This window comes from Spinacia oleracea, chromosome 4, assembly GCF_020520425.1.
Source record: "Spinacia oleracea cultivar Varoflay chromosome 4, BTI_SOV_V1, whole genome shotgun sequence".
Taxonomy (NCBI): Eukaryota; Viridiplantae; Streptophyta; class Magnoliopsida; order Caryophyllales; family Amaranthaceae; genus Spinacia; species Spinacia oleracea.
In genome coordinates, this window is record NC_079490.1 from 171358615 (window position 1) to 171415562 (window position 56948).

The following is a 56948-nucleotide window of genomic DNA, read 5'->3' on the forward strand; positions in this document are numbered from 1 at the left end:
ATATGTTTCATGTTTCTTTCGTGAAGTAACTTTTTCAGGAACATCATATTTTGTTATTATGTTTGAGTATATATATATATTTATTTTAGACTAACCTGCTAATCATAACTTTGCACAAAAGTACTACACTTGAATGTTATTTTTTCCCAGATTACTCATATTAAAATAACTCAAGATGGAGAATGGTCATGAAGACCATAGGAACATGTTCTAGCTTACTTGTAACATGAAAAATGAGGTGGCTACAACTAAGGGGGAACAACTCGTTATATCTCGACAATGATTGTTCTATGAAAGAAAATTCACTATTATCGTTTGGTTGCTACCTACAGTGGAAACTTATAACTTTTGACAGTTAAGGTAAGATTGGTTCCAAATGAAAAGTTGGTAAGTCAAGTTCCTGTTCCATTGTGAATTTTTATTGTCGAGTAATTAATGCACATTTGTTTAGAGTTTCCAAAATTATGTTTTCTCTGGTAATTTTAAAAATAAATTACATCATCAGTAATAAATGTCATAGTTGAAGGGAATCAAAGAGGGAACACACACTTTGTGGATCACAATTTGGTTCCTAACAATAATTTGATATTTCTAGGGGTTATTGAAGATGATCCAGAGTTTACAACAAATATAAAAATGTGCGTTGAAATAAGTGAATATATTACTTGTGATTGAAACTAACATGACTATTCCCAGCAACAGGTTAAAGTTTATTTCAATATTGAACTCGCAAGTTCCTGTAGAACTAATCGAGTTTCTAATGATAAAATATGTCACTATTAAAAGCAACAGTAGCCAGCTACATAAGCTCATGTCGAGGAACTTCAAACTAAGGTTCAAGTTCCAGTTCATGAAGCTGAAGATCAACTCGATCAATCAATATCATGCAACAAGTTCCACGACTGCTCTAGTAGTAGAGAAATTGCCAGATTCATTTATCGAGTTCCTGTGTGCACTACAACATTCATTCAATCAATTTATCAATGACATCGACAAAGGAACTCAGAGAAGGTTGGTTCTTGAAAGGAACAACCAGTCAGAAAGGTATTGATTTTTAGGAGACTCTTTCTCCAGTAGCTTGTTTATAAGGTAATTATATATAATCCTATGTTGTTGCACATATGGGACGTAGGTTGTTCCAAACAGAAGATGACTTCTTTTTTTTCTTATAAAGAACAATGTCAAGTCCCTTCTTGAAAACTGATTTTAAAATTAACATATTTTGTTTTCAAGAGAAACTGATTTATTAGTGATATATATACATAAATGTTGAACCTAACAAATTCTTTTATAAGGTTTCATTATCATAAGTGTTTATATGAACATGATGAAAGAACACAACAACCACTCTCTTAATTTCTATAAAAATTAAATAGAGAGTGATATTTGAGATGATCAAATGACAAAAGCATGTCAAGGAACTTCTGAAGAATGATTGACAATATTCGATTACACATGAATGTTTCCATAAGATGTGAGGGCATCAAGATGGTGGAACTAGCACTCTAGGAACTCGAACATAAAGTCATCAAAATCAGTCCAGCACTTCAAAGAAATCATATACATGGTGAAAATTTATATAAGGTAAATTTTTCTTATTCATATCATAGCATGTTTTAATGCGTTATATTGTTAACTTATTAATACAAGTGTACAAGTTTTGCAATGCATTATGTGAATATGCTTTCTTTATGATTTCATCTACTCATGGACTGTTTGGAGGATCAAGACTTAGTGAAGCATGACATGAGCATAACATAGTCTTTAACAAGAGTTTTGTTGATTTGGAACGCATACACATATTTAAATAAGGCACTTATGTATACTTAAAGTAAATGTGTCACACTTATATTTTGTGCTGTAAAAGGAAAACGCGTTATAGCTTATTTTTCCAAAGAATTATTCTTCATGCATCATGAATTTTCTTTAAAAATCCTTCATATGAATGCATGTTATAATTTGGTTGTTGTACGTATTTATCACTGATTATATATTCTTTGGTACAACTAACAAATCTTTGTGTAAGTACTTTACTAAACTCATAAAGTAACATGAGCGTAAGAATGCAGAGACGCATCACACTCCCATAGGAACACGAGCAAGACTAGATGAAGGTTCCTAAGGGATGATTGTGAGCCATACACAAAGCTTCAGAGGTATGATTGTTAAATTGTCCAATATTTAACCGCTAATAGACCAAATATTGCCATATCCATAGGTCTAAGCGAGAGGTTCCAATCAAATCTCCGAAAGTCGCATTTTACCATCCTATAACTCTTGATCAGAAGCACGAGAAAATGTGACTGGAACTCAGTATATTCAAGCTGGATATATTTTCCTTGAAGTTCCCCAAATATGGCAAAACTGTAAGTATTTAGCTTTTGGTAAAATTAATCCCACGCAATTCTTGTGTGTGAACATAGATCAGAATTGTACATTGTGAAGGACTCTCCTAATTTCTCGTATTTTGGTTCATAATTACTTGTGCTAACTGATGAAAAGGTAAAAAGAAGAGTCATAAGCCATGTTGTTTTGTGTGTTCCTATTACTAGTACGACAAGCAATTTTTTATATTTTTTCTTTTGATTCAATCTTCGTTTATTCTTTTTCCTTTACAATTTTTCGTATTTGCTTAATGAAAGGACTCCTTGCCGATCTCAATTTTTCTCAAGGATGTTCCATCTTTTGTTAAGTTACACCCAATAAAATAAAATTTTATCTTTTAAATGTTTCAATCTATCATAAACACCTAAAACACTTAAAATCTCTTTCACCTATATCCTAAAAGACTTATGCACCAATTAAGTTTTGTTCCTCACAAAAATGTTTCCCAATATTCTCTTACCATATCAACCTATTAGAAACCACAAAAGCCAAATCAATACCACACGTTGATTTATTTTTTCTCTTCAAAAACATTCTCAAAAATTCATCACTATACAAAAACCCTCTACAAAATATTCCTCCTTTGTCACTAAATCGATGCAGCAACAACTGAGGGGGAACTAATGAGGAAGGTGATTAATAGAGCGTTAATGTACATTTAAAAAAAAAAAAAAAAAAAAAAAAAAAAAAAAAGGGAGATGAAAAAAAAAAAAAAAAAAAAAAAGGAGACAAAAGAAATCGGAAAAAAAAAGGGGAATAAAAGGAGAGATATGTGAAAATAGAAAGAGAAGGGATCATAAGTTCCTACAAGCATTTCAAGTTTCCAAGTTGAAATGCAAATGAAGTTGTCTATACCTTAAAGAATTATCTCAAAAATTATGTAGTTCCTTCAAGATTCACATGGGAACTTACACCATAAATGTAAGTTCCTACAAAAATTGAATCAAGGAACTATAAAAAAGCTTCAAAGAATTTATACGTACTGCTAAAGAAGAATAGAAGAAAGAAAGGAACAACGGTGTATTTTATGGCGAGGATCTTCAGTTGAAAGTCCGTAAAGAAGGAGACATGCAGAGAAACAAGTGACAAAGGAATACATTCATTAAAATCATGAGCCATGCCTAACCTTTACCTCATAAATTGCCTATCCCTGCAAAATACAAATTGATGGTGTTTATGTATTTTGAAATAATTTTTCATTATTTTTATTTTGCTTTTCTGTTTTTTTTTTTTGGGTGAACTTATTTCTTTCTTTTCTGCTTGTTGCTAAGGAACATTGGCTTATGATAATTTCTTTTCACTTTGATTTCTATTCGCTTGAGTATGATTGTCTAAACAGTACAACATTGAGGGAGATATTTTGCTTTGTCTCTGATTCTGACTAACCATTCTCGTTAGTATGGTGCTGTGATGGGATTAAATTAATACTATTAGCTAAACCTTTTTGATGATGCCAAAAGGGGGAAAAGAAAGGCAAACATTGAAGGCAAAATATTTTGAGTTCCTAGTCTCAAATATCTGCTTTTCTCAAGTATGTTACAACTATGTATATTCTTTTAACTCTTGTAAATATTTTGTTTTAAGATTTCTATGCATGTTGGATTTATTTTCTCTATTAAGTTTGCTTGGTTTGTCATCACCAAAAAGGGGGAATTTGTTGACCCACAGGGTTTTGATGATGACAGGCAAACTTAACTAATAAATGTTTAAGTTTCTATGCTAAGAAAACTAGGAGTTCCAGAGCAGGAACAAGAGAAGGCCAAAGCATGTAGACTTGGACAATCAGAGAAACTGATCAAGCAGGCATAAATAAGTTCCTGATGGGAACATGGTTCGAGAAGTTCCAGAGGTGGAACAACCAACATGCGGAGCAACATGGAACATGAAGACATGAAATAAGAGTTTATTTTCTAGGATTCATGTAAGTATGTAGTAGCGTGAAAGGTAATGGAACAAGGTGTCAAAAGGAACTCGTGGAACTTAGAGTCAAAAGCATCTAAGAGTCAGTGAATATGTTGCATATTATTATCGTAATCTGTAGGGATTTATTTAGAGTTTTGTTTCTTAATAAATCTCTACTTGGTTAAGAGTTTTAGATAATATGCACTAGTTATTTTAGGATAAGATTTAGTTTTAAATAAAATATAAGTTTTAAATTAAATCAACTTTAATTAGGATTCTGATTTTAATTTCATCTTTTATTTATTTTTATCTTACCTGCTTTTGGAAAATAAAGAGTCAAAATTTAAAATACGTATAATGAGTTTGTGAGTGTTGGAACTTGTAATGCAAGTTCCTTCACGAACAAAATCTCATGTATTTATTTCACGTTTATGAAAAGGTTTTCAGTAAAATATTTTTGCATAAGAAAATAAATAAAAAGTGAGTTTTGGAAAAATATCTCCTGGATTATGTTTTGATAAAACGTTGCTTTTTCTCCAAGTATTTATTTTCTTTTTATTTCCTATTTTTACTCTAACTGTTTTACTGTAAACGTGGTATAAGTTGTGCCCAAGACTTTGACTGCTTTCTCCCCAAGTTTCTCCCCAACTAATTGATCATGGGTAAGTGCCTAGAAGTTAGGAAACTTACTGTTAGTGGAGGAATTAGTGGGATTATGGTTAAGTCTTGTACACGCTATAAATAGAGGCTTATATCTTCATTCCAAAGTGTCTGACTTGTGTCATTCCATAAGGGTTGGCTGTGGAATAATGTTATAGAAGAATATGTTTTTCATTCCACATTTTTGAGTCAGTTCCTACGAGTTCCAAGTTCCTACGAGTGACATGTTCCCCATTGGTTTTTCACGTGCTACATTCTAGAGGGATACTAATCAATTATCAATCATCAATATTTTGAGAGTTGGTCAAGGGTTGAGTGAACTCTTGTAATAGGGAATTGGTCAAGGGTTTGAGTGAATTCTTGTATCAAGTTTTGGGCTGGAACTTGAGTGAGTTCCTGATGTGTATGGGGCAGGAACGTGAGTGAGTTCCTAATATGTATTTGGGTAGGCTTTGAGTGAAGTCTATGAGAGAGAAGCAGAGAGACTTTGAGTGAAGTCTAAGAGTCAAGAGAGACTTCTAGGGAAGTCAGTGAGAGCGTAGTTGTTTGAGGGAACAACTATTGGGAACTTGAGTTCGTAGAGGAACTCAAGTAATGGCCAAGTTTCTTATAGGATTGTAACTGAGTTGTTGCCCTATAGTGAAAAGAGTTTGAGTTGAAATCCCTAGTGGGTCGAGGTTTTCTTTCCAGTTGGGCCCTGAAAAGTTTCCTCGTAAAATCTCTCTTGCATTGTTTCTCTACTTGCTTATGTTCTTTATAATTCCGCAAAAATTGGCTAGCAAGTTCCATATTACAATTCACCCCCCCTCTTGTAGTGTTCCATCCAAATAACATATATATATATATATATATATATATATATATATATATATTTGATGGAATGGAGGTTTATACTATTTGGCTCAATTAATATTGTTTAATCGATCTAGATTAAATATTTTAAAAATTCTCAATGATACATAAATAATTAAATATATATAGCTAGAATATGAATTATTTCTAGCTAAAAGTTATAAAATAAAATAAACACAATAAATAAATAAATTTATAACAAAAGAAGCCATGTAATATAAGTGTTCTAGATAAGGCATCTACTATTATCATATTATGTATGTATCTCTTAATACTTTGATATTAAAGAGTCTACGATTTGTGTAAAGTTTTTTAACTCGTCCATGCATCGAAAAATAACATCGATATGATCATTCATTCATGGCAATGCTTCTTAGACTGCAAACCGAAACCCTTTGCATCTGCTCTTTTCATGATCCTCAATCTCTTGCACGACTCAACAAACATACTGTATGTGCCAATTCAAATCAAAATTCTTGTTAGTTAAACACGTCGATTATTTAAATACCTTCTACGATACGACATTGTTTAAGCTAAGTTTGTCGAGGAACAAAATTGAAAACATACAATTCAAATTGAAGCGGTTTAATTAATGAAGAACAGTTCTCATATGAGACCGTTATATACGTAAAACCACTGATGTTGGTAATGAAAAAATAGGTGATTATTTGGATAGAAAATATAACCATTTGATCGAGTATACATATCAATAATTGTAGAATATAACTATTTGATCACACTGATGAACTATTTGATTAAAATATTTGGTCTTTATATAAGATGGTCATTTATACATATACATAAGACGGTCATTTATAAATTTTTGTAATTATTTAGTCTTATACATAAGACGGTAATTTATAAGCTTTTGTAATTATTGACTCTCATAATCTTATTATCTATCTATACTAATATATTAAATGGCGTTCTTAAAAACGTATACGTGTCACGTACGTATACCTCTCCTTACTACGCCACGTCACCACTAATCAGCATCATGACATGTCATTGACAACCAAAAAACATGTAAGCAAGGATCGAACACAAGACCTCTTTGTTAAAAGTTCAACGTCCAACCATCTTAACCAACTACAACTTGTGTTATATATTCTATATAAACATTTATGATCTTTTTACAATAAACAACAAATTGAATAGAAGTGAATGCAAAAAAAGGGAATGATTATTCAATTTATAAATGTACAATTATTACTTTTCTAGATTAAGCCTAAAAAAAAACTCAGGGTAATAGAACGTAATAACGAGTAAGTGGTTGAATAATTATAGAACATATTACATGCATTCAGGGTAATAGAGTGTGGAGTTTCAGCTTGGAAGGTTATTAATCGGAAGCTAATCTTGTGTGTAACCCCATAATTCTATGACGACCCATCATATACATGGACACATATTTACAACAAATAAATCCGAATAACAGTCAAAACCCGGGGTAACGCCCGGACCACACACTAATTTTACATAAAAGCTAAGTCGAAATATTTAATCATTATTGAATATTAAGATACTCTAAAAAAGATTGTAAAATCAAATAAAATGTGCGCTTTATATCGGGAATTCAAATGGCTAAATAAAATAACCTCAACTTTCAATTAAATACTACTACTCCTATAAGTTTTTCTTTTGTATGATTCAAAGGAGGAAGCAAAGTTTCGAAAGAATACTACTATGAGTACAAGTAGTTACTCATCATCTTTGCTGAAACATAGCCTTCTCGAATAACACATATAAGTATCACACGTTGATAAAAGATGAAAGAGGTAATCACTTAATTAATAAAGTCAATTATGACGCATTTTTTCCCCATATTTTCCGTTTAACAAACAGTTATTACACCTTAGACTTCTTTTTTTACGATTCTAATCTCGAGCATCTTTATTACGAGTAATAAACTATTTGTAGTTAGGTATGTCACATCAACTTTTCAAGAGACAACATTTTTTACCTACAATATCACTACAAGGTCAATAATTGTTGATTAACGACGGGATTTTCCGTGAAGAACCCGTCATAAAAGGGGTCCGTTGTTAATGGAAAATCCCGTCGTTAACCCGTCATAAAAGACATTTACGACGGTTATATCCGTCTTTGTTGGGTTGTTATCCCCGTCGCAAAAGCCCTTTTTCGACGATTTTTACCCGTCGTTAATTATTAGGTTGTCATAAAAGATACAAATTTTTGTAGTGTTAGTATGCACCAATAGTTAGCTAGTTAATTGCTTGAGTTTTTTTTTAACTCTTTATTTTTATTCAATTCATACGTTACATACCAAATAATAATATAAATACAGAAAAAAATCATTTTTCCAAGCTAGTTAACTTGGTAGAACTAATTTTCTTTGTCTAGATAACTCAACTAAAATGTCCCGATAATTTAGTTATTTATTTGAGGTTTTTGGAAATTACAACCAAGTCCCTAAATAGTAAATATAACATCGTAATTCTTGGCTTTATGCCTTTATTTTATTATTATTTTTTATTTTGGTAATTGTTCTACATGTGACATTCAAATAGAGAGATTGTTCGCAATTAGTGAAATAATAATATATAAAAGACATAAAGCTCCGTATAATTAGCGTATTACATTTCCGTCAAATGGAGCCAAGTGAAATAAAAATACTCCCTCCGGCTCTTTTTGTTTTTTACGTTTGTTATTTTTCACGCGTTTTAACGATTAATTAATTTGCATCGAGATTCCTCAATTTTTTTATTTAAACAAGATAAATTACGTTTATTTATAATGTTTTCACTTTTATCAAAAATCTGATATTGGAAAATGAGACAAATTTAATGTCCCAATGGAAAAGTGTGAAAATTTTAATGTCCCAATGAATTTAATTGGTTAAAATAATAATTGGACACAAATTTTGATAGAATAATAAGTCATTTATAAGATAATATAAAAGGAAATGTAAAGAACATTTTGAAATACCCAAAAAAAAAACGTAAAAAACAAAAAGAAACGGAGGGAGTATCCTTGACAAAACTGTCCTAATTGACAATATGTTGTCAAAGACAAGGTAATGATGTTATGAATTATGATGGCACGCAATTGCAGAATATGAAATAATTACAGTGTATAATAATTTATGTCTTGACTATATATATATATATATATGCAATAAGATTTTCGAATCGACAAAAAAAAATTGTAAAATTATGATTAGTAATTATGTGTAGTTTCAAGTATGTCGGCAAAATGTGGTCCATATATCTTTAATACTAATGCTTTAATTAACTTAACTTTTGCTAAGTTAGCCTTTTATGTAACAAGTTATAAGCACAAGGTATTGCTTTTGGAAAACAAAGGCACCCTAAAAAGAGGAAATGTTATTGGATTTAAAGTTGATTAAAGTTTGGATTTAAAGCAACTTCTTTCAATTGTTATATTACAAATTATATATTACAACTAGAACATACATCGATACATATATGTCCTTAATGATATTATTATTAATTGGTTTCATGATATACTATGTAGGTTTGAAATAACTACGCACCTCCACACTTCTTGTATGTGGCCAATGTGGGTAATATAGTCTTACTCATAGGAAATATTAAGAAGTAAATATGATTTATGCAAAGGAGTTTGCACATGGTAATTTAATGATTACCTACTGCCTAACGGTTGGTAATTTTTTTATCTACCGTTAGGTAGTCGGTGAAAAAATTTACCGACAACCAGTATATACCTACGGATTATTGCCAATTGTTTAGTAGTAGGTAAATAAATTACCGACCGTTTTTCGATGTTTATTGACCGTTTTGAGCGGTAGGTAAAACTGCGGATTCTTGTAGTGCACTTTGCATAGGATTATGGAGATCGATTAATCGAATTAAGGGAAGTGGTTTCAGAGAGGTTCTAATGATATGCTAATCGATCAGACACTATAGTGGAGTACAAGAATTACGTATAAATTCCTAAGTTTTTATGACGGACCTAAGTGTCAATCATTCTTCTCTATACCATAGAAGTAGTTAAATACTTGTATTATTATCTAAAACAATCATTATTGTAGACAATTAAAGTAAATTTATGAAAATATGCGAAGTATATAATGTTTTTGTTTTTGTCAAAACTAATTTTCTAAACCGACACTTTCTTCGGAGTCGATTGAAACAGTGTAACAGTACATGATACATATATAAGAAGCTAAAGATGAAAATATTCCGTATTAAATTAAGTAAAACCAAATATTAATTTCTCCAAGAGGTGCATGATTTTGTTACGCTCTTAAATTAATTTCAATTTAAAATATATTAAATGTTTAATTTAAAGTCCTTATTTTAGGAACATACTACGTACAAATAAGTTAATGTCTAGTATAAATTATGCATGTACATATACAAAAAAAATTGTTCATCAAATTAAGGGAATACTATAAAGATCTATACTTGGGAAGACATAATTAAAGAGATGAACTTACTTCCATGGGACATCACCAACAAGTAGCCAGTCTCCATCTTTGTCTTCATAAATGGGAACGTACTCTGAATTGTCCGCATCTTCCAATGCCTCTTCTGTTTACATCATTTCAATACTTTACCACCTTAATTTTACTCGTAATTTTGAGCCTCAAATCATATCAATTAACTTAATCAAACATTAATCAGTAATTAATAAAGTAAAGCATAATGATTAATGATCATTTAGCTTATCGGAGGTAAAAATAAAACTCATAAACTAGAGTAATGGGATTTTTTCATATTGATCGCCTTTTAACTTTCAGGTTTTTTTATTTACCACCTTATAAAATGTTATTTTATATTTACCACCTTTATTTTATGAAAATTTTCATATTCACCACTTTTTAACGAACTTCATCCTATTTTTCATCCATGTGAGCTCCATTTAACCAACTTCTTTAATTTTCCTCCTCTACCATTAGGTTTTCAATTAAAAAAGTTAGTTAAATAGCGTTCAAATAGACCGGAAGATGGATGAAAAACCGTTAATAGTTGGTGAATTTAAAATATTTCATAAATTAAGGTGGTAAATATGAAATTACATTTTTTTTTTTCTAAAGGTGGTAAGTGCAAAAATATAAAACTTAAAAGGCGGTATATATCAAAATCCTACTCCTTAATTAACTATATATATATGTGTGTTTCAAAGGGAAATGTTTATGTTAGACAATACCACGGAGTACGTTACAAACTTACAATAGTTTACAATTTTATTAATCTCATTTACCCTTTGAAGTTCTCTCTACGCCCAGAAAAGAAAGAAAGTTATACTTGGAATTTATTTATTTTTTGTTAAGTAAGTGAAATTTATTACCTGATCCAATTGAAAGTTTACAAGAAAGGAAAGAAGTAGACACATATTATACTTCGATATTATTTTAAACCTTTAATTAGTAGTAGTTCTCTATGTATAATGTATTGTGTTGGCCTAGAGAAACTTATTACGAAGTACTTCACATTGTTTTTTCTATGGCCATATTATTTATTTATTTTTGCATGTTTGTCATACATTTTTTAGATTCACTAAATGACCAATTAAGACAATTAGCTATGCACATGAGATAAATATCTAGGTACTACGTATGTAGAACCAAATTAGCTAAATAATTGCCTAATTATTTCGTTCTTTACATAACAAAAAATCTAAAATAGCTTAATTACATTATTTACAAATATAATTGATGGGCCTTTTCAATTATTTTCTGAAAATCTTACGAAGCATAATGTAATTATTTTATATATTGGATTATTGGTGCATGCATAATTATAAATTTCATGATCATGTATACTCCAAAATAGTCTAAAATTTATACACAGATTAACGAAAAATGCTATAAGAGGGAATTAATTAAAAAGAAGTAATTAAACTTACTAATTCCAGAGCAGGTAAAGAGATTTTCAACAGCAGAAACAAGTTCAGAATACTCTTGATAACAATTAACATCAATTTTCCTAAGAAAAGGAACACCATCCATGCTAATCTTGATTAACCTCTTAGAAGCTTCCATGCATTCCTTTTCACTACCAATGCTCCTCCTCCGGTACGAGCACACCGGCGGCCACCCTACCGCCGGAACCTTGTTACTCGCCACCACCGCCACCGCCACCGCTACTTTCTCGGTGTCGGAAAACACCCTTTTCTTTTCATTTTTTATCTCCCCTGATTGGTCACATGAAGGTCTTGTTCCACCAGGAAGCCCTAGCCTTAGCTCAGTGATCTCATGTTCGAATCCCAACTTTGACATTTTTCTGTGTTTTTTTTTTAGTGTTTGAGATGAAGTTGAATAATGAGTTTCTTAAAAATGGAAAAATAAGGTAAGTTTTTATACAATGGAGAGGAGGGAAATGATCAAGGACAGGTCAAAGAGTGGGAAGTGGTCGGTCACATGAGAGGCAAATGTGGGCCACCCTTTGTATTAAGGAAAATATATACGAAATACTCCTTTTATTTATTTATTTAGAGGTAACCATCGTAACTTTATGTTTGTTAACGCATAACTTAAATCATAAATATCACTAATTATTAAAATTATGAAAAATGGATATTGCAAAAATGAGACGAATTTAGCAAGATTTCACATGATTAAAAGGAAATGTATGTCAAGATCTCATGTAATAGTACTCCTTCTGTATTTTATTTGAATGATGCATTCGGATCTGCATATGGTTTAAGGAGTGTGAGTTAATTTTATTAAAATACGAAGTAGAATAAAAATGGGATAAGTGGAAAAAAACAATTGTAATAAAAGATGAGAGAGAGGGGACCACCATGAGAGGAGAGATATATATTACAGTTTTTTCATGAAATGCCCTTGAGGTTTCACGAAATTCACCAAATACCACTGCGTGTTTCAAAATGCATAGTATACCCCTATTTATCTGTACTGTTCATTAAATGCACCTGTACTTAACGGACGTTAGCCTGCCGTTAGCTGTGTTTTACCATTTTACCCTTAATTCGTATTTGAGTCTATTAAGGATGAAAAACCCTAAAAAAAATCAAAAAATAAAATAAAAATACCCATCTTCTTCTCGTTCCCTCTCATCTCCCCTGTTCTTCTTCCTTGAATTCTACTCAAACGCTACAAATTCTGGGTGTTCTTTGGGTGAATTCGCGACAAAAAGGGATATTTGTCGCGATTTCGATCTCACCCCCAATTCATCAATGGCAGATTCACCTCAAATTACTCAAAAACACAAGCAGGGGTATTTTTTTCGTACTGTTTGGATATATATTTGACGCGATTTCGATCTCACCCACAAACTTTCTCTCTCCTCCACTCAACCAACACCACTTCTAATTTCATTCACTAAATTCTCCTTTCGAATCTTCAATCAAATAATTGTTGATTCTTGAATTCCCCAATTTCTAGGGTTCATAGCTTTTATTCGCCAAATTGAAGGATTTGCCCCAATTCAATTTTGCTGGATTTTCGATTGCCTTAGTAATTTCTTTTGCAATTTGGTGTTCCTCAAATATGGATTTCTTGAAGATTTTTGAGCAATTTTGTGTTTGCAAGAATCCGAAAATTGGTGATAGATTTTTGATGTTTTTCTGCGTTCTTCGGTGTTTTTAATTGAAGGATTGACCGAATTTTTATCAGTGGTTTGGTAGCAATTAGTGGTTTCATTGCTTGGAGCAAGGCAACCTCATTCCTAAGTCGGCAATGGATTTAATTGAAGTCTTGTTGAGGCCAAAATTCAGGGTGTATCAGTATCTGAAGTTTCACTTCAGAAGGCAAAAGCCCAAAAAGATGAGCGTGTGTACTGCAACAACTGCAAAGCCTCAATTGTTCTGCATTACTAGTATCTCTGCGGCTGGAGTCTCAACATCTTTCTGATATCAGGAGCACTAGCTAGTAGCTAAGTAGAATTCCTTATCAGTTGAGGTCTGGTTTTATAACTCAAAGAGTTTCTTGTATGACTCCCCCTGGCGTTACTGGCTTATTGCTCACAATGACACACATTGTTCAAAGTTCAGTACCCCAAAGGCTTATCCCTCTATTTAGCTTATGCCTCTCAATTTGGAAGCCCATCCATGCCGAGATACTTAGTGTTAAAGAACGCTTGCTACCAGCCTACTAGCATACACCTACAAAAATGGAACAGAAATTACATGACTATGAATATGAGTTACTGTATGTTTTCAATTAGAAATATAAAATTTCAATAATTTCCCAAAAAGCGAACTGAATTTAACAAACTGGAAATGGAGTATGTAATTAAATTTCTAGATTATTATTAACAAAATCATTTATGATTTTTCTCTTTCACTATGGTGGTTGTAATTTATGTATTACGTACCCGTTACTGTGGCAGTAGCCATTTGTACATTATGTCTTATTTAAGTCACAATTAGAACTTGTTCCGTCTCTTCTAAGTACTTGATTAGGAAAATTAGAAATGCAAACTAGCCGTTAGATTCAAATTCTGCAATTTAAAAGCAGTTTGGGTATTTGGTGCAAACAAGTTCACAAATAGGGGTATATTGTGCAAGACGTTTATAAATAGGTGCATTAGGTGAATTATAAACATGACTTAACGGAGGACTAACGGAAAGTCAAAATATGGGTATTTGGCGAACATTACGAAAAAATAGGGATATATTATGTATTTTAAAACACGAATGAGTATTTGGTGAATTTTGTGAAACCTCATGGGCATTTCATGAAAAAACCGTATATATTATAAAAATGTAAAAACGTTTCGAAAATAAAAAGTGTATCATTTAATAAAATATGACCTCTTTAGAAAGTGTCATTTAATAATTTAATAAATACCGATATAATAATGGGATGCGTGGGGTACACATAATAAGATCAGACGGCTAGTATTTTGTTGATTGTTTGGTTATTTTGGTGGGAATTTGATTAATTGATTATGGAAATTTTGATACGTTGGATGGAAACATGGCATGTGAATTTTTGCCTTAATGTGGGAGGAAGTAGGGTACATCATAACACTAATCGTGGACATTTTTAATGTGTTCGTGTCAACTACTTGTATTTGTTATGTATATATGATGCATCTTTTTATGACTCTTGCTTCTAATTTAGAGGTAATGGATTGAAATGAAAAGACATTCAACAAAATATATGTTTTTATCTTATTATCTAAACTTATTTTAAATTGCGATAGAAATTGACGAATCGGTTTACCTATGACTCTGTGAGAGGAAAGTTGAGGTGGAAAAGCGAAATATCACGATTATACAATTTTTTGTAAAAGAACGAGTGACACTTCTTCAGTTGTCATACTACATACCATGTTACTCATTTTCTATCCTTTACATAATATTAGGCACAGTCTAGCAGTTGAGTAAGAGCATCTCCAATTAATGTTTGTAGTTAGAGACTCATTTGCAATTTGCAAAAGTCTCAAGCGACTAGCTTAATCATTGGAATAATTTTGATAAAAATAGTTTGGCCTAGCAAATTATCTTGGATTGGGAAAAATCTGCACAATTGGAAGGCAAGTTTATTAAAATAAAGTTTAAAATTAAATGATACATTAAAAAGTGTACCTAATTTTATAGAAAGCTAGTTTGGTAAATTAGCTTGCCATGGGGACATAACTAGCTAGAAAATAAATTGGCTTAATTAAAATCTTAGTTGGCATGACAAGCTAAAATTTAACAATTAGCTTACTATTGGAGATGCTATAAGTGTAAACTTGTTTTTTTAATTGTGATAGTAATTGGCGAATTAGTTTACCCGTGGTTGTGACTCTGTGAGGGGAAAGTCGGGTGGAAAAGCGAAATATCAACATTATACAAATTCTTGTAAAAGACAGCGTGACATCTATTTAATTGTCATATACTTCCTCCGTTATTTTTTAAATGACACAATTATTTAGGCACGTTTGCCAATGCACGATTTCAAACATTAACATCTGTAATTGTGTATCGGAAAAAATTATAAAAAGTTGATATTTAAATAATATTTACTGATACGAATCTAATAAGACCCCACACGACTATGTTTTTTCTTATGTATAAATCACAAAAGGAAGTCAAAGGTGTTTGTGTGAATAGTGTCTAAAACCTCATTGTGTCATATAAATAAGAACAGAGAAAGTATAGCACAAGGCATGCCACTCATTTCCTACCCACTGTACGTACATACAGTTAGACATAGTCAAACAGTTAAGTAAATGATGGTACAATAGGCATTTGACTTTCGTATGTGGATTTATTAAAAAAAACTGATTCAATCCGATAATAACATTTTCTTACGGTCTCGACATGTATATGAACGATAATTCCTCCATAAATGTACTATGTGTCATCCAACCCGATCCGTAACGGGCCGACGACCATAGACTATTTTGACAGCTCTAATTGTATGTTAGGTCTAAATAGGCAAATAGACAAAACGGTCCAAACTAATTGACAAAACCTCTCTATATATATATATATATATAGGCCAAGAGTCTTAATCGATATTCTAGAATGGACAAGTTGGGACCAATTACAATAGCCTCGTTTTAGTTGATCTTAACACTTTGATTTGATTTAATTTAGTTTCTAGTCTTTCCACATTATGATGTTTCATGTCATGTGTGTAAAGAAAATAAAATATTCTTGTATGTACGTCACATTTAGCGTACTAAACCATAATTATATGTAACAGACTGTTAACCTAATTACTTAATTAGTGAGTAATGGGCCGTTAAAAAAAAGTCTAACCTTGATTAGGGGGAAAAAGAAAAGTCTCTTTAACAATTATGGGTGTTTTTCGTGCTGTTTTTCTTGTACTCCAAATCATCACAAAAATGTTATTAATGCAAAATTAATATCACAAATGTGAACGGGATGAACAAAATTATGCTCTCTAGCTAGGTACTTATGCAAAATTAAATTAATCCTAACCAAGTTACAAATTCCATGTTCCATGTTCCATATCGTGTAAGGGGCATTTGGTACGCACTGGATGACGAGAATGAGGTCAACAAAGGAAAAGAGGAGGAAAGGAAATTGTTATATTCGTTTTTAAAAAGAATATGCCTCCTATGTAATTAGAACTTTCTAGGAGAATTCTAATTTCCTATAGTCAATCAAATAAGAACACTCAATTCCTAGGAAATTAAAATACGGATAAATCGCAAATAGAAGGGGGTAAAACTCAATGTTATGACTCCAAACTTGATCATATTAGTTTCTTATCAAAGATATTGTCTATAAGATAAATACCAATCATTCCCAAACATAAATATAATACCAATCATTATTCATATATACTACATCCATATTTATAAAGATATCAATCATATATCTACATAACATGTGCATAGATTTCTTAATAAGATTTGATATTATGATCCAACATATTGTTGTATGTTTCATATTTAGTAGGAAGCCAAAGAATATCAAGAATTTAAGCAACCAACTCAAAATAACAAAGGATATCACATCAAACCATCTCAAAAAACAAATTTAATTTAGTATCTTAGTTTATCATTGTGGTCACTATATATGTTGCATAATATTCATTCTAAAGCATAACTTACAACATGCACATGGATTCAATATAAAATTTAATTAGAGAAAACTAACTTGGTTTCAACTACCATGCAAAGTCCAAATTTTGCCGACATGGGAACATTTTTAGTTAAACTCAACATATTTGGTTGATTTCCATACTACAAATCATATATTAGGTGCAGTATATAGTCCATCTTCCATTTCCGCATAATGCATGTGCAATCATATGAAAGTATCACCCATTTGTATGATTTAGTTAGGTGTAGATTATCCTGCTCATTGACTCAAGCTTGTTAATCTTGATAGTTTTTAATTACTCATTTTATTAGTTTGTTATTAGGTCTTGTTCGACAAAACTAGCGATAGCGAATATCTTTTAATTAGTTGTTGAACAGTTTGTATCTTTTGATCTAGTTAATATTGATCACTATTAATAGATAACAATTATCTGTTGTAGTGACAATTGATAGAATGAGTGTTTGGATAAAGTAACATCTGGAATTATAAAATGCAATAAAAGCTACATAAAATGTTAGGACGATGATAAAGGTCGCAAGTTGCGACAACATTTAGTGGTCGCAATCTTACGTGTCGCAGTTTAATTGGTACATATAGGCGCCACGTAGGATACACGTCATTATAATATTTTTACTATCAATGCAATATTTCTACTATGAAATATGTAAATAAGGTAGTCGATATGAATAAGGAAACAAATTAGAATATTAAGATTTTCCTACTTTTTTTTAACATGTATAATAGATAATATAAGTTAAATATTTTAATTTCCAATTTAAAGCATGACACATAAGCATGTCATGTCATCATTGTGACACGGCTTAAAGGTCACATGTTGCGACCTTTATCATTTTCGAAAATGTTAAATAATAATAATAATAATAAGACAAATTTGTCAAAAACTATCTTATAAAATCACTACAAGAAATTGTACTATTAACGACGAGAAATCCCGTCGCGAAAGACCAATAATCGTTGATTAACGACGGGATTTCCTGTCGCGAACCCGTCATAAAAGGGGGCCGTCGTTAATAGAAATCCCGTCGTAAATCTGTCGTAAATCCGTCGTAAAATACATTTGCGGCGGTTATTCCCGTCATTGTTTGGTTGTTTTCCCCGTCGCAAAAGGCTTTTGCGACGGGATTTTTGACCCGTCGTAATTAGGTTGTCGTTAAAAATACAAATTCTTGTAGTGAATTATATTTTTGCGAAAAACTATCTTATAAAAATAATATTGTAATTAACTACCTTATAAAAAAATTTATGTTGTAAGATATTACCTTTTCTGAATGATGAAGGTTGACTCAAAATTTTGGGATTGACTTAGTCTTATGCATCTTACGTGCTACTTAATTACCTTTTTTCCCGTTACATACCACGTGAGATACTTTTAGTAAAGTCAATCCCGGAATCTTGAATCAATGCTCATAATTATATAAAAGGTAGTATCTTACAACATAAAGTTTTTATAAGGTAGTTAATTACAACATTTCTTTTATAAGGTAGTTTTTCACAAAAATTCAATTTTATAAGGTAGTTTTTGACAAATTTACATAATAATAATAATAATAATAATAATAATAATAATAATAATAATAATAATAATAATAATAACTTTATTAATACATTGATTCCGGCCTAGTAAGTATCCATCTAAACAATCATATATTTAAGATAATAGCTACTAATTATACCAATGAGTTAAACTACGATTCCAATCATGAAAACGAATATAACGCCGTATATAGGTACATAATACATTACGTACATTAGTGATAATTAATCATATCCAAATGAGAATCTATTAACCGATAACCTCAACGTCTAAGTGTCTAACCGATTGAAGTGTATAATTAAGTTCTTCGGAACTAATTAAGCATCTATTTGATTATTCAAATAATTAAATAAGTGATTAATCGAAATGAATTAAATTTCTATTTAATAATAATAAATAATATTTTCATGGAAGTTGCTTCTTTCCTACCGAACTATATGTTCCCGTTGGGTAGGCAGGGCATAGAAATACAAATATTTTGACCCTACGATAAAGTTGCACGTGATTTATAACCCATGATCCCCCCCCCACCCACCCCCCCCCCCCCCCCCTCTGATTTATTTTGTCTACTAAAAAAAAAAACTAAAAAAAATATTATAATAAAAAACCAACAAAATGATGCATTGATGCCCATAAGATTAATAAGTCATTCATACAAAGAACAATATGACAATATAATCCCATGCATAAGATCTTGCTACCACTTAAGATTATAAAGAAAGGTAAATTTTATATAAAATACTATAAACAAAGGTTTTTTTATAAGATTTTTACTTCGAGTCAATGAGCCGATGTTGTTATAATTAAAGTAACCCTGCTATACACAAATGATTTAATTTGATCCGATAGTCATAAATCGGACCCAAACTTTGTAGGGATTGGTCAGGCTCGTCCCACTCTGAATTTTTTTAGATTATTAATAAAATATATTTTGTATTGTATTTGACTAAAACATGTATAAAAAAGTTATAGCATAGTGATTATTGTATTATTCAATTTTTAAGTTAAAGATTAGGAAATCAAAATTCGACCTAGGCGGCTACCATAACTTTTGGTCCTATACCCACGACTATTTTGTTCCTAGTATAAATTAGAAAACATAATTACATTAGTTTCATAAAGGTACTCCATACACATTGACTCATAAAGGTATTTGTTTAGTGGATAAGGAGAAAGTGATAGAGATTAGGGTTTGGGATAGAAGTAATATAGTGTTTGTTAAGAGGATGTGGATCTAATGTTAGGGATAAAAGTCTCTACTATTCCTCTTGTATATCTAGAGAGGGGCTGAGGGGGGTGAGTAAGGGATAAAAATTAAGTGAGAAAAAGACAATCTTACCCTTAATTAAAGGAACAAAGAAGGAGGTAATTGGAGATTTAGTAAGGGTATTATAGTAATTTTCGTACTTATCCAATCTTATTCCCCAACCATAACAAACAAAGGATAATTTAACACCTATAACTAGGTAGTACTACGTATATCATAATCACATACACCCATTTGTACAATAGGTCTCAGGTTCGAATCCCCCCGTCCCCATTTGTAATTTATATTGCCCTGTGGCTCATTCGCACCAAAAAAAAATAATCACATACACCAACTCTCTATATATTCTTATCTCTGTTTCGAAATAATGGAGACAGTTCACCTTTTCACGCTTGCCAATGTAAATGGTTGATCATTAATATATCTAATTTTGTATTCATAAAAATTATAAAAAGTTGATCTTCCGAAAGTACATTTCGAGACGAATCAAACAAAATTTCACATCACTATATTTTTCCTTACCTATAAATCACAAGTGATGATCAAAATGAAATTTATGAATAGTGTCAAAAGTCAAAGTGTCCATATTAATTATTTTGAAACGGAGGTAGTACCTATTAACGCTTTCAAGGGTAAAATTGTTCATTCGTACCATATTTTTAAAAATCCAATAGTCCTGTTAGAATAATGCATTGAATCGGTCAAATTCCTTACTGCAACGCCCCAACACGGGGATCACGGTATCTGTTACTCTAGACTAGGGTTATCTGTTTTGGGCCTATTTTCTGGGCTTTTCCGCATCTGTCTAGAGAGTACTAGATAAACTCTCTAGGTCATAACCGAGTTGTATTCTGTAATATGTACTCCTCAAGATCAATAAAACTTTCCTCCTCTCTACCTGTGGACGTAGCTAACACATTGTTGATAAACCACCTTAAATCTTTGCGTTCTTTATTACGTTAATTTAATATTTCTTCGCATCCGTTATAACAAGTCCAAAACAATCAAATTGCACGAGATTAAAAGCTAGTGGTAGTTCATTAGTTTGTATCCAAAAGAAGTACTCGTCAAGAGAGAAGGAGACAAGCCTAGAAATGGATATAAGAATTCCACGTCGCATGAAGGTGATCGTTGATTGAGATATGAAATGGGTGGTTCGATCATGTTGAGAAGTTTACGGTCAATTTGGGTCCCTGGTACACGTGAAACCCTCGTGGGCATATAAATTGTGCATGAAAAATTGTTCAAAACTCATGCATGAACATTATTTGCCAATCTAAAGAAATCGCATTTACTAACAAATTTAGCTTTACTAGGTTAAATTAGCTACAAGAGAACTACTTACTAGTTACTACTCCGTATGTATCTTGTGACAGTTCTTAATGTTATTTTTCCCCTTTTCTTTACGTGATATTTATAAATTATTAGGTCAGAATTTTACACACGGATTTGGATATAATGTGCTATAGCTATAAAATTGGAGAGATAATTAAGAGATCACATCCATACAACCAAGGTCAAGTTTAGCTTAGTGCGGAATATCTAGCTAGTACATAGGGCCGTTTCTGGGAATTTAGAGGCCCTGTTCTTATTTTATTTTATTTTATTTTAACGTGGAGGCCATTTTCTTAAGAAATTGATTAGTAACACTAAAAAAACAAAAAAACAAAATGTACATATTGGGAGTTGATCTTGCAACCTGTGAAATATGAAGAGAATGTTGTACCATTAATCCACAAATTAATTAAGTATATTTTATTTGCACGATTTACTATATACGAGTAACCAATAATTTAGCTATGTAAGTTACCACTAATTTTTTGGGCCCCAAAAATTTGGGCCCGTGTGCTGAAGGTCCTATTAGACCTCCTTATAGACGGCCTGCTAGTACATGCATGATATGATTCTGGCCATTAAATTGACGATTATAAGAATACATAATATTGACATTATCACAAGTTTTTATTATACATAGTACGTAGCTAGTATCATATATTTATCCATAATTAGTTAACTGTTTCATCAATGTAATTCAAGATCAATTCTTAGAGCAACTCCAATTGTTGGAAAATGGACCTGCTCACAAAAAAAATAAAAAAATATGAGCAGGTAGCCCACCATTGTTGCAATAATGACATCAGCAACTACTAAAACATTGTAGCTATTTTGGGCAGGTAGCTCAAAAAATAAAAGGGGAAGATATGAATTAAATATTACAGGGAGCTACAAGAGATTGTAGCCCACCAATGTGAAAGTTTATAGCTTAAATTAATTGTAGATAGAAATATGATGTGGCAAACTTAGCTACATCACCTTGTAGCCCACCATTGGAGTTGCTCTTAATCCCCCTAGAAGTAACCCCAACCGTTTTTCTAAATCATCTTATCTATTTAAAATATATTGATACTAAATTAATTGATATATGTATTGTGTTTGTGGTTTATTCGGGCACATACACAAAATTAATTCTATGTAATAACACAAGAAGTTTATGGTTGATTTTTCTTAAAAAAAGAAGATAAGACTAAGAATGAGGAGACACAATTAGAAAGAGAAACTTCATGTTAGTTTGCATGACAAACTCATCAGTTTTTCCATTGTTGTAAGTACGGAAGATTTGCGTAATGCATAACCATAATTCATCGAAAAAAGTTTTTTTTTTTTTTCTTTTGACATACGAAAAAGGATTTTAGAAAAAGAAAGCCATAACCATAATTAATTGAATCCATCATATCACCTTTTTTTTTTATGGTTCTTTGTGTATTTACGTGGGCTTTTGCATTGCGGAAATTGTGGCAAATTTTACACCCTTTTTCTTTTTGTCATTATTTTTTGGGTGTAATAATTTTTCTTTGTCATTTGTGAATTGTGATGATGATGACTGAAATCTCCGTGAATGAATGAGGGGAGGATAGCTAATTAAAATAAAAAAACATAAAACAAAACAAAATAAGGATGAGCATTGTGCTTTTACTTGCACATCACACTACAATTGTTTTTATATGGAGTATGAAGTTTCAAAAAATTCGGAGAATTGATTGAAGAAAACTTAGATAAATTGCCAATTTGCCACTTCCTTCGTGTTAGATATTGTAAAACTCAGTAAATTATATCTCTGAGAGAATTCTATTCTCTATCACTCTGTCTTATTTTGATAAGTGACATTTATGTTTATAATTATATTATAAACTCTCTCGTTTAGCCAAAAATGAAAAGGATTTGAGCTTAAATTCAGGAGTCGAAGAACCAACAAAATGGAGAAGATCAGAAGATGTGCATAGTAATTAAATGTACCAATTGTCTGTTGATTAAGTGGTGATTGGGGCTAAACTTGGTAGGAAGGACCGCGTGTTCAATCTCCCGCAACAACAATTGGGAGGTATCAACCCAAAACTCGTCCCAAATCCAAATTAACCCTAAAGGTAAATCGGGTGCTAACAACAACAAAAAAAATTAATTAAATGTACTTAAACTAAGACGAAAATATGACATTAATTATTCTATTGATCCACAACTATCATCAATAAAACCAAAAATAATATTGGTAATTTATATTTTTACAACTAAAGGCCTTAGCTTGTCTGTGGAGAATGCCTCTTCGAGTTTTACCTTTCTTATCTGTAGGAGCTTAAAGTGTAATTAAAGTGCCAAAATTAGTTGTTTTAAAACGTTTTCACGCTATATTTTTCTTGCTAAGGTTAAAGTAGGGTTAGAATCAATTGGACCTGCACATCACTCTGCCAATTTTTTCACCAATTTTGTTAATCAAAATTTTCTATTGACATGTGGATCATAATACTAATTAATAGAGTAATAGGGCATGCATAACAATACTAATATATCCTATGTATAATCTTGTTGGTTAGTAGAAGAAAAGTAAATTGATTTGAAACCCTAAAAACATTTAAACATCCCATAAAATTTGTTCACATGTCGGATTGTTTCCTTTTAATAGTAGGGTTTGTGAAGGAGACAACGAACAAAATGTCCAAGTCTTTTTCCTACCCTATTTAGCTAGGGCCACTTATCAGGTGCGGCTTTTAATTGTCTTTATTCTAAATCCATCGTTATTCTTGTTCACATTTTTAGATGGCAATGTTTGCTAATTAAAACAATTCATTTCTGTTTAGATATTGTATAATTGCGCAGTATTTGTGACAGATGGCTGAAAAACATCCGTTGGTGCAGGCAATTAGTGGATTATGGACAAAGGTGCACAATGAGAATGATGCACATGCAAAAACATACATGAACATATATGCAAGAGCAAGAACACGATATTGCGGAAAAAGAACATGATAGAGTTAAAACATGATATTGCGGCAAAAGAAACTGCGATATATTATTTCCTTTTATTAAATGTACAAATAATAAATCTATTCATGTTCTTTTACGTAAGGTAATGTTCTTTTAGTTATATATATACTTGTGTTGTTAAGGTAAATTATACGTAGTATTCATTGTGCACCATGCTCCACTATCTACGATCTATGTGTTAGATCAAAGACCTCTTGTTATTAATATCAGTTTTTAGTATTTGATTTTGAGATTTTATAAGTCATATATACGGAGTATGATGATATTGGTGTATGCTTAGCATCAAATTATTACGAAGTACTTAATTGTCCTTGTCATAATCATATACATTAAAAAAGATAGCCTGTTTTGGGTCGGCCCAAAAATATGGCCTGTTAAGCCAAACTTTATAATCTAGTAATTAATTAACTACATAAAAGTAGAAAATAGATTACTACACAACGGGGATCTGTGGCGCAATGGTAGCGCGTCTGACTCCAGATCAGAAGGTTGCGTGTTCGATTCACGTCAGGTTCAAAATCCTGGTCCCAACAGATCAATTCTTTTTTTTTTTGTTTAATGTTTAATAACTTTTTTTTTTTTGTTTTATTTAATGTTTAATAACTTTTTTTTTTTTGTTTTATTTAATGTTTAATAATATATAATCTTCAATTAAAGCTTACTATCATGTCAAAAACTAAGTGGAATAGTGGATGTCAAATTGTCGATTAACTTAATCGATGAAATATTAAGAAAATGGTACCTAAAACAGCGAACAAAATCCTTTTAAGCCATTTGTCTGCTTGCCCTCTGAGACTCTTCTCTCTCCGCCAAAACAAACCATGTCAACCACTCATATAAACCTCTGACTGTGTGCCTTCTTTAGAGGAAAACAGGGAATATCCAAAAATAAAAAATCTCAAATGATGCGTAGAATAATAATATAATCTTGTGGATGGAAACCAAATACATATATTAGATAAATAATATATGTATTCCAAATTAGCATCAAACCGACCTTAGCTCAGTTGGCAGAGCGGAAGACTGTAGTGGTAATCACAGATAATCTTTTAGGTCGCTGGTTCGATTCCGGCAGGTCGGACTTTTTTTTCTTTTTTCAATCTTAAGTTTTTTAATTTTATGATATCTAGCAATATTGATATCCAACGTATTCATCATTTATATTATATGTTTCTAAATTCATTTGATTGTATAAATCTAATCCAAGTAGATTCAATTTTTTAAGTTTTTTTAAAGTTTATGATATCTAGCAATATCGATATCCAACTTATTCATCAATTATATTATACGTCCTACTTCTAACTTCATTTGATTGTATAAATCTAATCCAAGTGGATTTAATTTGGTGCTAATAAAAAAGATTCATCAAAGATTTAAAAAACTATTTTTATAGGAGTATTATTTAAAAATAATATCTATGAACTTATATATAAACCCAGCCTTTGCACTTTTGTAGATCAAGAAAATAAAAGAAGAAAAAAAAAGAAGAAAAAAAAAGGAAAAAAAAGAAAATGGAAGGAGTGAAATTGAGGAAAAATGGGATGATGATGATCATGGTGATAATGTGTATTTGTATGTGCATGGTTGTGGAGGGAGACATTATGCATTGTAAATTGCCGGGGTGCTATGCCAAATGTGTGTTTCTATGTATGCCTTATAAGGCATGGCTATGCCCGGTTTTATGTTTAAATAAGTGTGGTATTAAGTGTCCAGATGAAATTCAGAATTATAAGTGTCAATTGGATTGTACTTCTTCTCGTTGTCGTGACACATCCAAAAATTCAAACATAGGTCTCTCTCTATTCTTTTTCTCGATCTTCACATTCTCTAATGAGTTGAGTTAATTAGTTTTTCAATTTTACAAAACTTACAAATTAAAAAGGTTTGGATTTTTCACTATTCATAAATCTAAATATATATAAGTTCAAATTTATCTAATACAAAGTATATCAAAAACATATGTTGATATGAGGGTGTTGCCGTGTCGGATTAACTCAATATATATACTCCTACTTTATAATGTTTAATAATAATATTTAGATTGATGGTTAAAGTTACGTTTAGTCACAAAATTCATACTAAGTTGTGGTCAAAGATTATAATAATATCTGTAATTTTTATAAGTTCTTTTTGCAAAAATTAAGAAACAAATGAAGTATGATTTAATTGTAAAATACTCAAAGGTCGATCAATCTTATTCATAAGATTTTATCATAAATTATCACAGTATTTATTCGAAAAAAACATTAATGTACGGAGTAGGATATTTTTGCACAAGTACTAACCTTTCATACAATTCTTTCTACACAAATATATTTAAAGATATTGCTTATTTTTAAAGAGTAAAAGGCTAACTATGGTTTGCATTTTTTTCCCTTGTTGCAGACATAGGTAAGCTGAAACCTTGTGTAGGAAATTGTGAGAACACCTGTCAGAGTCAACGTGTGCAAACCTCGCTTCCATAAAATTTTCACTTTTTGTAATAAAGGATATAATAATGACTCAACGTCATCTATTCCATGTATGAAATTCTAAGTGTTTTTCTCCCTTTATTGGAAATTTGAAAGATAGATTCAAAATCAACATGCATGCATTGCACATTTGCACCCTCCCAAAGTTTGACAATAGGACATTGTCTTTCTATCACTAAAACAGAATACGTTCCTAAAAATTCTCTGAAATTTATCAACAATCTATTCTCATTATCTACTAATAAAATAAAGAGTAAATTATGATTTACAATAATCATTAATAATTCAAAAATATTGTTAGCTAGATATTCGATAAGAGGAGACTTGAGTTTGATTTTCAATAAACCAGTACAAATAACTCAAATTAAGCTTGCATAAGATGTGATAATTAAAGGCTAATATTTTTCGACAAATTCCTCACCAGTAGACAAGATAAGTTAAATTTAGGTGAAAAAACACAACTTTTTGTCGTTAATGTTTAACATTTGATCTTTTTTAAATTCATATATAATGAAATATTGTATAAGGATTATTTTGAAAATAAAGTCCAAGATTTGTCAAAAACCGACCTAACTGAACTTGATTTGATCTAAACTGGATAAAAACTAAATGAAGTTCTAGAAATTTCACCAATTGCATGTACATTTGTACGTACGTATGTTATTTAAGCAACACACTATAAAACTATGATATTAGATTGGTGGACAATAACCCGCCCCCATAACCTAAAACAATATAGTTAATTATGCTCTTAAGTCTTAACCTAAAACCAAAATTATCGATCTCGATCAAGGTTAAATCCAGTACAAGTACTCCTTATAAGTTAAGCAAAGGTATTAAAAGTCAACCAACATGTAGGAAAAGCAATTCAAATCTCAAAAGATAAGGTTGTCAAAAACTGACCCGATTCTATCGACGTCCGATAAAATTGTAGTTATTCGAAAAAAATAATTTGGACATTTAGTCCGGCCCAAATTCTTATATGAGACTGTCCTCACCATCAACTGATGTTGAGACCAGTTCACACTTGCGAATTTAGGTATGTTACTTCTATAGTTTAGACATGTTACTTTTTTTTTATATAATTTTAGAGGAGGTAGTTTTTTTAGTTTAGGTATGTAACTTCTATAGTTTAGACATGTTACTTTTTTATATATATAATTTTAGAGGAATAACTTTTTTTAGTTTAGGTATGTTACTTCTATAGTTTATACATGTTACTTTTTTTATACGGAGTAGTTTTAGGGGAGACATCTTCTTAGTTTAGGTATGTTACTTTTATAGTTTAGACATGTTACTTTTTTTTAATAATTTTAGAGGAGGTATTTTTTTTTAGTTTAGGTATGTAACTTCTATAGTTTAGACATGTTACTTTTTTTTTTTTATAATTTTATATGAGTTAATTTTTTAGTTTAGGTATGTTACTTCTATAGTTTAGACATGTTACTTTTTTTTATACGGAATAGTTTTAGGGGAGGTACATTTTTAGTTTAGGTATGTTACTTCTATAGTTTAGACATGTTACTTTTTTTTATATAATTTTAAAGGAGGTACTTTTTTAGTTTAGGTATGTTACTTCTATAGTTTATATCTGTTACTTTTTTTCTATAGTTTTAGGGGAGGTACGCTATTGGTTTCGCGATCGTCACACCATCAAGTTGATGGTGTGACTGGTCTCACAGGAGACGCGCTGTTAATCCGGATGAGTACAATGACCCTGCACAAATCACACGATTATATCCGATCCTTAACCAACCGATGAGCCGATTTGACCGTTCTTATACTAATAGTTTGACCAATCTTATTGCATGTACTCGGTATTATTTTCCTAAAAAATGTCAATTTCCATTTTACAAAAAACATAAGGATCATCCCCGATAACAAACGCATGATTTTCTGTATTTTTCTCGCAATTTGGATTATACATCAGGGTGTACTGTGCTTAAATTACTGCACCCTAATGAATATACATTGAGCACCTAATGAACATATGGAGTGATTTAAATGTACGCGTACAAGTGAAATATTTAATACTATCCCCGTTGCAAAAAGATCTTTATACTATTTGTACAGACTCCGATACAATGTTTGACCGTTAATATATCCAATTCTGTATGGCAAAAAAATTAAAAAGTTGATATTTATAAAATATATTTCGGGACGAATCTAACAAGATATCTCATGATAATTTAGTGAGAAAATTTATGGTCAAAGTTTTGATTGTTGGACACATTTTTCAAAGCATAAAAAACTTAATGAAACGGATATAGTATATGTTCTTTATATTTAAAAGCATGTATAGTGAGTGTTATGTACCCGGGTACATAAACCACATTTTATTTTATTTTCTTATCTGTTCATAGTCTTCAAAATTTTAAGTGATACCGAAAGCAATAAAAAATTTGCGTTAGAAAAGCAGAGAAAACAATGGAAAAATATGGAAGTTTTCAAAGTAATTTGTATATTGAAATTGAGCAACAATCCGACCTTAGCTCAGTTGGTAGAGCGGAAGACTGTAGTGGTAAACACAGATAATCTTTAGGTCGCTGGTTCGATTCCGGCAGGTCGGATTTTTTTAATTTTATTTTTGACCTTTTTTTTAATTCCAAATCTTAAGCATGTTTAATTGTTTTATGATAACTAGCAAAATCAGGATCCAGCGTAATCCCCCAATTACATTATACATTTCCAAATTCATTTGATTGTATAATCTAATCCAAATGGATTTAATTTGATTGTAATAAGAAAAAAGAATCACCCAAGATCGATTTATCTACCAATCAAACTTTGCTTTGTGTAAAAAGAATATCGAAATTGAAATAAATATAAACCACTTCTTACCATCAAAAAAGTTATAAACCAATAATTCTCTAGTTTAATAAGAAAAAATAAATAATGGAAGGAGTTAATAAAATGAGGAGAAATGGGATTATGATATTGTTGATGATGTGGATTATGTGTATGTGCATGGTGGTAGAGGGAGACATTGCGCATTGTAAACTTCCAGGGTGCTATGTCAAATGCATGGTTATTTGTGTGCCCTTTAGAGAATGGTTTTGTCCGATTATATGTTTAAACCAATGTGGTACCAAGTGTCCAGATGAAATCTCGAACTACAATTGTCAACATAATTGCACTTCTACTCGTTGTCTCCCATCCAACAAGCAACCTTTAGGTCTCTCTATCTCTTTCTCTCTCTCTCATTATCTATTTATTTGTCTCGCATTTAGGGTAAACATGTGGTTCATTGCTTAATTTTTAATGGTTGTCTATCACGTAGTAGCTATCTTTTTTACATTAATTTTAAAATATTCTGATTAACATCTGTTCTTTGTTTTAGACTAGTTTCAAACTTATTTTCTATATTTTTATTTGGATATTGTTACGTATGTCAAATATATTTTCTTTCCAATATCAGTTTTTCTTTTTTTTATTACAAAAATGCATTTAAAGATTTTGTGGAGTACAAGTCCTAGAAAAGTCTTATGTATTTTATCTTTTTAGTACATAGTACTAGTGCTAACTTATGTTTGCATTTTTTTTTTCCAGACGTGAATAAGATGAAACCTTGCCTTGGCGATTGTGAGAAAACATGTCAGATTTGATTTAGCTCAAACCTACAACCATGAAAAAATAATTTCTTTTATGATGAAATATAATACTTGTAATAATAATAAGAATAATGACCATAGTTGTGTATGAATTTCTCCTCTAGGAGAACCACTTCTCAAAAAACACAGTCGTTTAATTTGAGATAAATTTTTTAGAAGTCCTTGTTGTATGTTTTCGGCCTATGATCTCGATCCAATACTAATAAGACATTCTATGGCCCATTATTTATTCCGCAATTTTAATTCAGTGACTAAAATTAACCACAACTACCAATTCAACCAATTCAACCACTTCAACATATTCATTTTACATGAGGAAGTACAAAGTGATGATAGAGTCACTAGTTTACATGATTAACTCGGATACTTTCTTAATTTGCATCCTACCAAGATGGTAAAGATGGTTGTGGGCCGGTTCGAGGCCCGACCCTGCACGAAAAAAGCCTGACCAGGCACGAGCACAAAAAAGTTCGGCCCGACACGAGCACAAAATTGTGGGGCGTACTTTTTTCACGAGCACAAAGTCACTGGAGTTGGTGTGAGTAGTTAAGGATCTATTGCTCCTTAATCAAGGTATCGGGATCGAACCTTGGGTATGGAAAAAACCTCAGTTGAGACTCCTTGGAGTGATGCTGGCCATCGAGGTACCCATGCAGACTCTCGCAGGAGATTAGTACACTCGCCGACTATGGTGACAACTCCTCGTCGTAGAAACAAAAAACAAAAAAAACAAATAGTGCTAGAGCTGAAAACTAGTAACATAATCCAAGGTCATTCAATATTTTTGAGACCAATCTCTCTGTATTCACAAATTTTTACAAAGCTGAAAACTAGCTTTACTAATCTTTTCTAGCCAACAAAAGGTTGATGATATTATACTATTACATCATTAGTATAAGTAGCATTCAACAGTGTTGAGCTCAAGTATCTCAGCCCAGCCCAGTCCAGCCCAGCCCATATACTCACGTATCTCAACCCGGCACAACCCTGCCTTCTTTAACTTCGGCCCGACCCGACCCTAACCCAACCCGTTGAACAGGTCTATTCAACACTATGGAACATTGGTGGGGATTAAACTGAGATCACCTGCATCATTCACATTTTGTCGACTGCTGCTGTTGTTTCGGTCAGATGACAAAGCCCTAGTTTTCTCCTCACCAATCTCAAGCTTGCAAAGAGGGCATGAAGCATTGATTATTAACCATTTGTCGACACATTCGGCGTGAAAGAGATGAGAGCAAGGAAGTTCTCTTATATCATCGTTCTCCATATAAGATGCTAAGCAAATACAACAAAGCTGCACCAAGTTTTATTTACAAGAAGAGAGAGACAACCACGAGTCAGTAATTCTAAGTTGGAAATTCACAAAATAGACTGAGTTGTACAAAAATCAAACAATATAGGAATTGGAAAAAAGAAAAGAGAAAGAAGAGGATGGATGGACATGACATTTATTACCAGATTGGTAGCTGGTAATAAATGGTGGAAATGAGAATAAATCTAAGTGTTATTTGACAAGAAAATAACATCATGATGTCCATGGTATTGAAATTTTGTTTGAAACTTGGTGTTTTTCTTCATAAATTGCATTTCCACCTAATACCACTACCCAAATGGGAATGGATGATAATGAAAATTTATATTAAAAAAAAAAAAAAAAACAGAAATCATTTTGAGTGAGCTAGCATTACCATGGAATGGATATTTATTTTCTATACAAATTCATTCTGATTGATGCCATTTATAGTCGGCTACCAAACGGGTTGTAATGTGCTACACAGTTAATGTTGTAATTTTATGGGATCTAGAAGACTAGAACATTCACTCATAACCTGAGTTGAGTCCCATGAGAAACTTGAGAAGTGAACGATCACTACTATGTTGCCTTGTGGATGTGTCAAAACATATGTTTTCTCCGAAATCAATATTAGCACTCTGCTGTTCTCCATATATACGGAGTATATTCATTTCAAATATCAAACAAGCAAATTGGCCAAGTATTTTAAGCTTTGATGGATAAGAAACTATGCTTCTTTTTTAGCACACAACCATTGATTAACTAAATTATATACTACTCCGTATAATAAATGAAGAATCGATAAAAACAAACAACATGACACTTACTGCATCTTCTCCTGATATGGCATGCTCATTCTGAGTTCCATCAGCCAAAATGCCACCTTTACTAGCCTTCAAGCATAGTTCATCATCAATACTCCCATTTTTTCTTGACTTGAATTTGTAGGTCGGTAGAGCATCTATAGTTTCTGTACTCGCTCCTCTGGGTTTCGAGAGATCTTCTCGAATACCCATCACTGAAATAATACAGGGCAAGCAGCAGAAAATAGTAGCACAAAGAAGAAATGGCAACGCGTACCCAATGCAGCTGAAGGTAAGGAAAACTATACATAACCTGTATAGGGGACAAATATTATTTAGTCCACATGAGGAATAAAGATAGGGAAGATTAAGGGAAACTAATTATGATTAATGTACCTATACAACTTTGGAGCTACAGATGGAGAGGAATGTGCCCCAAAAATCCACACATTACCCACAACAAACCAAACTGCAAAGAAGCAGTCCAAGGCCATCTTGAAGTGATCTACTATTCCATTCAGTCTGCAATTGAAATGCTTCTTATTTAGTAATGAACAATCAATTTATGCCGATTTACAAAGAAATTGATCAAACATCGAATCTCACCCAAGACCGTAAAAAATTGATAGGCTATTTATTCTAGTTTAGAAAACACTCCCTCCGTTTCTTTTTTATTGCCCCGTACAGTCGTACACTAAAGTTCACTTTATTAAGGCTTGCGCAAAAAAGTTGCACATGGGTTGGTATTTTCTCCTTTTGTGAGTTTGCAAGGGGAAAAAGTTACCATATTGGTATGGGGAAAAGTCGAAGGGAGACCCCAAAAAGGAATACGGGCCAAACAACAAAAGGACGGAGCGAGTAGCCAACTATTCGATTGACTTAATTTCTTTATTCCCCACTATGACTGTTTCCTCTTTCCTTTAATCCGGTAAAATGATTTAGATTCACACATTAAAATAGTCTTTTATGTTCTTATTTCCCTGAGGTCTGCTTGACTCAACTAAATAATCAAACCACGAGAGAGAAGAGGTTCAAAAAACAAACTGAAAAATATTGACCAAGTGTAACGTATTCTTTCCCTCATACTTTGCTCCAAAATCTAGCTAAATACAAGTGACCAAGTGCAACGTATTCTTTCCCTTGCCTATTTAGAATAAAACCCTCACCCCCCCCCCCCCCCTAGAAAACTAAACATTTTCCTTAGATAACAAAGAAGTGCAAATATGTTCTCTAAAAACTAGTTCTATAACACTTGCTGTGGATTTTCAACTATAGAGATTGTAGTCGTCAATAATCAATGAACATGAACAATTTTGACTGAAATGCATGCAAGAGAAAGAACTTTCAGTTGAAGAAGGATCACAGCTAAGGCCACCTATGCTCCTATGATGCACATCGAATTTAGGATACCATAACTTATTAATGACACTGCATAAATAAAAAGAAGTCATAATAAATGTATGTACTCTTTTCTCTCAAACTTGCAGGTTCTTTGTGGTGGATGATCTATTTTCTTTATCTTTCATCTCTTTTCCAGGGTTTTCATTTATTTCCCCCTCTAGGACGAGTGGAGGAGAATGGACTTAGGCTCCGTTTGGTAGAGTGTAAAACGTTTTCATGGAAAACGATTTTCCCCTTTTCAATCATTTTACGTTGTTTGGTTTGACAAGGGATGGAAAAAAAAAATACATAGCTCCCTCATAGGTGGAAAAAACTTTTCCTTTGAAAGGGTGGTAAACTACTTTTCCACCTTTTCTCCTTACCTCCCTCTCCCTTCTTCCCCTCGATCTTCACCATCTTCTCCCATTTTCTTTTAAGAAACCAAACAAAGGAAAACTAGTTTGGAATTGCGTTTTCCATGGGAAAATGTTTCCCATCGAAAATCATTTTGCACTGAAAAACGTTTTACACTGAACCAAACGGAGCGTAAAATAAAAACTACTCCAGACTAGAAATATGATATTTAAGCACATGACAAATGATCTAAATAAGATAAAAACAACAGCTTACCGTACACTAATTCTCCGTCTCATTTGGTTGTTCCTAGCAACTACACGTGAATTTCCGTGGCTATCCACGCCTTGATTGAGAGAAGACGTGGAATCCGTAGCTTCAGCAGTAACACTACCTGGAGGGGCTGAAAATCGCTCGGTACCACGGCTGAAATTGCGAAGACGCCAATAGAGAATAGGAAGTGTTGCAAGACAACCACAAGCATAGCCCACAACCCATGCAAATAGCGGTGCTTCGGAACTCTTATATCTTGACAATGACAAAATAACTATAGAAGCAACAATTTGAGCAAGAGTGACAATCAGCTCAACTGAGATCCACAGACCAGAATTCAACGGGCTGGTGTAACCATATGAATCACCTCTACCAACATACGAAGGGTTTCCAGAATCGATTCTTCCAGAAGAAGACTGTGGCGAGGTAACTTGGTGTGTGCTACTTGAAGGTCTATCTACGGTATGATGGGATTCTTCTTGATTTGATAAACTTGAAGGAGCATCATTAGCAACAGCAATATCAATCACATGTTGACGACATTCACGGTTTTCCAATCGCTCCATGAGTAAAGGAAACTGATCTCTGGATGTTTCACTATGTAATACCAGCAGGGGAATGCCCATCTAAATCTGAAAACAAAAGTGGGTAGAACGAGCGTGGCATAGAGAGGCCGGTGTAGTGATACTTGCTCTATAAGTGGACTTGCCCTATTTCTGCATCAGTCACCAGACATTACTAGATAGTGGATACCTAGCACCAGAAAAAGTTGTATAAATTCAACTTCATTTTACTTGAACAGCCAAATAAAGTCTAAAAGGGCAACAAATACAAGATCAGAAGTATTGTGTCTAATCAATTAACAAATCCATAGCTTAATGTTTCTTCTTCGTTCAATCGGTAAAAAGAAGTGATTCAACTCAGCTTCATCAATCCTTACACAGGGAGATTTCTCAACTAAAAGAGCATATATCAATATATCATACCAAAAAAAATCAAAAATAAATAAATAAATAAACCATGTCTTTTGTATCAAATCATACTTTTTTCCCAATCATAGTTCTCCCCAAAATGACCACAGTCAGAAATTGCTCAAATAACATATACTCCTATTTTCTGCTAATTAACAAAAACTACTCACTGTTTTTTACCCTTTTTCCCAGAAAATCCAAAATGAGTAATTACAGATCCATCTATTAAGCAAACAACAGCAACAACAAAATCTCATCCCAAAAATTAACATAAACCCCAATCTTATAAGAAATAAACTCACATAAATCAGTAAAAAAACACAAATTAAATCATTGTGTGACAAAACCCCATTACATAAATTCGAGCTAAGCACAAACCCTTTAGTGAGAACGCGAACAGTTCCCAAAAATTACAAATTCGATGAACTTTAACAGTGAAAAGTTCAGCAGAAAACACTAAAATAAAGGCAATTTCCGAGTAAAATTAGCTAAACGAAGCAGATGATAGTTAATCAAATCAATAAATGCAAGTAAAAGTGGATAAAATGCTAGGAATCTTACAAGATTTTTACCAAATTTGGAGAGAGATGTTTCAGATTTCTTAGCTGATACTGATTCTGGGTAAAACTAGCTGATTTTTCGAGTAAAGATTTTGCAAAATCACAACTTTTGATTTCCTACTTCACACTCTGACGCAAAACAGCAAAAGGGGCTGGAAATTTGAAGTACAAGGTTAATGTCTTAATAACAGTAGTGTTTCGTGTACAGTGGCCAACCATAAAATGTACAAGTGCCCAAAAAATGAGGGACTATTAATGCCGGATTGAACTAATTTGAACTGAAATTAATAATAATAATAATAATAATAATAATAATAAGAAGAAGGAAATTAATTAAATTACTGACTCAATTTGTTTGTTTTTTTATTGAGGAAAAATACGAGCTAGTTCATTAATTAAGGGATAAAATGTCCGCGAATATAAATAAGAGAAATCTCTGGAGGACAGTGATTCTTCCAAATTTGTTCAACACAAAAAGGAACTAGCTCGCAAGGTGGTGGGCTACTGACTTTGAGTTTAGCATCTTTAAAATAAACAAATAAAGACAAATCACATGTTTATCACTCGATCCGTCACCCATTTATTTTATACGAAGTACAGGTTATTTAAATATTTATATATTTAAAACATAAAACGTGTTGGTAAAACCGTTATTTTTTAAAAAGTTAGCATTTGTTGAATTTTTTTTATAAGTTGTGCGTGATGAGAAATAATTGCATGTGTCGAACGTTAATGTAGGTAGTGAATAAGCTTGTTTCTTGGTTAATTATTTATGCATATTATAAGGTGTTAATTTTTTAATGGGGTTAATATTTTTACCTAATCCACCTGGTTCACTCGCGGAATGGATAAACGAAATATAGGTGATAGGCAAATCTGGTGTCCGGCTGACGGATGGACCGAGTGAATGCGGGTAGTTCTCCAACTGATCTGAATCCGGGATGTAAAAAAACATCGGTAGGGGAGCGTTCCGTGTTAGTGAGAAACGCGTGCGTGAGCCGCGTTGGACGAAGCGGAAGCGAGAATGTCGGCTTGAGTAACGCAAACATTGGTGAGAATCCAATGCCCCGAAAACCTAAGGGTTCCTCCGCAAGGTTCGTCCACAGAGGGTGAGTCAGGGCCTAAGATCAGGCCGAAAGGCGTAGTCGATGGACAACAGGTGAATATTCATGTACTACCCCTTGTTGGACCCATTTCCATCCTTAAAGTAAACAAATAGATAGATAGTTTTCCAAGTTTCACACTTATTATATAGTAATGTAAATAAATGGTACATAATGTAGGATTTTGATGTTACTTTTTCATGTTTTATATCATTTGAACGGAAATTTTTGACCTTAATTACACAAACTATCCTTAAAGTAAACAAAACAACACCAACTAATACGAAAACAAGACACAACTCAAACTATCACTAACTTGTTTTGGAAATAAAGTTTATAATCAAACAGAGGGAGTAGCTAACAATTAAAAAAAAGTGAATAAAGAACATACCCTAAATAAGAATTCTACTTAAATTATAGAATTAACCAAAATTTTCACATGGAAGGGCGTTTATACAATACAATAATTTAGAAAAATATCTGAAAAGCCATACAACAATTTTTCGAGCAGATCGCCTCCGTCCATACTTCGATGATCACAAAAGAGAAGCCTGTAATTCAAAAACTTTCGTAACCCTTCCCGAGTTCCTTAATCAAAACTCCAAATGTGGAGTATTATGCAATCATCATCATATAAGCTAAAAAGCAAGGATCTATCTCACTGAAATCACATTTCAGAGGGCAAAAAATCAAAAAAATATCCTAGTTATAAATAAAGGACCCTAATTATACACATTTTGCAAGGCATATATAGATATCGTGTGGTGCTAAACTTGCACAAAAGAACCCGGGCCTTCTTCTGAAGGTTGAATAACTCGAGTATGACATGCATATCATCCGGGAAACACAACCCTAATTTCCCGAGTTCATGTTTAAACGGGCATGTCATATACTCTTGTAGATCAGTCTACGGACGGATGTTATCAGGCACGTTTAAATCTTCAAGTCCTTGAATGTTTCCAAATTCCCATTTATTGAAACGGAGCCAGTGTGATTTGCGGACCCGTTTTCAGAATTTTCGCAAGAGGTGTTAAGATAGGCATTCGAGACAGCAGAGCTTTGGCTGCCTTCTAAATACACAGAATGAGGAAAATATTCGGCACATCGGGTCTTCCATCCTGCACAAGTTTAAATAGCATGTTGAAGATCAATAAAATCGAACAAAGGAAACATAACGATCAGTCACATTTAGGTCAGTCAGGCTTGTTTGGTTGACAACTTGACATGGGAATTTAATTCCTATAGAAAGTTGTAGTTCAAAGGAAATTACTTCCCTTGTTAAATTCATGGGAATCTCCTTAAGTTGTTTGGTTAACAACATGAGAATTAGAAATTCCCATGATTTTGATTGACCAAGGGGGGCTAGGTAATCTACTTCCCATGTTTTGCAACTTCCCGTGGATTCTAACTTCCTCCATTTTTTTTTTATGTCAACCAAACAACTACCTTATTTATAAATTTCCACTTCCCCCATTTTTAGTTGTCAACCAAACAACCCCTAAGTTTATCTACCCAACAAAAAACAATCAGTCACATCCAAGTCTTACCCAATAAAAGACAAAATTGATCAACTCACAGTCAGGTAGGTCAAATATATATATATGGATATGTAGACCAGGAAAAATTGGCTTCTAGCTGATTATCCATATCAGAATTACCAAGTACAAACCAAAACTGTACCCGTGACCCAAACCGACATGGAAAAACTGGCTTCTAGCTGATTATCCATATCAGAATTACCAAGTACAAACCAAAACTGTACCCGTGACCCAAACCGACATGAACTCTCAACCAAAAAATCAATGTGACAAATGTTGGTAATTTTTCATAAAAAGCTAATTGACAACACATATATGACACAACCCGCGCAGACCAGAACCTACCTGAGCTTTAATATCCCTTGCTGTGTCACATATTCATCTTTCGAGTTTCATTTAAAATGACTATTTACAAGTCCCAGAAGAAAAGGGGGGGGGGGGGGGGGGGGGGGCAGTTGGCCAAGTAAATCAGAAGGATATACAAGTACCAACCTTTGTTTGACATAGACTTTACAAACTTTAGGTGAATAAATTTCTTTCTTTTAACTTTTTCGTGGGAAAGTTGACTCTCAACTAGAACTCACTAAAGTTAAACTTCCTACCAAATTAGACGTTACAGACTTAAAGAGCATACAGTTATCGTACAATAGAACCTAGCCTATAAATTTGTGAAAACTGCATCGTGGTACCAACTACTAAAACGACAAGTTAAGCATGTTCCTATAGACAAAAAATTTGCTTATAAAATGACTCTTGGAATCTAAACAAAACTTCTTATAAAAAATCAAAAGGTCTTGCGCGCACAAGGTGTACAATAAATTTATTGTACACCAAGATAACTTTTATGCAGTTTTTCGTAACTTTAACCTATTTTTCTGTAACTTTTATATTATAAAATTAAAAAGTTGATAGATAAACATTTTAAAGGTTAAATGATTAATTTATACATTATTAGTGATTTTGAAGAAATAATTTTTTATTCAAATGAAAAAATTTATCATTAAAAAATAGATAACTTTTACATATATAAATGTAACTTTAAAGCATTTTAAGTCAACTTTTACTTCACAATATTTATTGTACACCCATTGTAAATAAGAATTTGTGATAACAAATTTGCCAACACAACCAATTTTCTAGCAAGTGTGATGTAGAACCGTCAACACAAGAAATTATACTGGAAAGGCCATAAACTACTTACTTGATGCTGCATCATTATCATGCAAAACATTTTCCAAGAGTTTGTGAACTGCAATACAGTCTTTAAGCTTCCACTGCCCGATACGGCCAAGAGCTCCATTTCTGAAAAAATATTTATGATTTAACACCCAACATAAAAAATCAAAGATGGTACACTTGTTTCAAATTATTTTTGCTATAAATATATCACTGCAATCTGCCAAACTATCTATATAAAACAAGAACATTATGCAAGTATAGAGAGCACCACATAGGGATGTCATTATATAAAATAAAATTTTGAATTAAAAATTATACTCCCTCCATCCCTTTTTACTTGCCCTATAGACTTTTCCCGGGTATTTTAGGAAAATGAAAAGGCAGAGAGAAGAAAATGAGTGGGTGGATGTTGGGACCCAACTCAAAAGAAAAAGTAGAGGGGAAAAATTATCAAACAGGAAATGAGGTAAGTAATTCTGGACATCTCACAAAGGAAAATGGGGCAAGTAAAGTAGGACGGAGATAGTAATATCAGACAGAGATGAGAACAGGAGATGAGATCATATTACGTCGAAATCATGTCGTTTGATGATTCTTCAATCAACTTAACAGCCTCAGACTTCTTATTTGGTTCCAAAAGATGAAGCATTTCTGCGACTGCTGTTCTGTGCATCAAGGAAGCTGCAGGGAAAAAAAGTCAGCACAAACTGCCAAAACAAGGAACCGAGAACAAGACCAAAACATTTCAAGATAGTACCTTCATGCTTCTTCAAGAACGACATGTTTGCATCCATCAGAGATTTTTCATGCACTTGACTGTATAGAAAGGAAGATACAATTAGAATAAATCTGGATGAATCGAAAAATTTATTCATAATAATCAGAACAACTAGATAACCTTATAGATGGACGCTCTGCTTCCAACACGTTACAGACAAGTCGCTCAGCATCAGAGACAGGAGCAGGCATAGAGCTCACCTTGCTGAAAAATCTTATCTGTAATTAAGCAAAAGATTCAGCACTTGCCTATCTGATAAACTGAAGTAAAAGGACACCAATTGATGCAAACCAAAATTATGGAAATAAGAACCAGCCAAAGACTCAACAGAAAGAGAGGAGAGCGTACCAAACAGCGATGTGAATCTGGGTTTTCTGCGTCCAACCTCAATAAATTCTTCACAGCCTACAAGCAAAACAAGTATCAACCAAAGAACAAAAGAAACAGCGTTTTATAATGCCAACGTATAGTAATATAATGATAGTAACAATCCATCCTGAAAGTATGATAATACCAATTAGAGTTCCATATTAAAGTTGACGCCCATTAGGCAGACAAATTACCTGAAAAGCAAGTAAAATCTTCGGCTTTCTCATATTTACTTCAAATGACAGCAAGTGTGTTTCCAAAGTATCTGCTGAATTTTTCTGCAACAGCTTCAGATACTTTGTAGCTTCCATCATTGGGTCCTCAACCTACACAAAAAACTTGGTTCACGCAACTGTATGTAGATATGGTTTCAAAACCACATAAATAACTGAATGTGAAAGAGGATTTACAAACTTTTAGATAATAAATAAATAATAAAGTAGAAAAAGAACCTGCAACAGTTTCTCTCCATTTGGATCGGGATCCACTGCTTTGACTTGTTTTTTACCAGATTTTGAGACATTGCTTGTGGTTGTTTCCTCGCTCTTACTTTCTGCCTCCTGAAAGTACACAGGAATTAGTTTGCCATTTAATGAACAAGGAATATCAACAAACATCGTTTAAAAACAAGAGACATACTTTCTTAGCTCGGGCTTCTGCCTTCCTCTGCTTTTGCCTCAATTTCTTTTTCTGAGAAGGAAGCAACTTGGACATTTCCTCATCTTCTTCAGTTGCAGACTTGGAAGGGGCATCAAACAACTTAATGTAGCATCTGCAACAACAAATAAACAATCAAACCTAAGAAAAACCAGGAAAAAAGAACGATTGAAAACATTTACCTTTACAGATATAAATTATGCATAAACTTGTAGAACTAAAACTTGTAACTAAGCTAAGCTACATTTTGAATTTTGATGTATTAACAAAGAATAATATGCCAAAGAAAAAGAATGAACTCCGGAAACACAGCTGCACTAAAAAGTTGAACATCAGACGAACATCTAATTGTGCTGGCCGCCTTAGAAAATAACTTGTATATTCAGTAGCAGTGACAAGGCATCTGGCGTTTCTGCTAAGAAGACTATAAAGCCACAAAGTACTGAGAAAGGGGGTGATAAATGGTGGTGAGACTCGAGAATTAAATGCAAGTTTGTAACTGGAATACCATGACAATGTCTAAAACCCAGTGTATAAAAAAGCTCAAGCATACGAAGGCATTAGGGGTCTTACAACTAAAAAAGTAAATATCTCCAATTTTATACGCGTAAAAATTATAAAAGTTGATATTCTGAAAAATACATCGAAAAGAATCTAACAAGAGCCTACATGACTATACTATTAGATTAAAAAATGCAATGGGGCAATATTTAAAGGATGGAGGGAGTAGATGACAGAAATTAGAGATCTTTAGAAATGTAAAGTGACAGTTAAAACGAACTAAAAGCTTCTGCAATGAAGAGGGTTGAACTATATTAATTAGCAACTGAATGAAGTACACGACACTGCAAGGAACTTCACCATGGCATCTAAAGGAGGGGGGTAGGGGGGTGACGATTCACCTGATTGCCCCAGCTGCAGCTTTTTGAAAATATGATTGTGAATGCAAACGGTCCTGGAACTTCAGCATTTCCACATACGTTCTCAAAGTCATTTTTCTTAGACAATATGAGTGGAAATCAAATTGATCCTCTGTTATATCAGCATAATGCTTCTCGACGGCTAAAAATTTCTTTAATGAACGTCCAAGATCACCTTGTCTGAAGTAGCTCTCGCCAGATGCAAGCTCATACCTTCCACACAATCCAACCCACAACTAAATATTTTTCAAATATATGTTGCATCCAAAATTACTTATAGAAAATCAAATACGTACCACATGCACTGCATGTCATACAGATTATTGTGCTGATCACCATCTTTTGTAAACAAGACAGCTGTTTTCTCAGCTAAAGTGACCTGCATATATGCCAAATAGAAGGAAAGTTAAAGAAATGGAACCAATATAGAAAAGTCAAACAAGTTCACAACAGCAGCAAAACATAAAAAGAAGAAAAGGGCAGACCTGATCAGCTTGCAACATACGCTTGACACATTCACTATTTATGTAGCGATCAGCAAGATCCATGCATCGGGCTTCATCTGCCAAAGCAGCAGCAGCCTTCAAGTCACCAGCATGCTTCAATATTCGGCTCTGAGGTAACATGGCAAACAGTATAAGCATGGTAGCATATATATTACAATATTCAATTTTACAAACACAAGTCATTGATCACATGACGACAACGTGATAATTTAAAGAACAAGCTAACAAAAGACAAGCTCAAGAAATCCTGAAAAGACTGCCGGATATACGAACGAACCTTGGCAGAGTACAGGTCAATCACTGTAGGAGTGTGATTTATAGCTTCATCGATTTTTTCAAGAGCGGTGCTGAATTGACTACGTCTATCATAATGCTGCAAAAGCAATGGGTAAAAAGGAACAAAAGGACTTTCAGAAAGAGTAAAAGGGATAACAGCCTGTATTAAATATAATCATATTTCAAAAATCCAGACCTGCGCCACCAAGAACAGAGTCCACATAAAGGTACAAGGAGGCTCTTTTTCAGTTCTGTAAAAGCCGACAAAGGACCGGGTGTCAAGCAGTAAAAAACAAGAAATTTAAGTACAAAATAAAAACAGAAATAAACATGTACAACCACGAAACTTACACAATACTATGCTTTCAAAGGGTGGAAAACAGAGTACACCAAAATAAATAAATAAATCTCATTATTTTTCGACTATCAGAACATCAGTAAGTCATTTTTTTACCCCCTTTTGTCCATTATTACCCCTCTGCCCTCTCGAATAATGAAAACTAGAAGGAATAAAAGAGGGGTTGTGTCAACAATTAGAAGGATGTAACTGCCTTAAAAACTGGCAAAATATTAATCTGGTAAGCCTCTTTGAAGCATTAGAAACGGGCAAAATATTAGATTGGTTCCACAAGACCGCGAACATAACCACGGGATTCTGAGTTCTGCCTACCCAAAACTCTACAAAATCAGGAGACACTATATCTAGCCAAGGGCATTATTGTTGAGACAGCAACATCCAGAAGGGGACCCTGGTTTTAAAGCCAATGAGAGCACAATCAGCATAAGCACGTATATCCAATAGATGTACACCAAGATCCGGTAATGCATCTCCTGTTTCCCTAACAGATTCCTAGAGACTTTTGTGTGACAATCATACAACGATTCAAAGAATATGTATAGAAAGGCTATTTACAGAATAAATAAACGTATAACACATCACATTCATGAATAGGACACATTAAAAACCAATCAGTTATCCAAGATTGCACCTACTATAAGAGCCTATCAGAAACACCTTATTCTATAACAAGAGGCATATTAAGTCAACTTACTTCCCAGGATAGCCTCCAGTTTTGCTGATCGAATCCTCCAAATCTAATATCAACTTTTCAAGAATGTCTGCCTGTTGAAGAGAAAGAAGGCAGGGTAAGAATTTAAGATTTAAGCATTAGAACCAAACTATCCCACATCCCTGAGATCCCCTTCCTCCCTGTAGCAAAAGAAAAGGTAAACCCTTCAAAGAAAAGAAAATGGTAGAAGTAAAACAGATCAAAAGAAAATAATGCACCAATGTCGACCAATTTTGCTACTGCTTTATTCCACACAACTAAAAACGCACACTGACCTTTCCAGGTTGATCGTACAGTGGAGACAGATCTGAAAACAAAGAAGGAACCCCCTGCAAGCACCGGATAACAAGCATGAAATAATTTGATGAAACCAACAACCAGGTAAATATAGTAACAAGATTCACAATACCTTGGTTAACAGCGGCCGGATATAATTGTCTGCAGCTTCTCGAAATTTCTCCCCTTGGAGAAAATCAAGTGGAATTCGCTAGTATAGGAAAAACAGGTGAAACACGAAAAGGAGTTAACAACGGCGAGAAAGGGAGGCCCGGGGGAACAAGCTACACTCAAGGAGAAGAGAACCAGTAACAAATGAGGATCCATCCAATAAACACGAAAAAGATAAGAAAACAACTAATGTGAGGCAACTAGAATAATGCAATTGAGAATATAACTCAACAACAATACATATTTCTAAATAGCTGAAGGGAATATTAATAATTCATTTCTAACCTTAGCTGCAGATGACCATTTATATTCTTGCTGCAGTGATTTATATAACGCATCAAGTTGCTCTATCTCGTTAACAGAATACTGTCCTTTTTCTGAATACAGTCCAAGACATTTTTGCAAACCTTCATAGTATCTACATCAAGACAAACACAATATTTAACATACAAGAGAGAGAGATGCATTAGCCTCAACCCACCGTCGCAGCCATCTCCATAGGAGGTGACAAAATTATAGATATGCAATCAAACAACATTTAAGGTTCTGGGGCTTGGCAGAAAATGCTTAAAATTTTACTTTGCACAGTTGAGGGGGCATTTTCTTCACAATTATAAAACCTTAAGATGGCTGATCACCCAGAAATCCTTAAAGCAAATCCTAAACAAGTTTGCATGTCCACCAAAACAAGCAGAATGTTTCATTTAGCAAACAAGAAAAGTGAAATAGCAAGTACTTATAATTGTCAGGATTCATTGAAAGCAGCATCCTGTATAGTTTTGCAGCTTCTTCCAAACGATTAAGTTTCACCAGAAGGGAAACCTCCTGCTCTTTGTAAGATAATCTATCAACCTATATCCAAACCAACGACGAACAATCAAGATTACAGGCTAAATAAATAAAAACTACAACAGGGCATTAGTCATATTATTTATTCTTCTCACGATTTTGATTTCCTTCCGCTGTAGTTCCTCATGTGCTCTCTCCAAGGATCCACAGTCCTCCAATAGAGACACCTGAAGAATAAAATCATATATTTGATGAATGCCATGGCTTGAAAAAGACAATAACAGAGAACTAAAGGCAGATAACACAAGAGCAAACTGGCGAGTAGAGTCTGTCACTTAATAATGCCAACAAAAACTGAAGTGAAGATGTTTTTTTTCCACCTAGAACTAAATTCAGTAATTAAAGTCAAAAGATGGAGAAATATCAAAGAGTTTTATTTTTTGTATAACACATCTTCCCTGTACAAATCAAGATAAGGCATTTATGGGGAAAAAATCAAGTGAACCTGAAATACAGTTGATTTTTGGCCATTATTAAAACCTCAGTTCACTTTAAATGCAAAGGACAATGAGTTTCTACAATCTAATATGACCAAAATCTTCAAAACGGCCATTGCCGCACATAAGAACATCAGCACAATAATAATATATATTCTGGGGATGAATAAAGCTCAACGAAGGTATAAAAGCTTAATCCTTGAGACTTACAACTAAAACCCCGCCCCACCACCACCACGGTGGCACCACCCCAAAAATAGGTAGCACTGTGAACTTTAAGATGCTGAAGGGTACGAAAATGAGAGACAATCTAACAATATAAAATCAAATTTCCCACCCCGAAAGGATAATACCATTGAAACCCAGGCATGTCTTCTTACTTAGATACCTTTGTTAATAAAAACAGAGTTGACCCCCCCCCCACACACACACGCGCACGCACAGAACAAAAAGTGCAATCTATACTTTTAGATGCCAAGCATGTCTTGGTTATGCAATTATAGTACCTTATACAGCAGCATTTCGCTGTGTTCACCTCGCTCATTATCTGGTGGATAATCATCCTCCAGCGTTCCTTCATAAGCCTCGAGAATATCAATTGCTTTTGATGCACTACAGTCCAAAATTGAATAGTAAGAATTAGACAAGACATTGCAGTTCCAAGAACTTCCAACAAATCTCAATACCAGACTTAGCAAGTACATTGGAATAATTTGTTTACAAATCACAAACAGTCTAGAAAGCAAAGACAAGGGAACGATTCAATAAGGACCAAGTCGGGAAAACCACGAAGACAAAGCAGATACCATCGTATACAAAACTCTCTAAATAATTGGACCAATTGGCCAAAAAGATTTGTCTATCCTGTAACTATTCTCAACTGGCTATTAGAATCTCAACAAATAGGTAGTTTTCCAATGAAGGGGGGGGGGGGGGAATTACCAGAATTTTCCAACAAGTTCCACGAGAACAAAACTGCATTGACTAAAAAGTGAAAAGACAAAAGGAATCTTGATTCTAGACCTAAACACTTCAAACTTACATGACCATACAAAAAAAAAATCAAAACTAACAAACCACTAGTCCAAGACATAGTAAGCCCCCCATGATCTGAATATTCATCACTGTAAACTACAACCCCACATCGGCCACATATAAGATTTGTGGCTACTCCTGTGACATGGGAAACCCCCCAAAGAATATTTTAGCATTAGGAAAGTCTTGCTGTCCCTCAGTTAATTAATTTCATTAATATTAACCAGATGGAAAATCTACTTAAGAGGAAACATATATACTTTAAGTTGAGGTGGTGCGAAACTGCAAAACCGATCCAATTCATGCGATGATTGGGTTTCAAGCTCAAAAGCCGCTGCCTTGTTTCCACAAAACCAGCCAAGTCACGCATTTGAGCCTGCAAGAATATCAGCAAGGAAAGACTTCAAATTTGGTAAATAGAGGAAGAGGAAAAGAGACACTTAAGTACTCAACAGTACTAACGATTTTCTTTTTGTTTTTAACTGTTCAGATATTACTCAAAAGTCCATAAAAAGATACTACTGAAGGGTTCTTTAGTTCAATCACTTCCATGTTTACAGATACATACTTGTGAAGTGTAAATGTCGGAAAACTAATACACACAAAAGCTGAATAACTGATCAATTCTCTCAAAAGAGAAAACCAATACAAATTGACCAATAATGCTACCAAGAGAGTGGTAATTATCCAGAATTCTCAAGTCCAAGAAAACAAATAAATAGTACATCACCTGCAAGAGAGATAAATCCCGCAAAATTTCAATGTTATCGGGATCAATCCTCAGGGCGTTTCTGTAACATTTAATAGCCTCCCTGTATTCCCTGTCTGAGCGGTATAGGAGGCCGTATACATGCCAACAAACATGACTTTTGAGATCATTCTGCACCAAGAAATGCATTTAATTACGATCTTACCATATGAAAACAAGACCAAGTCATAAACATGTCACTAAGAAAAACTAAGATCCCGCATGCTAACCTTTAATCCAAGCCTAACAAGTTCATAAGCTTCTGGTTTACGGTCCATGCAATTCAAAGTTAACCCTTTCATGGACAGGGTCTCTGCAAAGTGCAAACCATTCGAAGAAAGATTTTAAGATATTTTTTATGAAAATAAAAACAGTATCTCAATATTTATTAAGGAAACTTGGAACAGTCGTAACTATAATCAACAGGTTTGACACTAAATCATAAAACACAAATAATAAGAAATCAAGAATATCTCATATCATGGTGGACTACACCTCCCTCTCTTCATGAATTAAGTACCTAAAAAGTAACTTCCCACACATGATCATAGGCTATTCACATACAAACAGCCACATTTCAAAAGTATTGGCAGCAAATTGTCCAAACTACTAATTGCTTAAGCCAGATGACTATCTCCGCAAAGGGTCTGAACTTAAAGCAAAGGAGGAAAGCAATAATATACGTGAGATCAATATCATAAAGAAAAGCTACCTTGCAGTAGGGGAAAAGGGGGGGGGGGGGGGGGGAGGGATCAGAATGCTATGACCTATAGCTAGGAGATCATAAAGTCCCCTTCCCGTGTCTGGAACAGCAACTCAAAAAGACTTCATCAAAAGGTGTTGTAAATAGTTTAAAATCAAAAAGAAATAAAATTTGAGTAAGTAGGAAGACTTTGTTAAGGATAAAGTGACTTTGTTAGCTTCTTATGAACTAAGGCTACTATTGGCTTCCCAAACTGTTTTCTTTAAAAACTTTAAAGTTTCATTGTGGCACCGTCCTTTTGTATTACCCTTTCTGAGATTTAGTTTTGGAAAAAAAAAAGGATCGGAATAAGAAATGAATCAGCATTTGAGATACAATCCCCAGGAATTCACAAAAGATTCACATTTTCTTAGTTTACTGAAAGATTATATATTGGTGTCTCAAACTGAACACAATCATGCACTTTCAAGTTTCAACAGTCTAAACCAGAAATTATTAATACAAGATGCGCTGGCAGTACATACAGCAGCAGGATATGTGATAGAAGAACCTCTCAACAATAGGGCTTCTTATGAGCAATGCCAACTAGTTCATCCAAATCAAAGCACCAAACTAATGGTTACCAGAATCAAAAACTCAGCATTAATTTTTTCACATACCTCCATGTTCTGGAAATTTTTTCAGAATGGCATCTGCTGCCTTCAATCCCTTCTTGTATTGCTTTGTTTCATAGGATTTCTGGAAAAAGAATAGCAAACAGAAAATTAACTACAATTATAAAATCCATACACAATCACAATACAACCTTTAGAAGGTTCAAAAATGCATAAAAGAATTAGAAATTCAAGCCAAAACCATGTTGATTGCCTACGGTAAACCGGGGGGAAATACAAAGGGAAATGCCTCACAAGTTAAGCTGCTTACAGTACATGAGAAGTAGAGACCATCACCCTAAGTAAACCCAATGCCCCCCAACCTGGCTGCCTACGACACGAAGGGACAGACTACATTACAATTATTGGTACTATTACATTCAATACGATGATACTCTAAACCCTTAATTGTAACATTGCTTACTCAAGGAAAAGCCTTTGAAGGAGAAAAAAAAAAATCATAAAGCTCAACACTGATGATTATCAACATAAAAGCATGGTTATTTCCAATTTCTCAAGTAATCATTGTGATGAAACAGAATATTACAATCCTCTTTTCCCTAAAAAAAAAAACAGCATTCTCATTGCTTTCGTTGATAAGTAGCTAAGTATGTCAAATGTGTGAAATATAACCAATCAAAACAAAGACCCAATATTCAATGTAGGAAAATAACAACTGGAAGCTCAAAATCAAACACAAAACGTTTAACCCAACAAAAAAATCTAGAATTTGAGCAATAAATATTCCAAATAATCGAATTCTAATCTAGGGTTTAAGGGGAGGGCAATTCGGCGAGCAAATACATCGACAAAAAAATTAATTGAAGCTCGATCAATGGAGAATTGAATTAAAGAGTAAATTGGAGAGGAAAAGGGGGAGAGAACATACAACGATGAGCTTAAAGAGATTGGCTTCCTTGGGAGGAAGCGAGGCGCCCATTGTCGGCTGAGATGTCGGAGGTGAAGGAGCAGGAGAAGGGGAAGCTGAATGAGTTTTAATGGCGGCGGCGGCGGCAGAGATTGGTGGAGTTTCGAGGAGTTTCAATGGCTGCGGAGGAGAGAGAAAGAGAGAGAGAGAGAGAGAGGTGGCGTTTATCTGCTGCAACCCTACTGAAGGTGAGAATAAGGAGGGAAGAGGAGAGTGAAGGGGGAGGAAGGGTACTATGAGAGGAGAGACAAGTAGGGGACAGCCAAAGCAACTAAAATGTTCTTGTTTCTAGGGGTAAATTAGGTATTCCATTGAAGAACCCGATGCAAAAAAAAAAATGTTCTTTTCATCTTATTCTTATTATTTACGGAATATATCGTATTAATTAATTATTCTTAAATCAAGACCAAATAAGAAAAAATTAGACAATATCAGATTAGAAAAAAAGACCAAACCAGACCCGATCATAACAAGATGAATCAGACCAGAAACTAGAAAATTGTACCAGCGCAGGTAAAACAATAAAGTTTGAGATCGGATGATACCTAGGTCTAAGATCGGATCTCGTATGTGACAAATATCATTTGCCCTTGTGTTTCCTCTATGTCAAAAAGAAAAAAATAGTGAGAGCATAGGTCAATATGAAATTAATTTGAGATAATTTTGAGATGAATGGCATAGACCTCTAACGCTTTTAAGTAGTGAGGGAATATATAAACGAGTGTTTGCTATGATAATCTAGGTTGTTGTATGACGTACTCTTTTGTCTATGCTACGATGAAAAAGATGTTTAAAAATGGGTGTAAAATATTTTCTAATGTATAGATATATTATCGTGGTTGAGACTTGGGAGGCCAGGACGAAAGCACTTGGGCCTTGTTTAGCAATGTAATTGTTTATCAATTGTTGAATTCATTTTATTGCTTTGACCAGTTGTTTAAATTTGGCTTTTTTGTTACTATTTGACTTTTTATTTATTTAAAATAATGCTTGGTAATGTGGTCGATAGGGATTATTGACAAATTAAAAGGATAATAATACTCTCTATGTTCACAGTTTAACTGGACACGTTTGTCAATACACAACTTTGGCCATCAATATATTTAACTACATATTAAAAAAAAATATGTATTTGTTACATGAGCTGGATACATATATAGATCACTACACTAACGTACTTGATGGTCTTTCAAATTATGAAAAAAACAGCATAACAAATTGGATTACTTTACACAAAGACCGCCTTATGTGACCTATATAAAATTTTATAATAAGAAAAAAGTAATAATTTATGGAGGGGCAAGATGGTAAAAAGAGATTATCAACTCAAGAATAAATTAAGGTAGTGTTTCCATACAAGGAGAATGTGGGAAATGGTACTACTTATACTGGGAATGCAGATAGTAGGGTAATTTATGACCCTACGCATGGGTTAGAACTGCTGGACAACAGTCAAGAAGACATGGCAGCAAGGCCATATGGGTGCAGATCAGGGTCTGGACAGCACGGTGCAGCACCTGCAACTATGGGCGAGGCGATGCATCATGCACAGGAGGCACTGTAGCGTGCAATTGAACCAGCAGCACTGCAAGAACCCTCCACTAAGGTGCTGCTGCGAGCCCGCAGCGAGCGCTGCAGTCTGGGTGTGTCGAGGCGCGCGAGGCGCTGCAACCTGGGTATGCCGAGGCGTGCGAGGCACTGCAGTCTGCGTCTAGCGAGGCGCTGCAGTCTGGAGCAGTGCAGCACGCACCAAATCAGCAACAGGGAGTTGTTGGACTTCCTAATTCACAAATTGATGAAGACAGACATAATGCTACTGGACAGGGAGGAATAACTGAGGGGGATGAGCTAGGCAGGGGGAAAAGACACAAAATTCCTAATACAAAATTTTGAGAATACGTAACCCACACTATAAGGAAGAGTAAATGTCCATCACCAAATTCACCCTCGACATCATCTACCTCAGGTACTCCCTATCTATAACATATTTTGTTAATTATGAACGTTTTTCTGCAAAACACAAACACTTTCTTGCAGCAATTACAGAGGGCAAGGCTACCAAAACTTTTAAAGAGGCAATGAAGTATGAGGCATGGAGAGAGGCTATGAAAGCAGAAATTAATGCACTTGAAGGACAAGGAACGTGGGTCCTAGAGAAATTACCTCAGGGAAAGAAAGCACTTGGGAGCAAGTGGGTGTATACGGAGAAAAGAGATGAAGATGGAAATCTAATCCGGAATAAGGCACGATTAGTCTGCTTAGGCAATCATCAAGTAGAAGGTACAGATTATAATGAAACATTTGCTCTAGTAGCTAAAATGTCAACTGTTAGAACTTTTTTAGCAGTTGCGGCGGTGAAAAACTGGGAGGTACATCAAATGGATGTGCACAATGCCTTTCTCCATGGAGATTTAGAAGAGGAAATTTATATGAAAATTCCCCCTGGTTTTCATAAAAATAATGCTAACATGGTCTGCAGGATGAAAAAATCATTGTATGGTTTGAAACAAGCACCTCGGTGTTGGTTTGAAAAATCCTCATGAAATACCCCTGAGTTTTCACGAAATTCACCAAATGCCCCTCGACTTTCAGAAATTCACCAAATGCCCCTCACTCTCACTAAAATACCCAAACTACCCTTACTACTAACGCGCCGTTAGTCCGCCGTTAGCCTACTTTATAATTCACCAAATGCCCCTATATTTTAATTGAATTCACCAAATACCCCTAAATATAAACTTAATTCTCCAAATACCCAAGACTGAAAAATAGCTATTTAAAGTCCAACGGCTAGTTTTGGGATTTGAAAAGTAGCCGTTGCTTGTTGTTTTGTTATAAATAAGGCTGGTCTGAGTGTTTGTTGTAGTTTCATCCCATTTTAGTCATGAGTTTTCAATCAAAATCTTCATCCACACACAATGAGTCCACATATATTAGAGTTCCTAACCAATTTTGTTATTGTGGGAGGAAATTTGCAATCCGGAGCTCCGATACGACACTCAACCCACAAAGGCTATACTACAAGTGCGATCCATGCAACAATCTTAGATGGTGTAAGGGTAGAGTTGAGCAAGAAAACAGGGGAAACATTGATGAAGGAGAAAGTGTTGAAAATCGGGGGAAAAGTAAGATGCAAGAAGAATTGAAGCAAATGAAGAAGAAGCTTAAACAACAACAGAAAGTAGTGAATCTTGTAATTCAAATGGGAATATTGATGTTTGTAATCTTACTTTTTGTAATAATGAAGTGAAACAATCTAAGAACAACTACTTGTTTTTGCATAATTACATATGCATAAAAAACCCACATTTGGGAAGCATTCCTGTTTTAGCTTACTTTACAAAAAATATGTGCACCATTTACATGTGCTGTTGTTTTCTATGTTAATCCAAATCAAAAAGTCATTCTACCCCCCAAATTTCACACTGCCTCATGTTTGCTTTGACCTTTTCCCCTTGGGTGGTGCCTTGGATGTACTTGCACCATCAGATGATGCCTTCCTCTTCTTTGTAGGAGCTCTCTGCTTTGGTGGAGCCTTGGAACTGCCAGCACCATTCTTACAAGTCCTTGCATTGTGGCCCATTTCCTTGCACTTTCCACACTTGACTGAGCTATGCCTCTTCCTCTTCTTAGCTTCCATGGCATTCCTCTTTCTCTGTTTAAGGGGGTCTTCCAGCACTCCTCTTGATCCCAGGGGGATTAATGGTGGGAAGGGAGTACTCTGGCCATTGACTGGGGTCAGGCATTGGGTGCATATGCTCTGCATATGTCTGCTTATAGGCAGCACCCTTGAAATAGCCAGACACAAAATCTTCAAGGCTAAGTCTCTGGTTGTAAATCACCCTCAAACCATGTTTGCAAGGGATTCTAGAGACCTGCCATACCCCACATCCACATTTCCTGGTGTCAATCCTCACTGGGAAGTGCACATTTCCATCCCTCACCTCATACTCCCCACCTCCACAAGGAGTAGAGTAGCAAAACCAAGACTCTGCACCTCTGAGCTCAAGTTCCTGTCTGGCATACTCAGTTAATTGGTGAGGTTCCATGTTGGCAGCTTTGTCAAATCTGACCCAAATTCTCTGCATGGCCCATTGTCTTATTGTTGTAAATCAAACAGGAAACAACCAGGGAATCATAAGATGCAGAGAACATGTAATAAAAACACAGAATAAGGAAAGTAGAATAGAAATAGAGGCATTACCTTCAAACAGGGTCAAAACTGGTAAATCTCTGTATGGCTTGGTCAAAGCATTGAATGATTCCACAAAGTTAGTTGTGTTATGATCACAACAAACTTCTGGGTCAAACTGATGTCTGGACCACTGCTCAGTACATGTGTCCAAGTACTTTGTTGCATTGGGATCAAAATCAGTGATCTTCTCTATTGCCTTGTTGAAAACATAGGGGTTGAAGGCATTTGCAGCTATCCAGAATAACTTGTGGAAAAGTTCTCCACTTCAACCACCATTTTTGCAATTCATGTATAGATGTTGACTGCAACACCTTCTGGTGGCCCTTGGGAAGTTCTCATGCACAGCTAAATCCACCCCCTAATCAGTGAATGAAACAACAAAGTCAGTCAGTGAAGTAAAAGGGTATTTGATGAAATTAACATGCTAAGTATAGGGGTATTTGGTGAAAATAATTTATGTTATGAGGGTATTTGGTGAAATTAATTTATGTTATGAGGGTATTTGGTGAAAATTAAATATGCAAGAGGGTATTTGGTGAAATAACTTACCCTCATTCTGTCAATGATGAAGGTCCAGTCATCCCTGTTGCATCCTTCTTGCTGAAACACTGCCCTTAGGTTCCTCATGAAGTAGTTCCAGCTCTCTTGACTTTTAGTGTCCACCACTCCATAAGCTAGCAGGAAAATCCCATTGTTTCCATCAATCCCCAAAGCAGCCAGAAGAATTCCCTTGAAATACCCACTTAGGTGAGAGCCATCAATTCCAATAATGGGTCTACACCCCTTCAGAAATCCCCTGAACTGTGCAGCAAATGAGAAAAAACCGGCCTTGAACTTTGGTTGCACATCCCCAGAAACACTATGCCATGTGACCAGTGCATAACTCCCAGGGTTAGTCTCCTTGGTCATCTCTGCATACCTAGGTAGGAGTGCATATGACTCACTAAAACTACCATGGATGATCTCCTTAGCCACTGCTTTCACCTTATAGAATAGCCTCAGTTTGTGTTTGTTGAGGAGGGGGTGAAGGTGTTTGTTGTGTTGACTGAGGAGGGGGTGAAGGTGTTTTTTGTGTTGACTGAGGAGGGGGTGAAGGTGTGTGTTGTCTTGACTGAGGAGGGGGTGAAGGTGTGTGTTGTCTTGACTGAGGAGGGGGTGGAGGTGTTTGTTGTCTTGACTCAGGAGGAGGTGCAGGTGTTTGTGTTGTTGATTCTGGGGTGGTGGTGGTTTCAGTTGGTTTTGGGGGGGCATTTTTTGGTGTCTTCTTCTTTTTAGGAGTCAATTTCTTCCTAGGTTTAGACTTTGTAGGTTTCTTTGGAGAGGGGGAGTCTTGTGTTTGTGGTTGTGGTTGAGATTGGCCAGGAAACACCTCATCAGCATCATCTGTGGTAATAACCCTCACATACTCAACCCCATCATTCTCAACATCCACCACTGGGACCTCTATAGCCACTGTATACTTCTTCTGTTCCTCAAGTTCCAACCTAACCCTCTCCTTTTCCTCTTCTTTCCTCCTCTGTTCTTCAGCCTCTCTTTGCATCCTCAAGAGCTCTTCCTGTCTCCCCCTTGACTTTCTTTCCAACTCCTTCCTTTGCATATCAAGCAGAGCTACAGCAGACCTAAAAGCTAGCCCTGGAGAATCTGAATCCTCTATCCACAATTCTACTGTGTCCTTGCCCATATTCCACCCCCACATTCTAATCATAACACTATCATCAACCAATTCTACCCTCCCAGTGGGTGAGTCAGTGTACAACCTAAACTTCTCAGGCAAAAACACATTTTGCTTCCTTGACTCCTCAAAAATATCTAGGAATATATCAATCAATTGACACTTATCAGTGTCCAACACCCTCACATCAAAGTCATGACTTTTATAATGAAGCAACAACCAGGTAGCAGACATCCTACCACACACAAATTATCAAGAAAAAAACTTAAATTTCGATCAAAAAATTGACATGCATAACATCATACAACTAATTCCTACTTATTTTCATCAAAACACAAACATAAAACTCATCTCCAACATCACATTTTCAGAAACCCTAAACCCTAAAATTGCGCAACAGAACTTTGAAAAATTGAAAAAAAATGAGTTGCGATTGTGAATACATACCTTAAACGATGCACGAGTTTACTACGAACACGAAATTCAGAATTGGACTTGCACCTCTTCAACTTCCTATTGCAATTCGCAAAACCCCCTTTCTAAGAAATCAGTTGGGGTTGAAAACCCAGGACACAACGCGCAGCAACACAACGCGCAGCAAAATTTTGAAGCTTTTTCAGTGATTGATGATGCAGTTATGGTGGTTGAAGGTTGACGAACAGGGGAGAGAGAGAGAGGCAGTTTGAGAATCGGGTTTTTTTTTTGAACTGTAATGAAGAAGGACGTGGGGTTAGAGGGGTAAT

General features: G+C 34.1%; 3 protein-coding genes and 3 non-coding genes across 9 annotated transcripts; 3 read left to right on the forward strand and 3 right to left on the reverse strand.

Moving 5' to 3' along the window:
- Window positions 1–5900: 5900 nt before the first annotated feature.
- LOC110787752 (auxin-induced protein 22A) lies at window positions 5901–12115 on the reverse strand. The gene is made up of 3 exons (XM_021992392.2): window positions 11656–12115; window positions 10244–10337; window positions 5901–6247 (listed from the first exon to the last, which is right to left on the reverse strand). Exons 1-3 carry the CDS (start codon window positions 12026–12028, stop codon window positions 6154–6156), a joined length of 561 nt encoding a protein of 186 aa, XP_021848084.1. The 5' UTR covers window positions 12029–12115; the 3' UTR covers window positions 5901–6153.
- A 12751-nt stretch (window positions 12116–24866) lies between these two features.
- Window positions 24867–24938, forward strand: TRNAW-CCA (transfer RNA tryptophan (anticodon CCA)). The gene has a single exon. It is a non-coding gene; the product is annotated as a tRNA-Trp (tRNA).
- Window positions 24939–25414: 476 nt separating this feature from the next.
- TRNAY-GUA (transfer RNA tyrosine (anticodon GUA)) lies at window positions 25415–25503 on the forward strand. Its single transcript is given in 2 exon segments — window positions 25415–25451; window positions 25467–25503. It is a non-coding gene; the product is annotated as a tRNA-Tyr (tRNA).
- Window positions 25504–29375: 3872 nt separating this feature from the next.
- Window positions 29376–29463, forward strand: TRNAY-GUA (transfer RNA tyrosine (anticodon GUA)). The gene is given in 2 exon segments: window positions 29376–29412; window positions 29428–29463. It is a non-coding gene; the product is annotated as a tRNA-Tyr (tRNA).
- Window positions 29464–31244: 1781 nt separating this feature from the next.
- On the reverse strand, window positions 31245–36332 carry LOC110787787 (E3 ubiquitin-protein ligase At1g63170). Of its 4 annotated transcripts, none has more exons than XM_021992437.2 (5): window positions 36155–36332; window positions 34615–35327; window positions 33001–33126; window positions 32629–32917; window positions 31245–31801 (listed from the first exon to the last, which is right to left on the reverse strand). In XM_021992437.2, exons 2-5 carry the CDS (start codon window positions 35235–35237, stop codon window positions 31556–31558), a joined length of 1284 nt encoding a protein of 427 aa, XP_021848129.1. In that variant the 5' UTR covers window positions 35238–35327; window positions 36155–36332; the 3' UTR covers window positions 31245–31555. The 4 variants fall into 4 exon arrangements, with proteins under 4 accessions (XP_021848129.1, XP_021848126.1, XP_021848127.1 ...); XM_021992434.2 differs by having other exon boundaries at window positions 34615–35364; XM_021992435.2 differs by having other exon boundaries at window positions 36144–36332.
- A 1306-nt stretch (window positions 36333–37638) lies between these two features.
- On the reverse strand, window positions 37639–50605 carry LOC110787786 (N-terminal acetyltransferase A complex auxiliary subunit NAA15). The gene is made up of 26 exons (XM_021992432.2): window positions 50300–50605; window positions 49417–49495; window positions 48285–48367; window positions 48037–48186; window positions 47567–47682; window positions 46778–46883; window positions 45930–46001; window positions 45722–45837; window positions 45271–45403; window positions 44948–45025; window positions 44814–44867; window positions 44521–44591; window positions 43665–43719; window positions 43470–43565; window positions 43172–43300; window positions 42983–43065; window positions 42669–42899; window positions 41749–41881; window positions 41562–41669; window positions 41304–41435; window positions 41089–41145; window positions 40861–40958; window positions 40720–40778; window positions 40532–40643; window positions 39985–40085; window positions 37639–38363 (listed from the first exon to the last, which is right to left on the reverse strand). The coding sequence occupies exons 1-26, from the start codon at window positions 50348–50350 to the stop codon at window positions 38179–38181; spliced, it is 2688 nt and encodes an 895-aa protein (XP_021848124.1). The 5' UTR covers window positions 50351–50605; the 3' UTR covers window positions 37639–38178.
- Window positions 50606–56948: the final 6343 nt, after the last annotated feature.

What these genes read in the sequence shown, in the direction of transcription:
- LOC110787752 (XM_021992392.2), bottom strand. Translation starts at nt 12,028, where the DNA reads ATGTCAAAGTTGGGATTCGAACATGAGATCACTGAGCTAAGGCTAGGG. An exon ending in CTTTACCTGCTCTGGAATTA is followed by an intron (nt 10,338 to 11,655) that starts GTAAGTTTAATT and finishes TGATGTAAACAG; the next exon opens with AAGAGGCATTGGAAGATGCG. An exon ending in GTTGGTGATGTCCCATGGAA is followed by an intron (nt 6,248 to 10,243) that starts GTAAGTTCATCT and finishes TGGCACATACAG; the next exon opens with TATGTTTGTTGAGTCGTGCA.
- LOC110787787 (XM_021992437.2), bottom strand. Translation starts at nt 35,237, where the DNA reads ATGGGCATTCCCCTGCTGGTATTACATAGTGAAACATCCAGAGATCAG. An exon ending in AGACGGAGAATTAGTGTACG is followed by an intron (nt 33,127 to 34,614) that starts GTAAGCTGTTGT and finishes TTTCAATTGCAG; the next exon opens with ACTGAATGGAATAGTAGATC. An exon ending in CCATATCAGGAGAAGATGCA is followed by an intron (nt 31,802 to 32,628) that starts GTAAGTGTCATG and finishes AACTTGGTGCAG; the next exon opens with CTTTGTTGTATTTGCTTAGC.
- LOC110787786 (XM_021992432.2), bottom strand. Translation starts at nt 50,350, where the DNA reads ATGGGCGCCTCGCTTCCTCCCAAGGAAGCCAATCTCTTTAAGCTCATC. An exon ending in AGATTTTACTTGCTTTTCAG is followed by an intron (nt 41,146 to 41,303) that starts GTAATTTGTCTG and finishes TTTTGCTTGTAG; the next exon opens with GCTGTGAAGAATTTATTGAG. An exon ending in TCAAACGACATGATTTCGAC is followed by an intron (nt 40,086 to 40,531) that starts GTAATATGATCT and finishes ATATTTTTTCAG; the next exon opens with AAATGGAGCTCTTGGCCGTA.